Source organism: Hemitrygon akajei, chromosome 17, assembly GCF_048418815.1.
Source record: "Hemitrygon akajei chromosome 17, sHemAka1.3, whole genome shotgun sequence".
Classification (NCBI taxonomy): Eukaryota; Metazoa; Chordata; class Chondrichthyes; order Myliobatiformes; family Dasyatidae; genus Hemitrygon; species Hemitrygon akajei.
This window is the reverse complement of record NC_133140.1, coordinates 27244185-27316273: the sequence shown is the minus strand read 5'-3', so window position 1 is coordinate 27316273 and position 72089 is coordinate 27244185. Positions and strand designations below refer to the sequence as shown.

The 72089-nt window shown below is 44.8% G+C and overlaps 1 protein-coding gene across 2 annotated transcripts; it reads right to left on the bottom strand.

Annotated features, from left to right (window-relative positions):
* Positions 1 to 42874: 42874 nt before the first annotated feature.
* Positions 42875 to 66069, bottom strand: LOC140740959 (Golgi-associated kinase 1A-like). 2 transcript variants are annotated; one of them, XM_073070598.1, is made up of 4 exons: positions 64860 to 66069; positions 51870 to 51941; positions 47478 to 47551; positions 42875 to 43166 (listed from the first exon to the last, which is right to left on the bottom strand). In XM_073070598.1, the coding sequence occupies exons 1-4, from the start codon at positions 65895 to 65897 to the stop codon at positions 42962 to 42964; spliced, it is 1389 nt and encodes a 462-aa protein (XP_072926699.1). In that variant the 5' UTR covers positions 65898 to 66069; the 3' UTR covers positions 42875 to 42961. The 2 variants fall into 2 exon arrangements, with proteins under 2 accessions (XP_072926699.1, XP_072926700.1); XM_073070599.1 differs by lacking the exon at positions 42875 to 43166 and adding an exon at positions 46897 to 46993.
* Positions 66070 to 72089: the final 6020 nt, after the last annotated feature.

The following is a 72089-nucleotide window of genomic DNA, read 5'->3' as shown; positions in this document are numbered from 1 at the left end:
TACGTGCTGAAGGTCTGTATGAGTCCAGTGGCAAGGACGGTTTAGCCAAGTCAAAGTTCAATGTTCAAAGTAAATTTACCTGGCACTGTCAGAGCCATTTCCTTGCAGACATTCACAGTAGAACAAAGAAGTCAATGAAAAACAGCACACGATCAAAGACCGAAATCAATGACATAAAGTCACTTTAAATGCGTCAGTAAATTTGGGACTTCTATTGTTGGCCTATTTTGCAAGAGCTTCAAGCTTCCTCAAAATTAATTAGGCAAATGTCACTAATTCCACAAAGAACTGCTGGCATTCTTCAAAAAAAATCCTTTGATCTAGCTTTCATAGTCCATACAAATCTCCTACACCGATCTCGTTCACTCATGTTAATATGTCTTCATGACTTGATGCTTTGAGCTGCACTATTTACCGCAACTGATTTAGAGTTGTCAGCAAACTACTCACATAATTAAGAGGTACATTAAAAAAAACATAAAATTTTGTTGACAGGTTTTGACATTTTGGAAATGCCTTCCTCTTTGTTCAGAAGTGATTGAGCAATTCGCTATCTTTATCAGAGGATTATGGTTAACGAAACCATAGGGGAAATCCCTTTTTGTGAAGCTCCATCATCTGTAAAATCCTGCTTGGCCTGTGCCTTATCCCTGTGTAGTGCATGATGGACTTTTAAAATCAGACGGGAAGCAGGGAGCTCATTTGATGAGGATTATCAAACAATGACTAACATTACCTTCCTGAGAGCTCTCAAATCATTTATTAGATTGTACGCTTGCTACCTTCCTTCAGATTCAATGACCCTATATAATGTGTAAATCAGTCCAGGACTAATCTCCGCCTCTAAAAGAATAAGATAACGCAAATGCAGAAGCTATCTACCAAGTGGCCATTATCAGCATCTTTGCTATCAACACTCTTCTGCAATGAGGCTAAATTCAGAAGGAAATACAGCAAGAGGGAATTACAGTAACAGACTTTCTATCATTGAATTCTGCTTCTGTGACTTTGATCTGAAGGTATCTTTGCATTTTAACTCACCAGGATAATCTCAACAGATGAATATTTGCATACTGGAGCAGGCAACATGATAATCCAAACTGGTAACAACTGATGGAGACTTGCAGCTGTGATATACAATAAAACTGATTTTCTTTTGCCCTTAAAAGCCATGAATAATTTTGTGCTTAGGATGGGAATAGATACATCAACTTACATAAACATGAGTCTTAAGTGTTTTGTTTCTTGAAAACATGAAAGTCCTTCAGCATGTGACAAACTAGGTCAAAATCTTTAGAGTTGGCAGCTTGAACAGATTCTCATGTAGTTAGGGGAAAAAAACATTTCTTTTGTCATTGAAAAACCACAGAGCAGCTTATTTGCTTGTAAAATTGCTTTGGTTCAAAAGATTTTTTTTCCCCAGCTTGTCAGATTTTTTAATATTCCTGCAACCTGAAAAGTATGTTCAAGCACAAACTGGGTAGGGGAATGCCCAATTACCAATTCTCATGGTACATAGGGATAAAATATCTCCCTTCGGTTTCGACTGTTTCCTTTGTTAGAAATATGTCTGATGAATCACATTGACGGAATGTCCTTTATTTATGGTTTGTTCTCAATGAAATACCTTTCCAACTGGACTCGTGCTCCAGACTACTGCCAATGATGATCCTGAGCAGGGCTAAGCTGGTATACCACAGTGACCCTGAAGAAGACACTCTTTGACCTTCCTTCCATTCTGGTGAAGGGAACTCTGCCCCCACACTGCACAGTACCCCTAGAGAGTGCACCAATACAGACACCCATATCCGGGTATGCTCAGCATAGGAAACAAAACCACAGGAGCTCAATCTTCGATAGGCTGCTTACTATCAACATTTACTTCACATTCATCATGCTAACATTTTATGGCAAACGACAGAATTTTTTTTAAAGTCAGTCGTCTTCTGTATTTTATTCCTGTTTTATATCCTCTAACCCCTAATTAATCTTGAGCAAGTTTACTTTAAGTTTTTAAAGGAATGAACAAGATGAACTGACTCAATTGGTACAAATTTCAGAGTCACACAATAAACTGCCCATGTTCAAGGCAGTGTAGATGGCACGTAGTTTATTTCAGCTTCAAACAGGCTGGTGGGGTGGGCAGGCCACTGACACGTGACACCCAGCACGGTTGGGTATGAAGTGAAGTGTTCCAGTGGGACGGATAATGCATGCACACCTGTGCTGTTGGATTAATTAACCACAATGACGAATAGAGCCAGACTCATGGGCATGGGGGAGGGAGGGAGGAGAAGCTGAGAGAGGTGGAGATAGAGAGGAAGGGAAGAGGGGGAGAGAAGTAGACAGACAGAGATGGTAACGCGAACAGGGCACAACTTGGATGGTGGGGGTTTTTAATGATGAACGCCACCTTCTTGAGGCCCTACCTTCTAAAGGGCGGAGAACAATAAGAGGGCAGCCAGAGTGGGGAATGGAAAAGGGGGGAAGGGGAAAGTTACCAAATCGATGCTCATGCAATCGATGGTCCCTATCCGCATTTCCATGGCAACACTCTTCTCTCCAATCAGATTCCGCCTTCTCCAGCCCTTTATCTTTCCACCTAAACCTTCCCAGCTTCTCACTTCACCACCCCCCAACTCACCTGGCTTCACTTACCAGCTGGTAACTTGTATTCTTTCCCCTCTCTCCATCTTCATATTCTGCCCTCCTCCCCACTTCCTTTCCAGTCCTGCTGAAGGGTCTTGGAATGAAACATCGACTGTTTATTCCTCTTTGCACTTGCTGAGTCCCACCAGCATTCTGGGTGTGTTACTCTGCATTGCCGGTATCTGCAGAATTTCTTGTGTTTAAAGTTCTATATGTCTCTGTTTTGAACCCATTCAAGGATGAATTCTCCATGACCCTTCAGGGTAGGGAATTCCAAACATTCACCACACTCTAAGTGAAGACATTTCTCGTCATCTCCATCCTAATGGCCTTCCCATTATTTTATGACTGGCGTCCTGCAGGCTGGAGGATCTTCCTACAATCATCTAATGAGCCCACAAAGAGTTTGTGCTGATAGATGGCTCCGTGACAGAACTACAAGAGCCTCTGCCTCCCAGTGCCAGAGACTGGTCCCAACTACATGGAGCGTGCACGTTCTCCTTGTGACCACATGGTTCCCTCCCACATCCCAAAGGCACACGGTTTGGTTGTGTAATGACCAGAGTAGCTTGCCCTTAGTTTGTAAATGAATATGACACTACCTCCAGCTAGAAAATTGTATTCATTTCTGTGTATTACCTTTTAGGAAGGAAGAAAAGGCTTTGACAATGTTGTAGAGGAGATGTTGGAATGTGAATTTATTGTCATTTAAGAGCAACTGGAATCTCTTGGAGTGCACATATATTCATCTACACTTTACAGAGTAAATAACAGTTTTCCAGTGGTTGTAGACATGGTAACCAGAGGGAAGAGATTTAAGGAGATTAGCAAACAAAAATCAGAAATAACTGCTTGGAATTTTGCTGGTAAAGGGAAACAAATTTGGGACCTCCACTGCACAAATGGACAGCACCAGAGGTTGGGCCTGAAACTGGGTCTCAGGAGCTGTGAGTTAGCTGCACTAGCTGCACCTTCTCTGAGGATCCTCACCTCGTCACCTGTGAATTCCTGAGATCCTGAGAGAGATACGACCTGGAGTTCAGCTATCTGGTACTTAGCTCCTCGCTGGGAAGGTCAAGGGGGAGGTTTCAGACAGAGAGCAATCCAGTCAGGACCTGGGGCAATCACAATGGCAGTGAAGGTTCCCCAGTCCTCCTGCATTCCCTGCCACTGCACCCTGACCCTGATCTGTCAAGGACCGTTTGGTGGCTGCCTGTGCATCAGCCTCCCCACGTTAAACAAAGTCACACATGTGGTCTCCACTAAGGCAATCCAACCTAACCTCCTGCTAAAGTCCCTTTGTGACCAGCAAGTGGCAAAGAGGGCAGGATCATGAGGTGTGGGAGCCTCTAGTCACGAGTGCCCTCTACAGTAACTGAGGCTCATCAATAGACAAACCCTTAAGGGATCATCATACTCAACGTGCGTGATTGCACCACTACTACCAGTTGTGCCACGGTTCTGTCCTTAGGGACAGGAATATGCAGAGACAACTAAAGGGATTGTTCTTTCTAGTAGCGGCCGGGGATGCAATGGATTGAAGGGGCTTTCATTTCTTTTAGACAGTACAGATGTGATGGGTCTAGCTGTATTTTGTTATTCCAGATGTTATTCCTCTCGTGGAACAGTTTGAGAGATGACATTTGTAAATATGAATCTTCCACATTTTCCTTTGCATCAGCAGGGCTCAGGCAAATGGCACTGAGAATTATCTGAGCATCCAATATTTGTTTAAAAAGGCCTTTCCCAGAATAATTCAAATAGATCAAAGATGCTCAGAAAATAGATCAGCTTTGCTGAGTCACTCTTAATAAAAGCAACATTGAACAGAGGGAATAAAGACATACGCGCCAGAAATAACTGATGTATACAAACTGTAGAACACGTCAGTTCAAAGTGATATTTAATCTAAGGATAGTGTGACAAAAACATGTTTTACACTGACAGAAAGAACTCGGTGTAGTGCAGTATCTGTCATGACTCCATTGGGAGGTAAGTTTTACATCAAATTATAACTTGTGTTTTCATTTTTGGTTCATTTTTCCGTTTCATTTTGTGTTCAGAAAAATCAGACCACGTGGCTGGCGACAAAGTCTTCAGAAAGACACACAGATACGGGAGCAGGAGTGACCCACCTGCCCCTTAAGGCTGCCCCAAACACGAGATGCATCAGGTGTGCTGAGGGAGGGTTGGGGACCTGATGCGTTAACTGTCTGCACAAACCCCACTGAGCGTTTCTAGCACCTTCGCTTCTTATAGCAGATTTCCAACCTCTGAAATCTCAATCAACCTTTTTTCTCTGCAAAATGCAACAAAATCTTAATTAATAATAAGAATATGCAAAGTCATATCAGTGTTAAAATTTATCGCCTTGGCTATTTTTGTTACCATTTGCGTGATTTTTTTGTGCATGGAGGGAGGGCTGTTCTCCTTGAACGGGTTCCATGGATTTCTTTGTTTTGTGGTTGTCTGTGGGAAGACAAATCTCAGGGTTATATACTGCATACAGACTTTGATAAAAAATGAACTTTGAACTTTTCTGAGATCATTGCCATTCACATTGTCATTCAGGTGTGCCGCATAAATGGGATCAGCTTGTGCAAATTGAAAAGCACATGCTACATCCTTCTCTGAGGGTACTCACCTGTCATGGTGAGTGAAACCATCTGGAACTTCGCTCCTGGTAGGCTCTCTCTTGGCAGTAAGGTCGAGGGGCACGTTCCAGACATGGGGTGACCTCAACAGTGAACCTGATGGAAGGGGCTAACACCTCACAATGGCAGTGAACCTGATGGAAGGTGCTAACACCTCACAATGGCAGTGAAACTGATGGAAGGTGCTAACACCTCACAGTGGCAGTGAACCTGATGGAAGGTGCTAACACCTCACAATGGCAGTGAACCTGATGGAAGGTGCTAACACCTCACAATGGCAGTGAAACTGATGGAAGGTGCTAACACCTCACAATGGCAGTGAACCTGATGGAAGCTGCTAACACCTCACAATGGCAGTGAAACTGATGGAACTGCTAACACCTCACAATGGCAGTGAAACTGATGGAAGGTGCTAACACCTCACAATGGCAGTGAACCTGATGGAAGGTGCTAACACCTCACAATGACAGTGAACCTGATGGAAGGTGCTAACACCTCACAATGGCAGTGAACCTGATGGAAGGTGCTAACACCTCACAATGGCAGTGAACCTGATGGAAGCTGCTAACACCTCACAATGGCAGTGAACCTGATGGAAGGTGCTAACACCTCACAATGGCAGTGAAACTGATGGAAGGTGCTAACACCTCACAATGGCAGTGAACCTGATGGAAGGTGCTAACACCTCACAATGACAGTGAACCTGATGGAAGGTGCTAACACCTCACAATGGCAGTGAACCTGATGGAAGGTGCTAACACCTCACAATGGCAGTGAACCTGATGGAAGCTGCTAACACCTCACAATGGCAGTGAACCTGATGGAAGGTGCTAACACCTCACAATGGCAGTGAAACTGATGGAAGGTGCTAACACCTCACAATGGCAGTGAACCTGATGGAAGCTGCTAACACCTCACAATGGCAGTGAAACTGATGGAAGGTGCTAACACCTCACAATGGTAGTGAAACTGATGGAAGGTGCTAACACCTCACAATGGCAGTGAAACTGATGGAAGGTGCTAACACCTCACAGTGGCAGTGAAACTGATGGAAGGTGCTAACACCTCACAATGACAGTGAACCTGATGGAAGGTGCTAACACCTCACAGTGGCAGTGAAACTGATGGAAGGTGCTAACACCTCACAGTGGCAGTGAAACTGATGGAAGGTGCTAACACCTCACAGTGGCAGTGAACCTGATGGAAGGTGTTAACACCTCACAATGGCAGTGAAACTGATGGAAGCTGCTAACACCTCACAATGGCAGTGAAACTGATGGAAGGTGCTAACACCTCACAATGGCAGTGAACCTGATGGAAGGTGCTAACACCTCACAATGACAGTGAACCTGATGGAAGCTGCTAACACCTCACAATGGCAGTGAAACTGATGGAAGGTGCTAACACCTCACAATGGTAGTGAAACTGATGGAAGGTGCTAACACCTCACAATGGCAGTGAACCTGATGGAAGGTGCTAACACCTCACAATGGTAGTGAAACTGATGGAAGCTGCTAACACCTCACAATGGCAGTGAACCTGATGGAAGGTGCTAACACCTCACAATGGCAGTGAAACTGATGGAAGGTGCTAACACCTCACAATGGCAGTGAAACTGATGGAAGGTGCTAACACCTCACAATGGCAGTGAAACTGATGGAAGGTGCTAACACCTCACAATGGCAGTGAACCTGATGGAAGGTGCTAACACCTCACAATGGTAGTGAAACTGATGGAAGCTGCTAACACCTCACAATGGCAGTGAAACTGATGGAAGGTGCTAACACCTCACAATGGTAGTGAACCTGATGGAAGGTGCTAACACCTCACAATGGCAGTGAAACTGATGGAAGGTGCTAACACCTCACAATGGCAGTGAACCTGATGGAAGGTGCTAACACCTCACAATGGTAGTGAAACTGATGGAAGCTGCTAACACCTCACAATGGCAGTGAACCTGATGGAAGCTGCTAACACCTCACAAAGGCAGTGAAACTGATGGAAGTTGCTAACACCTCACAGTGGCAGTGAACCTGATGGAAGGTGCTAACACCTCACAGTGGCAGTGAACCTGATGGAAGGTGCTAACACCTCACAAAGGCAGTGAACCTGATGGAAGGTGCTAACACCTCACAGTGGCAGTGAACCTGATGGAAGGTGCTAACACCTCACAGTGGCAGTGAACCTGATGGAAGGTGCTAACACCTCACAATGGCAGTTAACCTGATGGAAGGTGCTAACACCTCACAATGGCAGTGAAACTGATGGAAGGTGCTAACACCTCACAATGGCAGTGAACCTGATGGAAGGTGCTAACACCTCACAATGGCAGTGAACCTGATGGAAGGTGCTAACACCTCACAATGGCAGTGAAACTGATGGAAGGTGCTAACACCTCACAATGGCAGTGAACCTGATGGAAGGTGCTAACACCTCACAATGGCAGTGAAACTGATGGAAGCTGCTAACACCTCACAATGGCAGTGAACCTGATGGAAGCTGCTAACACCTCACAATGGCAGTGAACCTGATGGAAGCTGCTAACACCTCACAATGGCAGTGAACCTGATGGAAGCTGCTAACACCTCACAATGGCAGTGAACCTGATGGAAGCTGCTAACACCTCACAATGGCAGTGAACCTGATGGAAGGTGCTAACACCTCACAATGGCAGTGAACCTGATGGAAGCTGCTAACACCTCACAATGGCAGTGAACCTGATGGAAGCTGCTAACACCTCACAATGGCAGTGAACCTGATGGAAGCTGCTAACACCTCACAATGGCAGTGAACCTGATGGAAGCTGCTAACACCTCACAATGGCAGTGAACCTGATGGAAGGTGCTAACACCTCACAATGGCAGTGAACCTGATGGAAGGTGCTAACACCTCACAATGGCAGTGAAACTGATGGAAGGTGCTAACACCTCACAATGGCAGTGAAACTGATGGAAGGTGCTAACACCTCACAATGACAGTGAACCTGATGGAAGCTGCTAACACCTCACAATGGCAGTGAACCTGATGGAAGGTGCTAACACCTCACAATGGCAGTGAAACTGATGGAAGGTGCTAACACCTCACAATGGCAGTGAAACTGATGGAAGGTGCTAACACCTCACAATGGCAGTGAAACTGATGGAAGGTGCTAACACCTCACAATGGCAGTGAAACTGATGGAAGCTGCTAACACCTCACAATGGCAGTGAACCTGATGGAAGGTGCTAACACCTCACAATGGCAGTGAAACTGATGGAAGGTGCTAACACCTCACAATGGCAGTGAAACTGATGGAAGGTGCTAACACCTCACAATGGCAGTGAAACTGATGGAAGGTGCTAACACCTCACAATGACAGTGAACCTGATGGAAGCTGCTAACACCTCACAATGGCAGTGAACCTGATGGAAGGTGCTAACACCTCACAATGGCAGTGAAACTGATGGAAGGTGCTAACACCTCACAATGGCAGTGAAACTGATGGAAGGTGCTAACACCTCACAATGGCAGTGAACCTGATGGAAGGTGCTAACACCTCACAATGGCAGTGAACCTGATGGAAGCTGCTAACACCTCACAATGGCAGTGAACCTGATGGAAGGTGCTAACACCTCACAATGGCAGTGAAACTGATGGAAGGTGCTAACACCTCACAATGGCAGTGAACCTGATGGAAGGTGCTAACACCTCACAATGACAGTGAACCTGATGGAAGGTGCTAACACCTCACAATGGCAGTGAACCTGATGGAAGGTGCTAACACCTCACAATGGCAGTGAACCTGATGGAAGCTGCTAACACCTCACAATGGCAGTGAACCTGATGGAAGGTGCTAACACCTCACAATGGCAGTGAAACTGATGGAAGGTGCTAACACCTCACAATGGCAGTGAACCTGATGGAAGCTGCTAACACCTCACAATGGCAGTGAACCTGATGGAAGGTGCTAACACCTCACAATGGCAGTGAACCTGATGGAAGGTGCTAACACCTCACAATGGCAGTGAACCTGATGGAAGGTGCTAACACCTCACAATGGCAGTGAAACTGATGGAAGGTGCTAACACCTCACAATGGCAGTGAACCTGATGGAAGGTGCTAACACCTCACAATGGCAGTGAACCTGATGGAAGCTGCTAACACCTCACAATGGCAGTGAAACTGATGGAAGGTGCTAACACCTCACAATGGTAGTGAAACTGATGGAAGGTGCTAACACCTCACAATGGCAGTGAAACTGATGGAAGGTGCTAACACCTCACAATGGCAGTGAACCTGATGGAAGGTGCTAACACCTCACAATGACAGTGAACCTGATGGAAGGTGCTAACACCTCACAGTGGCAGTGAAACTGATGGAAGGTGCTAACACCTCACAGTGGCAGTGAACCTGATGGAAGGTGTTAACACCTCACAATGGCAGTGAAACTGATGGAAGCTGCTAACACCTCACAATGGCAGTGAAACTGATGGAAGGTGCTAACACCTCACAATGGCAGTGAACCTGATGGAAGGTGCTAACACCTCACAATGACAGTGAACCTGATGGAAGCTGCTAACACCTCACAATGGCAGTGAAACTGATGGAAGGTGCTAACACCTCACAATGGTAGTGAAACTGATGGAAGGTGCTAACACCTCACAATGGCAGTGAACCTGATGGAAGGTGCTAACACCTCACAATGGTAGTGAAACTGATGGAAGCTGCTAACACCTCACAATGGCAGTGAACCTGATGGAAGGTGCTAACACCTCACAATGGCAGTGAAACTGATGGAAGGTGCTAACACCTCACAATGGCAGTGAAACTGATGGAAGGTGCTAACACCTCACAATGGCAGTGAAACTGATGGAAGGTGCTAACACCTCACAATGGCAGTGAACCTGATGGAAGGTGCTAACACCTCACAATGGTAGTGAAACTGATGGAAGCTGCTAACACCTCACAATGGCAGTGAAACTGATGGAAGGTGCTAACACCTCACAATGGTAGTGAACCTGATGGAAGGTGCTAACACCTCACAATGGCAGTGAAACTGATGGAAGGTGCTAACACCTCACAATGGCAGTGAACCTGATGGAAGGTGCTAACACCTCACAATGGTAGTGAAACTGATGGAAGCTGCTAACACCTCACAATGGCAGTGAACCTGATGGAAGCTGCTAACACCTCACAAAGGCAGTGAAACTGATGGAAGTTGCTAACACCTCACAGTGGCAGTGAACCTGATGGAAGGTGCTAACACCTCACAGTGGCAGTGAACCTGATGGAAGGTGCTAACACCTCACAAAGGCAGTGAACCTGATGGAAGGTGCTAACACCTCACAGTGGCAGTGAACCTGATGGAAGGTGCTAACACCTCACAGTGGCAGTGAACCTGATGGAAGGTGCTAACACCTCACAATGGCAGTTAACCTGATGGAAGGTGCTAACACCTCACAATGGCAGTGAAACTGATGGAAGGTGCTAACACCTCACAATGGCAGTGAACCTGATGGAAGGTGCTAACACCTCACAATGGCAGTGAACCTGATGGAAGGTGCTAACACCTCACAATGGCAGTGAAACTGATGGAAGGTGCTAACACCTCACAATGGCAGTGAACCTGATGGAAGGTGCTAACACCTCACAATGGCAGTGAAACTGATGGAAGCTGCTAACACCTCACAATGGCAGTGAACCTGATGGAAGCTGCTAACACCTCACAATGGCAGTGAACCTGATGGAAGCTGCTAACACCTCACAATGGCAGTGAACCTGATGGAAGCTGCTAACACCTCACAATGGCAGTGAACCTGATGGAAGCTGCTAACACCTCACAATGGCAGTGAACCTGATGGAAGGTGCTAACACCTCACAATGGCAGTGAACCTGATGGAAGCTGCTAACACCTCACAATGGCAGTGAACCTGATGGAAGCTGCTAACACCTCACAATGGCAGTGAACCTGATGGAAGCTGCTAACACCTCACAATGGCAGTGAACCTGATGGAAGCTGCTAACACCTCACAATGGCAGTGAACCTGATGGAAGGTGCTAACACCTCACAATGGCAGTGAACCTGATGGAAGGTGCTAACACCTCACAATGGCAGTGAAACTGATGGAAGGTGCTAACACCTCACAATGGCAGTGAAACTGATGGAAGGTGCTAACACCTCACAATGACAGTGAACCTGATGGAAGCTGCTAACACCTCACAATGGCAGTGAACCTGATGGAAGGTGCTAACACCTCACAATGGCAGTGAAACTGATGGAAGGTGCTAACACCTCACAATGGCAGTGAAACTGATGGAAGGTGCTAACACCTCACAATGGCAGTGAAACTGATGGAAGGTGCTAACACCTCACAATGGCAGTGAAACTGATGGAAGCTGCTAACACCTCACAATGGCAGTGAACCTGATGGAAGGTGCTAACACCTCACAATGGCAGTGAAACTGATGGAAGGTGCTAACACCTCACAATGGCAGTGAAACTGATGGAAGGTGCTAACACCTCACAATGGCAGTGAAACTGATGGAAGGTGCTAACACCTCACAATGACAGTGAACCTGATGGAAGCTGCTAACACCTCACAATGGCAGTGAACCTGATGGAAGGTGCTAACACCTCACAATGGCAGTGAAACTGATGGAAGGTGCTAACACCTCACAATGGCAGTGAAACTGATGGAAGGTGCTAACACCTCACAATGGCAGTGAAACTGATGGAAGGTGCTAACACCTCACAATGGCAGTGAACCTGATGGAAGCTGCTAACACCTCACAATGGCAGTGAAACTGATGGAAGGTGCTAACACCTCACAATGGTAGTGAACCTGATGGAAGGTGCTAACACCTCACAATGGCAGTGAAACTGATGGAAGGTGCTAACACCTCACAGTGGCAGTGAACCTGATGGAAGGTGCTAACACCTCACAATGGCAGTGAAACTGATGGAAGGTGCTAACACCTCACAATGGTAGTGAACCTGATGGAAGGTGCTAACACCTCACAATGGCAGTGAAACTGATGGAAGGTGCTAACACCTCACAATGGCAGTGAAACTGATGGAAGCTGCTAACACCTCACAATGGCAGTGAAACTGATGGAAGGTGCTAACACCTCACAATGGCAGTGAAACTGATGGAAGGTGCTAACACCTCACAATGGTAGTGAACCTGATGGAAGGTGCTAACACCTCACAATGGCAGTGAAACTGATGGAAGGTGCTAACACCTCACAATGGCAGTGAAACTGATGGAAGCTGCTAACACCTCACAATGGCAGTGAAACTGATGGAAGGTGCTAACACCTCACAATGGCAGTGAAACTGATGGAAGGTGCTAACACCTCACAATGGCAGTGAAACTGATGGAAGGTGCTAACACCTCACAATGACAGTGAACCTGATGGAAGCTGCTAACACCTCACAATGGCAGTGAACCTGATGGAAGGTGCTAACACCTCACAATGGCAGTGAAACTGATGGAAGGTGCTAACACCTCACAATGGCAGTGAACCTGATGGAAGGTGCTAACACCTCACAATGGCAGTGAACCTGATGGAAGCTGCTAACACCTCACAATGGCAGTGAACCTGATGGAAGGTGCTAACACCTCACAATGGCAGTGAAACTGATGGAAGGTGCTAACACCTCACAATGGCAGTGAACCTGATGGAAGGTGCTAACACCTCACAATGGCAGTGAAACTGATGGAAGGTGCTAACACCTCACAATGGCAGTGAACCTGATGGAAGGTGCTAACACCTCACAATGGCAGTGAAACTGATGGAAGCTGCTAACACCTCACAATGGCAGTGAAACTGATGGAAGGTGCTAACACCTCACAATGGCAGTGAAACTGATGGAAGGTGCTAACACCTCACAATGGCAGTGAACCTGATGGAAGGTGCTAACACCTCACAATGGCAGTGAACCTGATGGAAGCTGCTAACACCTCACAATGGCAGTGAAACTGATGGAAGGTGCTAACACCTCACAATTGCAGTGAACCTGATGGAAGGTGCTAACACCTCACAATGGCAGTGAAACTGATGGAAGGTGCTAACACCTCACAATGGCAGTGAACCTGATGGAAGGTGCTAACACCTCACAATGGCAGTGAAACTGATGGAAGTTGCTAACACCTCACAATGGCAGTGAAACTGATGGAAGGTGCTAACACCTCACAATGGCAGTGAACCTGATGGAAGGTGCTAACACCTCACAATGGCAGTGAAACTGATGGAAGTTGCTAACACCTCACAATGGCAGTGAAACTGATGGAAGGTGCTAACACCTCACAATGGCAGTGAACCTGATGGAAGGTGCTAACACCTCACAATGGCAGTGAACCTGATGGAAGGTGCTAACACCTCACAATTGCAGTGAACCTGATGGAGAGTGCTAACACCTCACAATGGCAGTGAACCTGATGGAAGGTGCTAACACCTCACAATGGCAGTGAAACTGATGGAAGGTGCTAACACCTCACAATGGCAGTGAACCTGATGGAAGGTGCTAACACCTCACAATTGCAGTGAACCTGATGGAAGGTGCTAACACCTCACAATTGCAGTGAACCTGATGGAGAGTGCTAACACCTCACAATGGCAGTGAACCTGATGGAAGGTGCTAACACCTCACAATGGCAGTGAAACTGATGGAAGGTGCTAACACCTCACAATGGCAGTGAACCTGATGGAAGGTGCTAACACCTCACAATGGCAGTGAACCTGATGGAAGGTGCTAACACCTCACAATGGCAGTGAACCTGATGGAAGGTGCTAACACCTCACAATGGCAGTGAAACTGATGGAAGGTGCTAACACCTCACAATGGCAGTGAACCTGATGGAAGGTGCTAACACCTCACAGTGGCAGTAAACCTGATGGAAGGTGCTAACACCTCACAATGGCAGTGAAACTGATGGAAGATGCTAACACCTCACAATGGCAGTGAAACTGATGGAAGGTGCTAACACCTCACAATGGCAGTGAAACTGATGGAAGGTGCTAACACCTCACAATGGCAGTGAAACTGATGGAAGGTGCTAACACCTCACAATGGCAGTGAAACTGATGGAAGGTGCTAACACCTCACAATGGCAGTGAACCTGATGGAAGGTGCTAACACCTCACAATGGCAGTGAACCTGATGGAAGCTGCTAACACCTCACAATGGCAGTGAACCTGATGGAAGGTGCTAACACCTCACAATGGCAGTGAACCTGATGGAAGCTGCTAACACCTCACAATGGCAGTGAACCTGATGGAAGGTGCTAACACCTCACAATGGCAGTGAAACTGATGGAAGGTGCTAACACCTCACAATGGCAGTGAAACTGATGGAAGGTGCTAACACCTCACAATGGCAGTGAAACTGATGGAAGGTGCTAACACCTCACAATGGCAGTGAACCTGATGAAAGGTGCTAACACTCACAATGGCAGTGAACCTGATGGAAGCTGCTAACACCTCACAATGGCAGTGAAACTGATGGAAGGTGCTAACACCTCACAATGGCAGTGAAACTGATGGAAGGTGCTAACACCTCACAATGGCAGTGAAACTGATGGAAGGTGCTAACACCTCACAATGGCAGTGAAACTGATGGAAGGTGCTAACACCTCACAATGGCAGTGAAACTGATGGAAGGTGCTAACACCTCACAATGGCAGTGAAACTGATGGAAGGTGCTAACACCTCACAATGGCAGTGAACCTGATGGAAGGTGCTAACACCTCACAATGGCAGTGAACCTGATGGAAGGTGCTAACACCTCACAATGGCAGTGAACCTGATGGAAGGTGCTAACACCTCACAATGGCAGTGAAACTGATGGAAGGTGCTAACACCTCACAATGGCAGTGAACCTGATGGAAGGTGCTAACACCTCACAATGGCAGTGAACCTGATGGAGAGTGCTAACACCTCACAATGGCAGTGAACCTGATGGAAGCTGCTAACACCTCACAATGGCAGTGAAACTGATGGAAGGTGCTAACACCTCACAATGGCAGTGAAACTGATGGAAGGTGCTAACACCTCACAATGGCAGTGAAACTGATGGAAGGTGCTAACACCTCACAATGGCAGTGAACCTGATGGAAGGTGCTAACACCTCACAATGGCAGTGAACCTGATGGAGAGTGCTAACACCTCACAATGGCAGTGAACCTGATGGAAGGTGCTAACACCTCACAATGGCAGTGAAACTGATGGAAGGTGCTAACACCTCACAATGGCAGTGAACCTGATGGAAGGTGCTAACACCTCACAATGGCAGTGAACCTGATGGAAGGTGCTAACACCTCACAATGGCAGTGAACCTGATGGAAGGTGCTAACACCTCACAATGGCAGTGAAACTGATGGAAGGTGCTAACACCTCACAATGGCAGTGAACCTGATGGAAGGTGCTAACACCTCACAATGGCAGTGAACCTGATGGAAGGTGCTAACACCTCACAATGGCAGTGAAACTGATGGAAGGTGCTAACACCTCACAATGGCAGTGAACCTGATGGAAGGTGCTAACACCTCACAATGGCAGTGAAACTGATGGAAGGTGCTAACACCTCACAATGGCAGTGAACCTGATGGAAGGTGCTAACACCTCACAATGGCAGTGAACCTGATGGAAGGTGCTAACACCTCACAATGGCAGTGAACCTGATGGAAGGTGCTAACACCTCACAATGGCAGTGAAACTGATGGAAGGTGCTAACACCTCACAATGGCAGTGAAACTGATGGAAGGTGCTAACACCTCACAATGGCAGTGAAACTGATGGAAGTTGCTAACACCTCACAATGGCAGTGAACCTGATGGAAGCTGCTAACACCTCACAATGGCAGTGAAACTGATGGAAGGTGCTAACACCTCACAATGGTAGTGAACCTGATGGAAGGTGCTAACACCTCACAATGGCAGTGAAACTGATGGAAGGTGCTAACACCTCACAATGGCAGTGAAACTGATGGAAGCTGCTAACACCTCACAATGGCAGTGAAACTGATGGAAGGTGCTAACACCTCACAATGGCAGTGAAACTGATGGAAGGTGCTAACACCTCACAATGACAGTGAACCTGATGGAAGCTTCTAACACCTCACAATGGCAGTGAACCTGATGGAAGGTGCTAACACCTCACAATGGCAGTGAAACTGATGGAAGGTGCTAACACCTCACAATGGCAGTGAACCTGATGGAAGGTGCTAACACCTCACAATGGCAGTGAACCTGATGGAAGCTGCTAACACCTCACAATGGCAGTGAAACTGATGGAAGCTGCTAACACCTCACAATGGCAGTGAACCTGATGGAAGCTGCTAACACCTCACAATGGCAGTGAACCTGATGGAAGGTGCTAACACCTCACAATGGCAGTGAAACTGATGGAAGGTGCTAACACCTCACAATGGCAGTGAACCTGATGGAAGGTGCTAACACCTCACAATGGCAGTGAAACTGATGGAAGTTGCTAACACCTCACAATGGCAGTGAAACTGATGGAAGGTGCTAACACCTCACAATGGCAGTGAACCTGATGGAAGGTGCTAACACCTCACAATGGCAGTGAACCTGATGGAAGGTGCTAACACCTCACAATGGCAGTGAAACTGATGGAAGGTGCTAACACCTGACAATGGCAGTGAAACTGATGGAAGGTGCTAACACCTCACAATGGCAGTGAACCTGATGAAAGGTGCTAACACTCACAATGGCAGTGAACCTGATGGAAGCTGCTAACACCTCACAATGGCAGTGAAACTGATGGAAGGTGCTAACACCTCACAATGGCAGTGAACCTGATGGAAGCTGCTAACACCTCACAATGGCAGTGAAACTGATGGAAGGTGCTAACACCTCACAATGGTAGTGAACCTGATGGAAGGTGCTAACACCTCACAATGGCAGTGAACCTGATGGAAGGTGCTAACACCTCACAATGGTAGTGAACCTGATGGAAGGTGCTAACACCTCACAATGGCAGTGAAACTGATGGAAGGTGCTAACACCTCACAATGGCAGTGAACCTGATGGAAGGTGCTAACACCTCACAATGGCAGTGAAACTGATGGAAGTTGCTAACACCTCACAATGGCAGTGAACCTGATGGAAGGTGCTAACACCTCACAATGGCAGTGAAACTGATGGAGAGTGCTAACACCTCACAATGTCAGTGAACCTGATGGAAGGTGCTAACACCTCACAATGGCAGTGAAACTGATGGAAGGTGCTAACACCTCACAATGGCAGTGAACCTGATGGAAGGTGCTAACACCTCACAATGGCAGTGAACCTGATGGAAGGTGCTAACACCTCACAATGGCAGTGAACCTGATGGAAGGTGCTAACACCTCACAATGGCAGTGAAACTGATGGAAGGTGCTAACACCTCACAATGGCAGTGAACCTGATGGAAGGTGCTAACACCTCACAATGGCAGTGAACCTGATGGAAGGTGCTAACACCTCACAATGGCAGTGAACCTGATGGAAGGTGCTAACACCTCACAATGGCAGTGAACCTGATGGAAGGTGCTAACACCTCACAATGGCAGTGAACCTGATGGAAGGTGCTAACACCTCACAATGGCAGTGAAACTGATGGAAGGTGCTAACACCTCACAATGGCAGTGAACCTGATGGAAGGTGCTAACACCTCACAATGGCAGTGAACCTGATGGAAGGTGCTAACACCTCACAATGGCAGTGAACCTGATGGAAGGTGCTAACACCTCACAATGGCAGTGAAACTCATGGAAGGTGCTAACACCTCACAATGGCAGTGAAACTGATGGAAGGTGCTAACACCTCACAATGGCAGTGAAACTCATGGAAGTTGCTAACACCTCACAATGGCAGTGAACCTGATGGAAGCTGCTAACACCTCACAATGGCAGTGAAACTGATGGAAGGTGCTAACACCTCACAATGGTAGTGAACCTGATGGAAGGTGCTAACACCTCACAATGGCAGTGAAACTGATGGAAGGTGCTAACACCTCACAATGGCAGTGAAACTGATGGAAGCTGCTAACACCTCACAATGGCAGTGAAACTGATGGAAGGTGCTAACACCTCACAATGGCAGTGAAACTGATGGAAGGTGCTAACACCTCACAATGACAGTGAACCTGATGGAAGCTGCTAACACCTCACAATGGCAGTGAACCTGATGGAAGGTGCTAACACCTCACAATGGCAGTGAACCTGATGGAAGGTGCTAACACCTCACAATGGCAGTGAACCTGATGGAAGCTGCTAACACCTCACAATGGCAGTGAAACTGATGGAAGGTGCTAACACCTCACAATGGTAGTGAACCTGATGGAAGGTGCTAACACCTCACAATGGCAGTGAAACTGATGGAAGGTGCTAACACCTCACAATGGCAGTGAAACTGATGGAAGGTGCTAACACCTCACAATGGCAGTGAAACTGATGGAAGGTGCTAACACCTCACAATGGCAGTGAAACTGATGGAAGGTGCTAACACCTCACAGTGGCAGTAAACCTGATGGAAGGTGGTAACACCTCACAATGGCAGTGAAACTGATGGAAGATGCTAACACCTCACAATGGCAGTGAAACTGATGGAAGGTGCTAACACCTCACAATGGCAGTGAAACTGATGGAAGGTGCTAACACCTCACAATGGCAGTGAACCTGATGGAAGTTGCTAACACCTCACAATGGCAGTGAAACTGATGGAAGGTGCTAACACCTCACAATGGCAGTGAAACTGATGGAAGGTGCTAACACCTCACAATGGCAGTGAACCTGATGGAAGGTGCTAACACCTCACAATGGCAGTGAACCTGATGGAAGTTGCTAACACCTCACAATGGCAGTGAACCTGATGGAAGGTGCTAACACCTCACAATGGCAGTGAACCTGATGGAAGCTGCTAACACCTCACAATGGCAGTGAACCTGATGGAAGCTGCTAACACCTCACAATGGCAGTGAAACGGATGGAAGGTGCTAACACCTCACAATGGCAGTGAAACTGATGGAAGGTGCTAACACCTCACAATGGCAGTGAAACTGATGGAAGGTGCTAACACCTCACAATGGCAGTGAAACTGATGGAAGCTGCTAACACCTCACAATGGCAGTGAAACGGATGGAAGGTGCTAACACCTCACAATGGCAGTGAAACTGATGGAAGGTGCTAACACCTCACAATGGCAGTGAACCTGATGGAAGGTGCTAACACCTCACAATGGCAGTGAACCTGATGGAAGCTGCTAACACCTCACAATGGCAGTGAACCTGATGGAAGCTGCTAACACCTCACAATGGCAGTGAACCTGATGGAAGCTGCTAACACCTCACAATGGCAGTGAACCTGATGGAAGGTGCTAACACCTCACAATGGCAGTGAAACTGATGGAAGGTGCTAACACCTCACAATGGCAGTGAACCTGATGGAAGGTGCTAACACCTCACAATGGCAGTGAAACTGATGGAAGGTGCTAACACCTCACAATGGCAGTGAACCTGCTGGAAGGTGCTAACACCTCACAATGGCAGTGAACCTGATTTAAGGTGCTAACACCTCACAATGGCAGTGAACCTGATGGAAGGTGCTAACACCTCACAATGGCAGTGAACCTGATTTAAGGTGCTAACACCTCACAATGGCAGTGAACCTGATGGAAGGTGCTAACACCTCACAATGGCAGTGAACCTGATGGAAGGTGCTAACACCTCACAATGGCAGTGAAACTGATGGAAGGTGCTAACACCTCACAATGGCAGTGAACCTGATTTAAGGTGCTAACACCTCACAATGGCAGTGAAACTGATGGAAGGTGCTAACACCTCACAATGGCAGTGAACCTGATGGAAGGTGCTAACACCTCACAATGGCAGTGAAACTGATGGAAGGTGCTAACACCTCACAATGGCAGTGAACCTGATTTAAGGTGCTAACACCTCACAATGGCAGTGAACCTGATGGAAGGTGCTAACACCTCACAATGGCAGTGAACCTGATGGAAGGTGCTAACACCTCACAATGGCAGTGAAACTGATGGAAGGTGCTAACACCTCACAATGGCAGTGAAACTGATGGAAGGTGCTAACACCTCACAATGGCAGTGAAACTGATGGAAGGTGCTAACACCTCACAATGGCAGTGAAACTGATGGAAGGTGCTAACACCTCACAATGGTAGTGAAACTGATGGTAGCTGCTAACACCTCACAATGGTAGTGAACCTGATGGAAGGTGCTAACACCTCACAATGGCAGTGAAACTGATGGAAGGTGCTAACACCTCACAATGGTAGTGAAACTGATGGAAGGTGCTAACACCTCACAATGGCAGTGAAACTGATGGAAGGTGCTAACACCTCACAATGGCAGTGAACCTGATGGAAGGTGCTAACACCTCACAATGGCAGTGAAACTGATGGAAGGTGCTAACACCTCACAATGGCAGTGAACCTGATGGAAGGTGCTAACACCTCACAATGGCAGTGAAACTGATGGAAGGTGCTAACATCTCACAATGGCAGTGAACCTGATGGAAGGTGCTAACACCTCACAATGGCAGTGAAACTGATGGAAGGTGCTAACACCTCACAATGGCAGTGAACCTGATGGAAGGTGCTAACACCTCACAATGGCAGTGAAACTGATGGAAGGTGCTAACATCTCACAATGGCAGTGAACCTGATGGAAGGTGCTAACACCTCACAATGGCAGTGAAACTGGAGACAACAGTAAAGGATCCCCAGTCAGTTTGCAATCCATGCCACTGGATCCCAACCCTGATTTTTTCAAGGAACTTGCGGTGGTGGGCCATGCATCAGACTCTTCACATTAAATAAAGACATGCACTGGTGTTCTCCATTAAGGAAATCGAGCCAAACATCTCAGATTAAGTCACCCACCAATAGGCAACCCCTTAGTTAAACATCATACTCAATTCGAGTGACTGCACTGCTCTGCTGCATCATGGGTAGATCATTGGGAATAATTGAAGAGGAACTTGACAGATTATGAGAGGCATAGATAGGGTGAATATCCAGTACCTTTTTCCCAGGGCAGGAACAGCAAACACCAGAGGGCATATGTACAAAGTTAAGGGAGGGAAGTTTAGGGGAGACATCAGAGTAATACTCCTCTGTATTACAATAACCCCTCAGGACCCTACACTCCTCCCTATCTCTGTAACCCCCTCTGACCCCTACACTCCTCCCTATCTCTGTAACCCTCTCACGCCCCTACACTCCTCCCTATCTCTGTATCCCACTCCGACCCTACACTCCTCCCTATCTCTATAACCCTCTCATGCCCCTACACTCCTCCCTATCTCTGTAACCCCCTCTGGCCTCTACATTCCTCCCTATCTCTGTAACCCCCTCTGGCCCCTACACTCCTCCCTATCTCTGTAACCCCCTCTGGCACCTACACTCCTCCCTATCTCTGTAACCCTCTCACACCCCTACACTCCTCCCTATCTCTGTAACCCTCTCACACCCCTACACTTCTCCCTATCTCTGTAACCCCCTCTGACCCCTACACTCCTTGCTATCTCTGTATCTCCATCTGGCCCTTACACGACTCTATTACTGTAACTCCCACTGGTCCCTACACTCCTCCCTATCTCTGTAACCCCCTCTGGCCCCTGCACTCCTCCCTATCTCTGTAACCCCCTCTGGCCCCTACACTCCTCCCTATCTCTATAACCCTCTCATGCCTCTGCACTCCTCCCCATCTCTGTAACCCCCTCTGGGTCTACACTCCTCCCTGCAGAAAAAAAGCATGAAGGAGGTGTGGGATGGGATGAAGATCATCACCGGATGCGGTGCAAAGCGGGGGGCGAACATAAGTGGAGATGTGGAGAAAGCGAACCAGCTGAACAACTTCTTCAACAGGTTCGACAGCTCAATCTCATCCTCACCGCAGGAATCCACACCAGGCTTACTTCCCTCACAGGAAAATAGCCACTCACAGGAGACCTTGCCCACGCCCAGGATTACGGCTGCACAGGTGGAAGGTCAACTGAGGAAGATCTGTACCAGCAAGGCGGCTGGACCGGATGGAGTTTCCCCACGATTACTGAGGGCCTGTGCGACTGAGCTGGGAGAACCACTACAGCGCATCTTCAACATGAGCCTGGAGCAGAGAAGAGTACCCAGACAGTGGAAAACATCCTGTATTGTCCCGGTACCGAAGAAACCACAACCAAAGGAGTTGAATGACTTCAGACCTGTTGCCTTGACGTCGCACGTGATGAAGACCATGGAGCGGCTGATAATACAGAATCTGAGGCCACAAACCAGGCACGCCCAGGATCCTCTTCAGTTTGCGTATAAGGAGAAGGTGGGAGTGGAGGATGCTATCACGTATTTGCTGCACAAATCACTCTCTCACCTAGAGGGGGTCAGTTGTGCTGTGAGGATTACATTCCTTGACTTCTCTAGTGCCTTTAACACCATCCAGCCCAAGATCTTAAGGCACAAACTAACGGAGATGGGAGTAGACTCTCACATGGTGGATTGGATAGTGGACTACTTGACAGATAGACCTCAGTATGTGCGGTTGGGAGACTGTAGGTCTGACACGGTGGTCAGCAGCACAGGGGCGCCGCAGGGAACCGTACTCTCTCCGGTCCTGTTCACCCTGTACACATCAGACTTCCAATATAACTCGGAGTCCTGCCATGTGCAGAAGTTCGCTGATGACACGGCCATAGTGGGGTGTGTCAGGAATGGACAGGAGGAGGAGTATAGGAAACTGATACAGGACTTTGTGATATGGTGCAACTCAAACTACCTGCGTCTCAATATCACCAAGACCAAGGAGATGGTGGTGGACTTTAGGAGATCTAGGCCTCATATGGAGCCAGTGATCATTAATGGAGAATGTGTGGAGCAGGTTAAGACCTACAAGTATCTGGGAGTACAGTTAGACGAGAAGCTAGACTGGACTGCCAACACAGATGCCTTGTGCAGGAAGGCACAGAGTCGACTGTACTTCCTTAGAAGGTTGGCGTCATTCAATGTCTGTGGTGAGATGCTGAAGATGTTCTATAGGTCAGTTGTGGAGAGCGCCCTCTTCTTTGTGGTGGCGTGTTGGGGAGGAAGCATTAAGAAGAGGGACGCCTCACGTCTTAATAAGCTGGTAAGGAAGGCGGGCTCTGTCGTGGGCAAAGTACTGGAGAGTTTAACATCGGTAGCTGAGCGAAGGGCGCTGAGTAGGCTACGGTCAATTATGGATAACTCTGAACATCCTCTACATAGCACCATCCAGAGACAGAGAAGCAGTTTCAGCGACAGGTTACTATCGATGCAATGCTCCTCAGACAGGATGAAGAGGTCAATACTCCCCAATGCCATTAGGCTTTACAATTCAACCGCCAGGACTTAAGAACTTTTTAAAAGCTATTATTAATGCTTTTGAGATAGTGATTTAGATGCATATCATATTTTTTTACTGAGTTAAGTATTGTATGTAATTAGTTTTGCTACAACAAGTGTATGGGACATTGGAAAAAAGTTGGAATTTCCCCATGGGGATGAATAAAGTATCTATCTATTTATCTATCTATCTCTATAACCCTCTCATGCCTCTGCACTCCTCCCCATCTCTGTAACCCCCTCTGACCCTACACTCCTCCCTATCTCTGTAACCCCCTCTGACCCTATACTCCTCCCCATCTCTGTAACCCTCTCACGCCCCTACACTCCTCCCTATCACTGTATCCCACTCCGACCCTACACTCCTCCCTATCTCTATAACCCTCTCATGCCCCTACACTCCTCCCTATCTCTGTATCCCACTCCGACCCTATATTCCTCCCTATCTCTGTAACCCTCTCATGCCCCTGCACTCCTCCCTATCTCTGTAACCCCCTCTGGCCCCTACACTCCTCTGTATCTCTGTAACCACCCCCCCTCCCTCCGGCCCCTACACTCCTCCCTATCTCTGTAACCCACTCCGACCCTACACTCCTCCCTATCTCTATAACCCCCTCTGGCCCTATACTCCTCTCTATGTCTGTAACCCCCTCTGGGTCTGCACTCCTCCCTATCTCTGTAACCCGCTCCAAACCCTATTAGCTGGGTCTTGAAAATAATCTTATTTCAGACTGAAAAGATTGGTAACCTTTGTTAACGTATTGGAAATAGAGGAGCCTGTGTGCACAGCAAGGCCCATGAACAACACCGAAACAATCCAGAGGAATATTTGTTATAGATGTAAGTTGAAAGTTTAACGTCTGCCAGCTTTGGTCTCCTGCAGTTCCCCACAACTAAACCAGGGTTTTAAGCTTACAGACACGGGTTGGGTGTCCACATCAGCACCAATCACCCAATCACCATGATTTTGGGAAGAGAGAGGCAGGAGCAGGCCAGGGTCCAGGATGGACAAGAGGTCAGGATCAGGAGAGAGGGAGGGTGGAGAACGGGATTAGGAGAGAAGAATGATTCTAATTTGGTTTTGGTGGAGGGAGGGAATAGGGACTCTGCAGGGAGGGAGGCTGGAGGTAAGGCTTTGAAGAAAGAGAGAATTGTTAGATTCAATGACTGGGTGAGCCTGGGGTTTAGGCTGGGGTTACAGTACAATTGTAGTTAACCTACTAAATTAACAACCAAAGTACAGGCCCATAGATCCCAGAACTACCAGTGCAGTGGGAGCAAGGATTTTTAATTCATGCACTACTGTCTGATAGCCCGAGCGACACGGGTTCAATCCTGACCTCAATGCTATCTTTGTGGAGTTTGTAAGACCCCAGTGACCATGAGGGTTTCCTGTATTTGCCCCACTTTCCTCCCACATCCCGAACATGTGAGGTCTGGCAGGTTACGTAGCCACTGTAAATTGCCCTGACTGGGTGAGTGTGTCATAGAAGCAGGTGATGGGGTTGGGGGCAGTGGGAGGGGTGGAATTAAGTGTGTTAGTGTAAGGTTAGTGTGAAAATAGTTGATTGATGGGCAGTGCCGATTTGGTAGGCCCAGGGGCCTGTTTTAATCCTGCATTGTCTATTTCTTTTTAGTTCAAGCACAAATAAGGAGTGAAAATAAATACTAGTTATGCCCACGTCTCGTGAAAAGGCAGAGGGTGTAGTAGGTAGGTGTGTGGAGCGAGTGGGAGGGGGGAAGGCTTCATCGGAGTATGGTAGGGTGCTGTGTGCCGCAGAAAGGAGAACAGGGATGAGGAAAGTTAGGGATTGGAGCTGGGGAGAGTGAAGACCGAGATCTGGAAGAAGATATAAGCTATGAAAAGTGTGAATAAGATAGTTTGTCAGGGTGGATATGTTACTTCTTCTCCTGACTTTAACGGCGGTTGACAGTCCCACTTAAAGGTGCTTTACCGCCACCAACTGGACTGGAGTGTGGTGTAGATTGGGAAACAAAATTCTGTCTAGTTCTTTATCAAATGAAAACTAAATAATTCCAAAAAGTCCTATAAATTGTAAACAATGAAAGACAATATTGTGAATTAAATAACTTAGTAAAATTTTTAAATGAAGACTATTAACCCCAAAGATAATAGTGAAGCCTGCATTTGATTTCTTTCAACCTTATATGCTTCACATTGAAATTGAATGGGTTCAACTGTATCATAATGATGACAAAATCTAAACACCCCAGAGTGGTTTTCCAACAAGATACAAGGAATAATTAATCCCGTATGCCCAATTCTAAGTTGTCAATATAATTCCTTCCTTTCTTGTTTTACCCCCTTCTCCCATCAGTCCAACAATTTTATGTATTCTGTAAAGGTATCTGTCTCCCCTTATGCCCATTATCCAACAAGTCTTGCCAATATCCTTGAATTCTTAGCTCCACCGACCCCTTAGGTTCTGATTTGATAAGACGAAGGTCTATATCCGCCGTTGAAATTTTAACAGCTTTTTTGGCAAATAATCAACCTGCTCATTCCCCTCAACACCTCTGTGTGCCGGGACCCACAAGAAAAGGACACGTAAGCCAATACTTTGAATATGAAATAAAGTTTGAAGAGCTTCCAGCGGTAAATCTGACCTACTGCTAGAATGACCTGTTTTAAGACTAGTCAAAACCGAGAAAGAATCTGAACCAATTACAGTTTTACAAGGACAGATTTCCTCCACTCACTGTAAGCCCAAAATGATGGCAGCCAGTTCTGCAGTATACACTGATTAATGGTTAGTAAGACCATTTCTTTATCGTTATCTGTAATTCAGGCACAAAAACAGCCACACGAACATTCCCAGTTAAATTATCTTTCGATCCATCAGTAAAAATGGTTAACATATCACAATAATTTTCCTTAACATATTGATGAACCAACTGACCCTTAGGTATATCAGGGTATTTAGACTTCATTGAATCACATAACCTAAAATCAACTAAAGCCACTGGGAAAAAACAAGGTGGGGTTACCAAGAAAGCTACAGTGGGACATATTGCATAAACCAGCAAACCCATGTTCCTAGTGTGATAAGAACCCAGCCTCCCAAAACTAAAATCATTCTTCTTGTGACATTCCCAACAGTCTTCCAACATAATCTGCTCCCTCAAATTAATCCAGTATGTTAACATGATCTTCAACCTCCACAACTGTTAGGGTAATTGCTCCATTGCTTACAGTAAAGCTGAAACATGGACATCTACACTCCGTAGTCACTTTATTAGGTACACCTGTACACATGATCGTTAATACAAATAGCCAATCATGTGGCAGCATCTCAATTATAAAAGCATGCAGACATGGTCAAGAGTTTCAGTTGTGGTTCAGACCAAACAACAGAATGGGAAAGACACATGATCTAAATGACTTTGGCCGTGGAATGATTGTTGGTGCCAGATCGGGTGGTCTGAGTATTTCAAAAACTGCTTATCTCCTGGGATTTTCATACACAGCAGTCTCTAGAGTTTACAGAGAATGGTGTGAAAAACCAAAAAAAATCCAGTAAGTGGCAGTTATTGCCTTTTTAATGAGAGGTCAGTGGAGGACGGTCATATTGATTCAAGCTAACTGGACGATGACAGTAACTAAAATAACCATTCATTACAACAGTGGTGTGTGGAAGAGTATCTCTGAACAGACAATACATCGAACCTTGAAGTAGATGGGCTACAGCAGCAGAAGACCATGAACATACTCTCACCGGCCACTGTATTACATACAGGAGGTTCCTAATAAAGTGGCCACTGAGTGTATACTTTTCATAGGTTTACATCTGAAGTATGTATGTTTCAAAGTTACAATCCTAGTTATATGCTCTATACTTATGAGTTGTGACTAAGTACAGCTCCAATGCCACATTTAAATTTGCTGATGACAGCATTATTGTTGTCCAGATCAAAGGTGCTGGCAAATTGGCACATACTGTAGGAGGGAGATTGAAAAAATGGTTGAGTGGTGCCAAAACAACATCTTCTCACTCAATGTCAGCGAAACCAAAGAGATGTTTATTGACTACACAAGGAAAAAGTCCATGAGCCGGACCTCACTGGGGGATCGGAAGTGGAGAGGGTCGGTAAGTTTAAATCCTTGGTAGTTACCATATCGGAGGATCTGTCCTGGGACCAGCATGGAAGTGCCACCACAAGGGAAGCACAACAGCACCTTTACTTTCTTCGAAGTTTGCGCAGATTCGGCATGTCATCTAAAACTTTGGTAATGCAGAGTGGAAAGTTTCACGACTGGTTGAACCACAGCCTGGAATGCAAACACCAATGTCCAGGAACTGAGAAGTCTACAACAAAGTGGTGGATACAGCTCAGTCCATCACAGACAAACCCTCCCTTCACTCAGCACACTTGCAGGGAGCACTGTTACAAGAAAGCAGCGTCCATCGTCTAGGCCATGCTCTCTGGTCACTACCACCGTTGTACCTCGTGGTACACCACCAGGTCCAGGAACAGACAAACATCAGGCTGATTAACGTCACTCATCCTGAACTGACTTCACAACCAACAGAATCACTTTCAAGGACTCTGCAACTTATGTTCTCTGTGTTTGTTTATTTATTTGTTTGTTTGTTTGTTTTGTTATGCCTGCAGCCCCCTCCTTTGTGAGAATCGCAAGATCACTATTGGGTTGGGTCAGGGGACCCAGGAAATGAGAGAGAGACGTGCAGAATGCCTCGTTCCCCGGCGATGTAAAACTACGGGACATGGCCATTGTCTCTTGGAGACATCTTTGTGGATTGAAATACTATACTACGTGGACGCCCTCAGGCAAAGTGGGCTGGGTGAGAAAGAGATTGCATCACCCCAACCTGATTGACATCTTCGACCCTGTGAGTCAGGATAAAAGAGGGTCTGTAGGAACAGCCCCTCAGACGCACCAGAAGGAACGCTAGCGATCCCGTAATAGCGGGAAGCCATTTGAAGGAGGCCACGTGCGTTCAGTTCCATTGCTTGGGACTGGTGGCTGGAACCACGGAAAACGGCTTTTAGCTAGCAACGGGGAAATCAACTCCCCCGACTCAAAGGATTGGCATCATAAAAGACCCGGGCAAGTTTAAAACCGTCTCTCTTAAACCCAAAACGCTGCAGCTTGAACGAACTAACAGTGACTGTTATATTTCCATCGGACAATACATTATCCCCTAGACAATGATAGAGCTATTTCTTATTGATTATCATTATACCGGCGCTTTTAGAGTTAGTATCGACGAAGTATATTATCTGTATGTTTGCATTAATATTATTTTGTGTCTTTTTATCAATAAATACTGTTAAAAATAGTACCATCAGACTTCAATGGACCTCTCTATCTTTGCTGGTAAGTGACCCAGTTACGGGGTACGTAACAATTGGGGTTCTCGTCCCAGGATTTGACACCAAATTGGGGAGCCAGTGAATCGGGCTTATAAGTCCAAACTTGAATCTGGTTATGCGGGTAGCCAGACGGGAAACCAGCAAAGATGGACGTGGGTGAATTTATAGAAAACCCGACTCTGGAGGTGCTGGAGGCGGCCACCAAATCAGACTTGATAAATTTGGCGAAGGGATTGGACCTCACAGAGGTGAGGTTGTCAATGAAAAAGCGGGAGGTGCGGAGGGCCATAACTCAGTATTATATTGGGAAGAATGTGTTTACAGCTGAGGTATTGAAAAATATCCCTGAAAAGGTACCAGCTAGTGGGACGGCTCAGTTAGAGTTGGAGAAATTAAGGTTGGAACATGAAATTAGGGTAAAACAGCTGGAAGCAGCTGAGAAGGAGAAAGAAAGAGCCGAGAGAGAGAGAGAGAGAAGGAGTTAGTGCGGGCCGAGAAGGAGAAAGAAAGGGAGCATGCGCTCCAGCTAAAAGAATTAGAGGTGAAATGGGAGCAGGACAGAGCTGAGAAGCAAAGAGAGCATGAACTTCAGTTAAAACAGCTGGAAGCAGCTGAGAAGGAAAGGGAGGCAGAGAAACAGAGGCAACATGACTTGGATATGGAGAAGTTAAGGCAAGAGCAACGAGTTCAGGGGTCAGACCGAGAGGAGTGGTTTAATGTTAGTCGGGAGTTGAGGTTAGTACCTCCGTTCGAGGAGACGGATGTTGATAGTTATTTCTTGCTTTTTGAAAAGGTGGCAGTGAATCAGAAGTGGCCCAGATAACAGTGGGTGGCGTTGTTACAAAGTGTGTTAAAAGGGAAGGCACAGCGGGCATATACAGCGTTGTCCATGGAGGAGGAAGAGGAGGAGAGTTATGACCAAGTAAAGGCGGCCCATCTCTGGAGTTATGAGCTAGTACCTGAGGCGTATAGACAGAAGTTTAGAAATTTAAAGAAAGGGTGGAATCAGACGTATGAGAAGGGTGTGCTCTTGGACCGTTGGTGCACCGCAGAAATAGTGGATGAGGATTATTGGCGTCTCAGGGAGTTAATTCTGATTGAGGAATTTAAAGGTTGTGTTTCAGAGGATATCCGGATGTATTTGAATGAGAAGCCGAATAAGTCCATCTCAGAATTTGCTAGGTTCGCAGATGAATATGCCCTAACCCACAAGACAAAGTTTTCCTCGAATAAAAGTTCCCAGAGAGACCGTGGGAACGATCGAGAAAGTCCGCCGGCTGAGGCAGAGGTCCCGCCAGGAGCTAGTGGTAAGGTTGAGGGGGAAAGGCCAGGCGGCCCGAGATTTCCGGGCTTGACCTGTTTTAATTGTGGAAAGGGGGGGCATATTGCATCTCGGTGCTTTGCTCCGAGGAAAGAGACAGGAAAAGGGAAAGCAGTGGGCCCTATCGGATGTGCCGTGGTAATCAGTAAATCGACAAGAGAGCCCCGGGTAGACAGAGTACGAGAAGGGTCTGAGACTTGTCTGTCACACGGAACCATGTCTGTGAGGGAGGGAGACCCACCAGTTCCCGTACGGATTTGGAGAGACACAGGGGCTGAGCTGTCGTTGATCAGCAGTAAGGTACTAGAGTTTGGTCGCAAGACGAGAATGGTAGCTGTGAAAGGAATAAGTAAAGGGACAGAAATGGTGCCCTTACATAAGGTCATTATGGATTGTGAGCTGGTGTCTGGACCAGTTGAAATAGGGGTGCGATCAGAATTCCCGAGAACTGACGGGGACGTCCTTCTTGGTAACGATTTAGCCGGGGATAAGGTTTGGGCAGCCATGACGCTGACAAAACAGCCTGTGAGTGTTGAGGCTCCGCCCCTAGATTCCAAGAGCTATCTCGCATGCGCGGTCACTCGCAGCATGTCGAGAAAGGCAGCTGAGAACGAGAGCAGTTTAAATCTGGCCAGTATCGATTTGGCCGAGACGTTTTTACCGACCCTGTACCACGAGGGTTTAGAGGGTGGTAAAACAAAGAGTAGTAAAGTGAAAGAGGGTAAGGGAGAGGAGGTAGATCTCCCCTTAGTGAGGAGAAAGGTTCTAGAGGCAGATGAGGAACCGTTAGAGCGGTTAAGAGGTCCAGGGTTGGACATGGATGATCTGTCTGGTTTGGCAGAACTGTTTGAAGAAGTTGAAAATTCTAAAGGTGTTCCCGACAATGAAATGAGGGCAGTCCTAGATGAAAAGGGTGCCCTTGCCTTGAAGAAGTCTGCTGGGTTGGCAGATGAGGTTGTTTCAGCCCGCGGGGTTGAGTTTACTCTGGAAGGGAGTTGCCCAGAGAGTAACTGGGAGGATCAGGGGAATTTAGAATTTGAAAAGGGTACGGGTATTGAAAGCCTGGAAGAGGCCAATGTCCCGTTTGAGTGTGTCCAAGATGGGGATGCACGTGGTACTGAACTTAGTAACGGAGCTCAGAAAAAGTCTGAGGTATTTGATTCAGTTGAACGAGACGGCTGTCCTAGTGGGTCAGATAGACTGGGTTCAGTGAAGAAAGGGTTAACCTTGGTAATAGTGGGAAGTGAGAGTTCCCAGGTGTTTGTGCTCGAAGGTGTGTTGAAAGTTAATGCGGAGCTCAAAAATGGGGAGATAAATATTATTATTGAAGGAAACGGGAAATCTGTATTTCCCAAATCGAATGAAGAAATCTTAAACCCTGCAGATCGCTTACAGATTAAGCCGGGAGATGACAGGGCCCCCCACGCTATTGTTATTCCAGAATGTGGTGTGAAGAGGCAGAATTTGAAATGCTGCTTGAACAAAGAGTTCGAATTAAAAACCAATAGCCTGAAGGGTCCTGACGAGAGGGCTAGCCACCTGTGTAAAATTGAAGAATTGGGTGGAAATGGTCTAAGTTTGGGACACTGTGTTGATAGAATAAACCCTATGAAAGAGGCGGGCGGGAGTTTACCTCGCCAAATTACCCAAGTTCCCCACGTGGGAACTCACCGGAAAAGAGGCGACGGTTAATGGGGACGCCCTTTTTAAATAGCAAAGCCGGTTGTATGGGATTTCGACAAAGCCTGTGAATAATAAAGACAACCCCCTGGAAGCCTGCCTGTTAAGTTTGAAAACGACCGAAAGATTAGTATTTGCATAAACTTTTGTAGATGCACGTAAGCTAAGATCACACCTCCTTAGTTTTGTTGCTGAGGGGAGGAAATAAAAAAAAAAGGTGGTTATTAAATTGAAGTCTGATGCTACGAGACTTTAGTAAGGTACAAGATGTTAAGCTATTAAAGGAAGTGACACTGTAATCGTTAACTGTTTGGATGCTGAATTGGATGTATAACTGTATTACTCTGTAGTGAAAAGGAAAAGCTTTTGTATTGTGGTAGATTCGCCAGTCCTGTAAGACTCTGTACTACTTTGTTTTAACCGCTGGTAAAAACACGTTGAAGAAAGGGGGAGTTATGCCTGCAGCCCCCTCCTTTGTGAGAATCGCAAGATCACTATTGGGTTGGGTCCGGGGACCCAGGAAATGAGAGAGAGACGTGCAGAATGCCTCGTTCCCCGGCGATGTAAAACTACGGGACATGGCCATTGTCTCTTGGAGACACCTTTGTGGATTGAGATACTATACTACGTGAACGCCCTCAGGCAAAGTGGGCTGGGTGAGAAAGAGATTGCATCATCCCAACCTGATTGACATCTTCGACCCTGTGAGTCAGGATAAAAGAGGGTCTGTAGGAACAGCCCCTCAGATGCACCAGAAGGAACGCTAGCGATCCCGTAATAGCGGGAAGCCATTTGAAGGAGGCCACGTGCGTTCAGTTCCATTGCTTGGGACTGGTGGCTGGAACCCCGGAAAACGGCTTTTAGCTAGCAACAGGGAAATCAACTCCCCCGACTCAAAGGACTGGCATCATAAAAGACCTGGGCAAGTTTAAAACCGTCTCTCTTGGGACTTCCGGTAAGATGGCGATTGCTTAGCTGCTCCGAACTTTTGTTCCGTTACTGTCGCTACCTTTGCACTAAATGTCTCCATTTTATAAAGCTTAGTTAGGAATTATTTCGGTATCTCTTACTTGCCTGTGAATATATCTAACCTACAATGTCTAGCAAGAGCTCTAAATCCGGGAGAAAAGAAACTACGACTTCGTCGGGCGTGACGATGAAGGCGCTTGAAAATCTCCGAGACGAAATCTTAAAGCAAATTAAAACCGCTTTCAAACAGTTAGAAGACAAACTGGATCGGATCAACGATAAAGTGGACAAACATGCTGAACACTTATCTCGCATCGATTCGACTTCTGAAGCTTTAGGAAGCCGGGTTCGATACTTGGAGACTCTCTGTTCCAGCTTAGAGGGAAAATCTAACAAACTTCTTTCCAAAATGGTGGATCTTGAAAATCGTAGCAGACGCTGTAACATCAGAATTCTGGGACTACCAGAGGCGACTGAAAAGGGATCAACCGTGAAGTTTTTCGCCGAGTTTCTCTGTGAGATATTCGGGAAGGATCTGCTTCCAAACCCGCCCGAGCTCGAACGGGCACACAGAGTTAACGTCCCCCCCGGAATTCTGGGCACCCGTCCGCGACCAGTAATCTTGTGTTTCTATCAATACCAGGTAAAACACAGTCTGATTGTGGAGGCATGTCGCAGAGGCTCTTTTTCTTTCCAGGATACAACCATTCGCTTTGTGGAAGATTTTGCACCCCAGACTTTAAAGATGCGCGCTGAGTATAAAGGCGTAATGAAAGTGCTTTTTGATCGTGGCTTCAAACCTTCCTTTCGTAATCTTGCTGACCTAAGAATCAAGTTTAATACCGGGGAATTCAAGTAGTTCAAATCAGCAAGGGAAGCCGAAGCATTTGTGGCAAGTCTTCCGGCTATCCAGTCATCTTCGGAATCTGATCGGACTTCCTAAAATGGTGGATAAGTACTCCTCGTAGTAAAATTACTTTCTCTGGACTCGGAATTCACTTGAATCACTCAGACATTATTCACTGAAACTCTAAAGGCTGTTGACAATCTCTCCCGGGATTTGGTGTGTGTGTAATCTATTTTCACCTCTGTATAACTTTACCTACAGAGTTCTACAACTAAATCTAACTTGTTTTGGAGGCTTGAAGTCTTTAGTGAAGGCCTCCCTGTTTGTCGGTTCACAGTTCAACTGCTGATTTATTTTTCCTCTGTTTTAAATACTTATTTATTTTATCTTTTTCTTTTCTTCATCCCCTTTTTTTTCCATTCTCTGAATGTTTTTTTCTCCCTTCTCGGTAAACGGTTGATAAATACTCGTCTTGAATTTACAATTTTCCCCTTCCTCTTTTTTTTCTTTTTCCTTCTTACCTTTTTTTTCCCCTTTCTCTTACTTTATCCTTCTATAATATTTCGCGGGTAGATTAGTTTTGGTTTTCTTCCGATTTTCTCTGTATTAAGTTGTATATCTCGGCAGAAGGTGTTCTAATCTGTAGTTATGTTTTCTAGTGCATAAACTAGTTACGGTTTGTTATAGCATTTATACGGAACTGCTGTCAATGACACAGATCTGGAAGTTGTATTTGGGTTAATTTCTTTGGTAGAGCTAGCTACTTGTTTTGGTAGCCGTCTAGTTTTGGGTTGTGTGGATGGGGTGGATTTTCCAGTTCCAACATTTCTTTATTGTTTAGGACATGTTTATATTTTGACCTTACGAATCTATGTTTACATCTCTGCTCCCAGACTGCTATTGTACTGCTTGATTTTTTATATGCCTGCTGCCTTTTATGCATTAGTAATTGATAATGGCTAGTGCACTTAAATTCGTCAGCTGGAATGTAAAGGGACTGAACCACCCTGTTAAAAGGAGGAAGGTATTCTCACATATTAAACAACTCAAAGCTGACATTGCTTTCCTCCAAGAAACTCATATTCGTTCATTATTCAGTTCTTAATTCGGATTTAAAGTTCCATAAGATCTGAGTACTTTCATAACCTTCCTCTTGACTAGGGTTTTTTTTTCCCTTCGGTCCCTTGCTTTCAGCTCCCTTTCTTTTCTGGTAGTAGGCATTATTATCCTCTGTTGCTAAGTGTATTCACAGTCTGGGAGTTTGACTGTCCGGACTTATACTCTCTATATTGTGTGGTGGTTGGTCTGGAATTGTTGTTTTTTTTTCTTGTGTTGTGGGGTTTGGGGAGGACACTAAGCTTACTTGTCTTTAATTTAGGTGCTTTTTGGTAAACTCTCTTCCTCTGTAGCATATTGATATTGTATGCTTAACCTTGCTCTGTATTAATGCTCCTCATTGGGATTTGGGGTTTTTAATTTTGTAAAATGTTTTGAAAAACTAATAAAAAAATTTTAAAAAAACGTCTCTCTTAAACCCAAAGAGCTGCAGCTTGAATGAACTGAGTGACTTTTATATTTCCATCGGACAATTCATTATCCCCTAGACAACGATAGAGCTATTTCTTATTGATTATTATTATACCCGCGCTTTTAGATTTAGTATTGACAAAGTATATTATCTGTATGTTTGCATTAATATTATTTTGTGTCTTTTTATCAATAAATACTGTTAAAAAATAGTACCATCAGACTTCAACGGACCTCTCTATCTTTGCTGGTAAGTGACCCAGTTACGGGGTACGTAACAGTTTGTTTGTTTGTTTATTTATATTATTTGCACATTTTGTCTTATTTTGCACATTGGTTGTCTGGCAGTCTTTGTTTATGTCTGGTATTTTAAAAAATAAATTCTACTGTGTTTCTTTAATTTCCTGTAAATGCCTCCAAGAAGATGAATCTCAGTGTGGTGTATGGTGACGTGTACATACTTTGATGATAAATTTATTTTGACAATGACTTTGGAAGTCTAGGATGGAGATCCAAGGGTCAGTTGTGAGGAAAGAGGAGGCCCAGACAAATGAGGTGGCACCATGACCAGCACTCTCGGCAGATCCGGGAGGAGAAACAACAGAGTGCAAGGGCTTTATGCCATGGACTCCTATCATTAGCCAAGGGAGCTGTGGACCCCAGGCAAGATGGGAGCAGAGAGGGGTGAGAGAATCCTGCTGTCCACACTGTAGGGAAAGAGTGAAAGTTTGGGTAAATGAGATGAAGGATTCTCATTGGAGGAAGTAAGGTGGGAGGGGAAAAGAAAGTTCCCAGCTGACCATGACTGAAACATTGAGTTGGGAGATTCGAAATGAAAAAAACTGGAATTATTTTTTGAAGAGGACAAGAAAGAGGATGATTAAAACTAAAGCCATGCCATCTTATAACCTTCTTCCCCCAGGCAGTTAATCTGGTCAAAAGCTGTAACAAGGTAGCCCCCACCCTCTGTATTTTCACTTTTCACCCTTTCACTGCACTGCCCTGAAAACACTTTAAACCAGTTTTATAATGCTGGTTACGTTGTAAATACATGCCGGTATTTATGTTTATTCTATATCTGCACTTCAACCTCTAACTTTATATTTTATATAGTTCTTTATTCTTTACAATTGTGGATTGTTGTTGTTTACTGTTGCATGTCCCATCAACACACCACAGCAAATTCCTAATACATGTAAATGTACGTGGTGAATAAAGTTGATTCTTGATCCTTGAAGGGGAGGAAGTGATGTTACAACACACACACAGAGAGCACAGGCTGTAGGATCTCCTGTACTGTTCTTTCTACAGTCTGCTATCGCTAGGTAACACTATTGCCATGACAATCAGTTGAGGATTTAAGCCAGTTCTCATTGGAGGATCAGAGCTTAGCATTGGAGAGGGCTAGCAACTTTAAGTAACTGGGTGTTACTATTTCAGAGGACCTGTCCTGGATGCAGTACGAAAGTGCATTTGTGAAGGAAGCACACACAGCAGTGTCTCTACTTCCTTATGAGTCTGCAGAGATTCAGCATGACATCTAAGACGTTGACAAACTTCTGTATATGTGTAATGGGGAATATATTGACTAGCTGCATTACAACCTGTTATGGAAACACCAATGCCTTTGAATGGAAAAGGTAGTGAATTCAGCCCAGTACATCGTGGGAAAAGCCCTCCCAACCATTGCCCTGCTGTAGGAAATCAGCATTCATCATCAGAGGCCATGCTCTCTCCTCACGACTGTCATCAGGTAGAAGGTACAGGTGCCTCAGGACTCACACCACCAGGTTCAAGAACAGTTACTACCCCTCAATCATCAGGCTCTTGAGCAAAGTGGTTAACTACACTCACTTGCCCACCATTGAAATGCTCTCATAACCAGTGATCTCACTTTTAAGGGCTCTCTATCTCATTATCTCATGTTCTTGGTATTTATTTATATTTGCATTTGCAGTTTGTGTCTTGGTTGATCATCATTGATTCTGTCATAGTAACTTCTCTATAGATTTGCTGAGTATGCCCGCAAGAAAATTAATCTCAGGGTTTTATATGGTGACTTTGATAATAAAATTTACTTTAACTTTGAAAAGTCCCACTTCAAAAAATGAACCAAAATGGAGGCCACCTACAGGACTGGAAATGTTGTACTTGCCATTTTCAAATAAGGCATGAACACAATGACTGCAGATGATTGTAGGTAAATCCCATGGCATTATTTTACCTGGGTTTATTACCTGGTGTATTGGCCTCCATTAGTCAGGGGATTAGGTTCAAGAGCCCCGAGGTAATGTTGCGGCTCTATAAAGTCCGCTTAGACCACCCTTGGAATATTGTGTTCAGTTCTGGTTGGCTCATTATTGGAAGGATGTGAAAGCTGTGGAGAGAGTGCAGAGGATATTTACTGCCTGAATTAGGAAGCATGTCTAATGAAGATAGACTGAGTGAGCGAGGGATTTTCTCTCTGGAGTGAAAGCGGATGAGAGCTGCCTTGATGGAGGTGTACAAGTTGATAAGAGGCACAGATTAAATGGACAGCCAGAGACTTTCTCCCAGGGCAGAAGTGGCTAATCCGAGGGAACGTAATTTTAAGGTAACGGGGAGAATGTATTGAGGGGATGGAGAAGTAAGTTTTTTCTACACAGAGTGTTAAGTCCATGAAACGCCCTGCAGGGATGGTGGTCGAGGCAGATGCATTAGGGGATTCAAGAGACTCTTAGATAAGCACATGGATGACAGAGGGATGGAGGGCTGTGTAGGAAGAAGGGTTAGATTGATCTTAGAGGAGGTTAAAAGGTTGGCATAACATCATGGGCTGAAGGGCCTGTACTGTGCTGTAGCGTTCTATATTCTATGTATTTTGTCTAATCAGCAACATTAAAACAAGTTAAGCAATTATTATCATATGCATGTTTGGGAGATATTTTTCTATATAAATTTAACTTTTCTATATAAACCTACCCACCCTTCCACTGTTAGGTTCCCATCCTTCCTGCCCACAGCATCCCCTCTGCCTCTGTTGAAGAGCAGCTTTTTGGACTTCTGGCATGGCAACAACAGGCACAACGTCACAAGCCGTGATATTCCAGGGACTCAGCCATCACTAGGTAAACTGGCGCAGGACGGAAAATCACATGTAATGCGATCAGATGTCCCATGATCAACGTATTCAGAATCAAACTTGGAAGCTCTCCAGGTAGGATACTAGAAGAACAAGTCTGCACCTTCTCAAATAGCACCCTTGGATCTCCTTCGTCCTCCTGAAAGGAAGACAGAGATCTCAGTTTAACAACTTATGTGAGAGATGACACGTTGGATATCAACTTAGAGCATATGGTTGAACAGGAGCGTGGATCCACTTTGTTCTGACACTAGGCCAAGAACAGACAGTTCAGACCCTAATCACCAACTGTACATGACAGATCAGATGTAAAATTGACCTGGCTGGTGGATTAAAGAGAACTGCATGAATTGGGCACCATTTGCTCAATTATATCAAAGAATTGAACAGCGTCACTGACAGCCAGAGAAAGGCTGGAAAAGAGAAACAGAACTAATGGCCTGAAATGTTAACTGTTCCCCATTCCAGAAATGCAGCCTGAGCACTGAGTGCTCCCAGCATTTGTATGTTTTAGACCAGCACTTGCAGCTTCTGCTTTTCACTTATCGACAGAGTTCATTGCTGGCTCCCTTGCATTAGATATTTCAGCCGTGACACAGACCACATTTTTGACTGGACAGGACTGTTTGCAAATGCAGGCTTTTGAGCTGTTTTGTAAAGACAGGAGCCTTAGGGTTGATATTTTCCTTGAGTAATAGAACAAATTGGCCAATAGGGAACTGATGGTAATGCTCATGTTTTGCTCAAGTTCATTGTATCCTGTAACAGACAAATTATTATTCTGCTGCCAGTCTGTATGAAGTTTCAAAGCATTATTGTTCACATTCTTGAACCCAGTAGCCAGGGTTAGTTGCAAATCAGACAGATATTTTCTCTTTTTTTCTGAAAATATTCAAGGCTATGTATGTAATTATTAAGTATCTCTGGCCTGGCTAATTCAAAGTTTAGTTGCACTGCCAGCTAGCTGTTTTATTGCATTTTCCCTTACATCTAGATAAACAGACAAGACAAGCTTCTTATGTTATTAAAATGGATTATTGCCTTTGAATATTGTAGTACAGTAAAATTTCAATAAACTAGCATGAGCATCAGGTCTGTGGGGTTCTATTTCCCATTCTCCTTTTAAACTCACCAAGATTCTGTTTCCGGTGCTATCTCTAAACTCAGCAGGTTCACTGTAAAATCTATTATACTCCTGAGTAACATGAAGAAAGAAAACACTAGCAGGTGCTACATCTGCCCCTACACCTCCTCCCTCACCACCAAACAGTCCTTCCAGGTGAGGCGACACATCACCTGCGAATCTCTCTGGGTTATTTATCATATCCGGTGCTCCCCGTGCGGCCTCCTCTGCATCGACGAGCCCCAGTGCATATTGTGGGGAGGGTGCTTCATCGAATACCTTGGCTCTGTTCGCTGCAGGATCTCCTGGTGGCTGCCCATTTCAATTCGACCTGTTCACATTCTGACCTGTCTGTCCATGGCCGCCTCTACTGCCACGAATGAGACCGAACTCAGGCTGGAGGAGCAACATCTCATATTGCATCTGGGTAAGCTCCAACATGGTGGCATGAGCACAGATTTCTCTAACTTCTGAAAATTGCTCCCCTCCCTCTCTTTTTCCAATACCCATTCTGGTTACCCTTTCACCTATTCTCTTCCACCCCTCCTCTTTCCATGGTCCACCGTCCTCTCCAATCAGATTCCTTCTATTCAGCCCTTTACCTCTTCAATTTATCCCCCCCCCCCCCACCCACCCATCCACCTGTCTCCTCACCGGATTTCATCTGCCACCTCCTTCCGCTCCCCCCCTCCCCCACCTTCTAATTCCGGCCTCCTTCCCAGTTCTGGTGAAGGGTCTTGACCAAAACATCAGCTCATCAAGTGGACTGTTGCCTGATTAGCTGAGTTCCCCCAGCATTTTGTGTGAGTTGGTCAATATTTCTGTCATGTGCAGAATCGCTTGTGTTTTAAAAGAAAGAAACAAAGTTGTGCTGCTGTTTTTATAAGAATAGCAACTTACATTGCTGAAGATCTGTTATTCCAGCGCCAAAGTTCTGGTGGTGCCAGATTATTGGTTTAGCTGAAACATCTATGGGTAACGAGAATGGGCAGATGATCTTTATTCAGTTTGACCTCAAGGCGAAACTTTATTATCCATCATTAGCTCTCCTTGAGAAGATGGCGAGGAGCTGCCTTCTTGAACCATTCTCGTCTGTGTGGTGATGGTGCTCTCACAATGCTGTTGGCGAGGGAGTTCAAGAATTTAAATGCAGCGACAGCGAAAGGTCGTCGATATATTTTAAAGTCAAGACGATTTGTGATTTGGAAGGAATTTGTAGATGATGCTGCTTCCCTGCAGCTGCTGCTCGGGTCCTTCTTGGTGGTAGAAGCTCCAGGGTTTGGAGGAGCAAAGCAGTGTTAGAATGAGTGTAGTACTCATAAAGCTATAGTCACAGGCATCGAGGGGAAAACATCCCAGTGGCTGGAGTTGTACCTTGCTGAAAGGAAATGGCTGTGATTATGTGTGGCCAGTCTCTGCAGGACTTCCTGAGGCCACAGAGTCCTTGGCTCTTTCATCAATGACCATCATTAACAGAACAGTGGGAATCGCTCAGATGAGTACCATAGCTGCAGTGCACTTGGTTTGTGGTACACTTTGTGGCTACTGTGCACCAGTGGTGGTGGTGGTAATGAATGCTTAAGGTGGTGTTCATCAATAAGCTGCCTTCTCTTGAGAGTTGCACCTATTCAAGCAAGCGGAGAGTAATCTACCACACTCCTGATTTGTGCCCTGTATCGGTCAGAATTTTTTGGGATGCTAGGAAAAAAGTCAATCACAACAAGACACTCAGAGTCTGACCTGCTGGTATATGGCTGGTCCACTTGCTTCCTGGTCAATAATAGGGGACCTGGCAGTGGCAACACCGTGAAATATCAAGGGTTGCGAGACTCTTTTTGTAGATGGTCATTATCTGACATTTGTTGACCTGCACCTGAATGTTGACTAAGTTGTATGGGAAGAGCATAAAGGATCATCTGGACCAAAATGTTGATTGTTTATTCTTCTCCATAAATGCCGCCTGACCTGCTGTGTTCCTCCAGCATTTTGTGTGTATTACTCTGGATTTCCAGCATCTACAGAACTTCTTGTGTTTAGAAACTGTGAAGTTTACAGGCATATTGCTTCATTTTGTGTGTATTACTCTGGATTTCCGGCATCTACAGAACTTCTTGTGTTTAGAAACTGTGAAGTTTACAGGCATATTGCTTCATTTTGTGTGTATTACTCTGGATTTCCAGCATCTACGGAACTTCTTGTGTTTAGAAACTGTGAAGTTTACAGGCATATTGCTTCATTTTGTGTGTATTACTCTGGATTTCCAGCATCTACAGAACTTCTTGTGTTTAGAAACTGTGAAGTTTACAGGCATATTGCTTCATTTGCCCAGGAATTGGTTATGAAATTAAACATTGTGCTTTCATCAGCAAACATTCCCATTATTCTGTTAATGATGGTCATTGATGAAAGAGCCAAGGACTCTGTGGCCTCAGGAAGTCCTGCAGTGACAACCTGGACCTGGAGTGACTGACCACACATAACCACAGCCATTTCCCTTGAGCAAGGTACAACTCCAGCCACTGGGATGTTTCGCCCTTGATGCCTGTGACTATAGCTTTATGAGGACTACATAATACCACACTCAGTCAGTTGATCTCAAGAGTAGTCACTCTTACCTCACAATCAGCACATTAATCCATATTTGAATCAATGCTGGGTTTGTGTGGAACTGGGTCTGGGTTTGAGTGGTCTGGCTGGAACCAAAACCATGCCATTGGTGAGCAGGGAGTCAGAGACCAACGGTCCCCTGGTGGCTCTTGTTGGCTGCACTTTCCATGGCTTTTCAAAAGATGGAGAAGGAGACTGATTGGCAGGCATTACCTGGGTGGAATTTCTCCTGCATTTTGTAAACAGGACGTAGGTGGGCAATTTTCCATGCTGCCAGGTGTGGTAAGTAGCTCATTGTAATACCCTTGATTATCTTTGTTTGTGCACAATGCCAGAGTTTGAGATGAGGCACCTCTCCATTGGTCACCCACTGTGTTTTACAGAAGCTGATATGTGGTACCTCTACCTATCTGATCGATTACAGGGAATATTCACTTTGCATCCTGCTTTCCTTACTGCTATTTCTCCTGAATTATTTGATCAGACACTGTTCCAGTTGTGTCCAACTACCCCAAGAGTCAATTTCAATGCTTTGTGTTTCACCTACGACCTTCTAAGTTTGTAGTCCAGGAGCAGCTAAAGAACCGAGAAAATAACTCTTAACAACATTTATTTCTGTATGGGGCATTCGGTGGGAGTTCTGCATGAACGTAAACTGGTTCCTATATACTGCTCATCTTTCTGCACTGATAAAGCAGGCTTGATGAAGACAAACACAAGTTCAAATATTATTTGCCTTTCACACGTACGCCCTCTTGTGCTTTATGTGTCCATCAGTCATCTGCTGCAAGAGAAGCTGAGCTCTCTTACGAATTCTATCGCCCAGTTTCGAAAGGGAGAGCTGCCCTTTACTCTGCCAGTATTCCTGGTCTTCATACAGGGAACGAAGAAGCGCTTCAGGCGGGCACTGCGAGGAAATGACCCTGAGAGTTCGGAGAGGTAACCTGCAGCAAAACAGGACATACTTGCATGTCTTTCAAAATATAGACGTATGAGAAAATGATTCCAATTATATATCTAATATTGAAAAATTGACTGTTAAAGACTATTGAACAGACGTTTTCTGTGATAAACGGACCCCTGGCCTCACAATCTGCTTGATAATGGTCTTACATGTTACTGTTATGCTTTCTCTATAACTTCAATATTCTATCCTTCATTCTGCGGTCGCTTTTCTCTTTCACCACCTGATGCCCTGAAGCAGTGAAGTGATCTGTATGGATGGCAATGCAAAGAAAAGTTTTCCTCGGTACCTCAGTGTAAGTGACAATAAACCAAGTTACCAGTTACCTTTGACACGTTATAGGAACCTCATCAGATCAAACACTGACACACAGGCAAGGGCAGATTTTGTAAGTCAAAGTTTTCAATGCTTGAAGGAAGGGAGTGATCCATAGACAGCAGCCCCTGAGCTTTGGAGCAGCTGATTGAAGACACAGCTGGGTGGAAAAATGTCCATTCAACCGGATTGGAAGAGTATGGGATTCATGAAGAGTTGGAGAATTTGACAAGGCTCGAGAGGCTGGGAGGATCTTGGAAAGACTGGAAATTTAGAAATGGAGTTTTAAACTAATGCTATTAGTTAAATTTATCATTAGAAACAAATGCAGCCAGCCTTGAAAAATCAAATGTAGCCTGATAACTTTCAAAGCACTTGACACATTAATAAATAAACTCCTGTAGATGGAAATCAGAACTTTACAAAGAGGACAATAAAAATATTGTAACATTCAATGCCCTTAAATGGATATTGGCCCACAATATTAATCTTTGAAGCAAAAATCTTGTAAATGTTGGGAAACCGAAACAAAAGCAAAAATGCTTGAAAATATTCAGCCAGTCAGGCAGTGTCTGTGGAGAGTGAAAAATGGATTTAGCATTCCAGGTCAGCTTCCATTCTGATGAAGGTTCACGTAGTTGAAGTATTAATGCTGTTTCCCTCTGCAGAGACATTGTCTGACCAATGGAGCAGCTCCAGCATTTTCGGTTTCAATTAAATATTCTGCAAGATACAAAAGTTCTCATTTCTATTTTGGTTCAGTTTCTAATCTATTTAGGATTTTCACATCAAAGTAACCCGCAGACGTTCAGTTCTGCTTAAATCTTGTTTTCTGCATTAGATGTTATTGCTGAACACAGTATGATTTCCAATTTAATGCAGTTTCCCCCAAGTTAACCCTAGAGCAGCAGAACTTCGGCAGACAGAAAACACAGCAAACAGGTAGCACTTTTGAAGATGCGAGAATTACTACCTGGGGTCAATAACCCTCCAGTACTGACCAGTGATAGAAACAAATGAGTTTGTTCACACCCGACTGCCCACTTTGTAGAGCTGCTGCCTCTCAGTTCCAGGAACCCAGGTTCATCTCAGATGCTGTCCATGTGGAGTTTGCATGTTCTCTCTGGTAACTGCATGGGTTTCCTCCCAGTGTGCCCACATCACAAAATAGGTTAAATGGTCCCCGTGCTCTGATCATTTGTAGAATCTGACGGGATGTTGATGAAGAAGGGATTTATTTAAGATTAGTTTAATTCTGTCAGTGCACTCAGCTAGCCAAAGGCTTGTTATATGTTCCCCGGAATGTTATGCAGACCCAGTGTTACCCCTTTCTTCTTCCGATATGCAACACCTGCAGATTTCATTTGGTTTATTGTATTCTTAAAATGTTGTTCATAAGCGTCAAACCTCCTACACTGTATCAGAACTGGAGAACAAGCTAACAACATCTATGAATGAATTGGTCAAGTCTGCAAACTTCCAAAACAATTCTATATATTTTACATCTCTCCCAGCTCTTAGAAGCAATTTATTTCAAAATATTGTTGGATGGAGAAGGCGGGCAAATGAACTTTATGAACGGTGTCGTCCGTTAGTAAATCCTAACTTTGTCTGTGAGGTGAGACAGCCCATTGTACTTCACTCCTCAGTGACCTAAGATCATAAGTGCTGAATTGTGATCAGCTGGTTTACACAATTTCACACAATCATTCCACTGTCCAGTGGAGTGGGAATGGCTTAGGGTTCTTCTCAGACAATTCCCTCCATCACTAGCCTCTGATGCACTTCTGAAACTTGTAATTCTCTGCAGGAAGTGACAAGAATTCAAATCAGTCTTTTTTATAGCAAGAAAGGCCCTTTGGACAAGCTGCTAAAATGGACTTCTTGGGCCAAAAGGCCTGGTCATTATCATGAAGTGTTTTGAGAGGCTCGTCATGAGGCATATCAAGACCCTGCTGCCCCCCTCACTGGACTCCCTGCAGTTTGTGTACCGTCCCAACCGCTCAACAGATGACACCATTGCCACCACCCTCCACCTGGCCCTAACCCACCTGGACAAAAAAGACACATACGTTCGGATGCTGTTCATAGGCTTCAGTTCAGCATTCAACACAATCATCCCTCAGAAACGGATTGGAAAGCTGAGCCTATTGGGCCTGAACACCTCCCTCTGCAACTGGATCCTAGACTTCCTGACTGGGACACCTCAGTCAGTCCAGATCAGGAGCAGCATCTCCAACACCATCACACTGAGCATGGGGGCTCCCCAGGGCTGTGTGCTCAGTCCACTGCTGTTCACTCTGCTGACCCACGACTGTGCTGCAACACACAGCTCGAACCACATCATCAAGTTCGCTGATGACACGACCGTGGTGGGTCTCATCAGCAAGAATGACGAGTCAGCTTACAGAGAGGAGGTGCAGCGGCTAACGGACTGGTGCAGAGCCAACAACCTGTTTCTTAATGTGAACAAAACAAAAAAGATGGTTGTTGACTTCAGGAGGGCACGGAGCGACCACTTCCCGCTGAACATCGACGGCTCCTCGGTAGAGATCGTAAAGAGCACCAAATTTCTTGGTGTTCACCTGACGGAGAATCTCACCTGGTCCCTCAACACCAGCTCCATAGCAAAGAAAGCCCAGCAGCGTCTCTACTTTCTGCGAAGGCTGAGGAAAGTCCATCTCCCACCCCCCATCCTCATCACTTTCTACAGGGGTTGTATTGAGAGCATCCTGAGCAGCTGCATCACTGCCTGGTTCGGAAATTGCACCATCTCGGATCGCAAGACCCTGCAGCGGATAGTGAGGTCAGCTGAGAAGATCATCGGGGTCTCTCTTCCCGCCATCACAGACATTTACACTACACGCTGCATCCGCAAAGGAAACAGCATTATGAAGGACCCCATGCACCCCTCATACAATCTCTTCTCCCTTCTGCTGTCTGGGAAAAGGCTCCGAAGCATTCCGGCTCTCACGACCAGAGTATGTAACAGTTTCTTCCCCCAAGCTATCAGACTCCTCAATACCTGAAGCCTGGACTGACACCTTGCCCTATTGTCCTGTTTATTATTTATTGTAATGTTATATAATTTATTGCACTGTTTTTGTGCACTTTATGCAGTCCAGTGTAGGTCTGTGGTCTAGGGTAGCTTTCTCGGTGTTTTTTTTTATTACGTAGTTCAGTCTAGTTTTTGTACTGTGTCATGTAACACCATGGTCCTGAAAAACGTTGTCTCATTTCTACTATGTACTGTACCAGCAGTTATGGTCAAAATGACAATAAAAGTGACTTGACTTGACTTGACTTGGTTTGAGGTTACAACTTTGATGTGTAATTTATTATATGACTGCTTGTTTCGTTACAACAGTGCCAGTAACATTATGCTGTCTTACACAAACATACACCTCACACTTTATGTCAGCCTGTCAATCTTCAAGCCATGTCACACAGGGACTTGTGCTAAGCGTCAGGAAATGTAGAGGAGGCTTCAACCTAAAGTAGAGCAGCAGAGATGATTTAGCAGTGAACAATAATAAGCAACCGCAAAATAACAAAGGGTCACAAAACAAGAGAGAACAGATACCAAACACACAGGCAACAAAATAACTGAAGGCTAGGAGCGACTGGTTGAGGCTGGCTGGTTGGATGGGTGAACCAGGACTGGGGATGGGAGCTGGGTTTAAATAGGTTGCAAATGAAGAGGTGATGAGTTGGAAATGAGTGGCAGGTGAATCCTGTTAGCTGGATGGAGACTGGGAGGAGCCTGCATGTGTAGATTTGACATTAATATTATTTTGTGACTGTATGTGCTGGATCGTAACTATATGTGCTATGTATGACTACACTTAGATGCTGCGTTTTGCATCTTGGCCACAAGGGACCAATGTTTCATTTAGCTGCATACATACGTATTGTTGAATGACAATAAACTTGAACTTTATTTTAACATTTTTCCATGTAGTAGATGAGCACTCACCAATCCAAATCATTGAAAGTGAATGTGTGTTTATCCCTCGCTCTGTTAAAGCTGGCCAAAATTATCTCAACATCCTGAAATAAACAAAATATTTATGGTAGAAATGAAGAGAATTCCCGTTGGTAGCATGCGAAGTGTATTAGTGAACATGACTGCATCCAAGACACCAAAGACACATCACAATGGAATGTGGAATAAGGACAGAAGCACTTTGTTGGAAAGGCTGTTTTTGTGCAGAAGCAGGAGCAGGTCCATGCACATGGCCACGGGAAGACAGAGGCTGAATAATCTCCTGCTGTAAAGCTACTTTTGTAACTGGGAAGAGATGCCAAAACCCATGTGTGGAATTGGGGGTATTATCTCTTTCAGAGAAGTTTGTTGTAGTGCGAGCACGATCACTGTCCTGTGCCATAGAGCGCCACTTTTCCTGGGAGCTAATGGATCATTACTCTGCTAAACTGATCAGCGGGACATATTGCTAGCAAACGAGCACATCGCCTCTTTGCTCGGGCCAGGTCAGTTTTCAGAGTGTGGTGGGAACCAAATTCTGTGCTTCTGTTTCCAGACTCATTACATCCAAACACGTGCAAAGCTTCTGTTACCCTGGGATTGCCGGTGGCTCCTAACCATACCGCTTCTTCCGTGGAGCCATAGAGCACACAGAACAGGAACAGTCCCTTCGGCCCATCTAATCCTTGCCTGCCTGGTTCTCTGCCTAGTCTCATTCACCTGCACCTGGCAATGGCCCTCCATAACTTTATCATCCTATACAATTACTTATTTATTTAGCAATGCAGCATGCAGTAGGCCCTACTGGCTCTTCGAGCCGTGCCACCCCAGCAACCCCTGACAATCCCGATCAACCCTAACCTAATCACAATTACCCTACCCAGTACATCTTTGGATTGTGGACGGAAACCAGAGGACCCAGAGAAAACCCACACATTCCAATGAGAGGACAAACGGAGGACGGCACCGGAATTGAACTCCAGACCCCGGAACAGCCCAAGCTGTGAAAACGTCACGCTAGCTGCTACACTACCCATGTTATAATTGAACCCGCAGCAATGACTCCCAGTAGCAGCTCATTCCACCCTCGTGCTACTTCGAGTGAAAGCAGTCACCTCAGATTTCATTTAAATATTTCACCTTCACCCGCCTCTAGTTCCAGTCTCACCCAACACAGGGAGACAAAGCCTGCATGGTTTCACCTTATTTACACCACTCATAACTTGTACATCTCTATAAGATCTCCCCGCATTGCTCTGCACTACAGTCCTAAGCTATTCAATATTTCCCTCAGCCCTCAAGTCTCAGCAACATCTGTATAAATCTTCTCTACACTCTTTCAAGCTTACAGATCTTTCCTGTAGGTAGCTGACCAGGATTGCCTACATTCCAAATTTGGTGCACCAATATCATATGCAACTTCAACATAACATCCCAACTCTGGTACTCAACGCCCTGATTTATGAAGCTCTCTTTATGATAGGATGCCATTTTCCAGGAATTATGGATCTGTATTCCTAGGTCTCTGTTTTACCACACACCTCAGTGCCTTACAATTCACTCTGTAAGTTTGTCCTCCCAAAGAACGACACTCAGAGTTGTCTGCATTAAATACCATCTTCCATTTCCTCAGCTCGTCCAGATCCCGCTGCAAGCTTTGCTAGCCTTCCTTGGCTGTCCACTACCTTGGTGTCATCTGCAAATTTGCTAATCCAGTTTACCGCATTATCTTCTAAATCAGTCAGATACAGTAGATGACAAACAACAGATGCAGTACTGATCCCTGGGGCACACGGCTAGTCACAGTCCTCCAACAACTGTGCTGTTTTGCACAAGGAGCTCATCACCACACCAAGGGCAGCACGAGACTCCCCGGGTCGAGCAACCCACTGCACAAAACCAGCAGCTCCGCAAGAGAACGTTTCTCCCCCACTGTTCACTGCTTCTCAATTCTGCTGCATGTTTATGAACAATTTTGATACCCACATCCAAAATTACTCAAAGCCAGCCAAACAAAAACATAGCATTAAAAAATAAAAATTATTACGGATGCACAATTAAAAATTCAAACTGACTTAATTAAATCAAATTAAAAGTTCGGCTTACCTTCCACCCATTAGATGATATTTTTTCCCCATTCATTTGATTGGTCACCTGCTGGACAATTCAGACCAAATGTACTACAGTGAACTGAAAATCCAGCAAGCTCAGGGCTTTGCTGAGGGTGGCTTAACAGATTTTCTGGGCTAATGTATGTTTTTATATTAGTACTCCAACACATTTTTAATTCACTTTTTGTTTTAGGTGTTACCTAGTATCATAAGCAGTAAACAATTTGCTGGAGGAGCTCAGCCGGTCGAGCAGCACCTGTGAGGGCAAGGGATGCTTCCGATCGAGATTCTGCATCATGCTATAACAGAATACGCCCCTGTGACCTTGTTACGGTTGAAGGGAGTGTGGGAAAATGGAACCCTGGGCAGTTCACAGGAACCTGAGTTGGGAGGATTATGAGAACCGAGTTTGAAGGGAGTGCGGGAATCCCGAATGATGAGTGGAACAGAGCATGAGAACCACGCTCCAGTAAGTGGAAGGACTCACAGGAAGAATGAGACTATTTGAAAGACATTAGGACAGATGCATGGATAGGAAAAGTTTCGAGGGGTATGGGCCAAACGCAGGCAAAAATGCTCAGGTAGGCATTTTGGTCAACGTGGCTGAATCTATAAAAGGCAAGTTATTATCTCCACTGAGAAAGACTGAGAATGAGGGAACTGGGTGTTCCAGTACATGGATGATGAAAAGTTAGCAGACAGGTCCAACAAGTACCTAAGAAGGAAAACAGCATAGGGGTGCTATTTAAAAATAGGGAGGCTAAGTTGCAGTTGTATAGAATGCTGGAGGCGCCTTAACCACACCTCTAATCTAAAAAAGAATGGAGTAGCATTGGAGACAGTCCAAAAAAAGTTCCACTTGGCTAATTATTGAGATGAAAGGGCTGTCCTGTCAAAAGAGTGAAGCTGGCTTGAGGCTGTGGTCCTCGGAGGTAAGGAGAGTAAGGGGTGGCCTTATTGAAGCACATAAAGATCTTAAGGGGCTTGGCAGGGTAGATGCTGAGATGTTTTCACTAGTTAGAGGGTCATGATCAAGGTTTCATAATTGAAAGATGTGCGACTGGTCACTAAAAATAGATTCATGGAAACTTCTTCTCTGACAGGGTAGTGAGCCTCTCTGAAAGTGCCTGCTCCTGTGTGTGAGATCTTGAGATACATTCAATGTGGAATTAGATAAAAATCTGAAAGATAAAGAATTGAGGGCTTCGGGGAAGTGGCACAGATGACTGAGGCCAACATAGATGAGCTGTGATAACACTGAGTGGCTGGAAGGTCCTGTGGCCTACACCTGCTTGAGTTATTGGCTTCTAGTTAACTTGGCGCTGGATCAGCAGATGGACTTGTCAGCCGCAGGGCTGGCATTTGCAGAAGTTTTGGACAGGGAGTGCTGAGGGCTTGTGCAAGCATTCCACGTCCAGTTCCTCTGTCTGGCCACTGCGCTGGTCTCAGCAGATGTACCCCAGTGCACAGGAAGGGAACAGAAAACGGTTCATCGGGTGTACAGCCAATAAGTATATTGTCAATATTTACACTTTTAAAAAAGTACAAGACGTTTAAATGTGCAAACCTTAAAGAAAGATTTGCTGATGTGGGCACTGTACTTTTATTTCGGTTAATTTTGGTATCAAATTACCTGTGCTTGCTTCCAAAGTATCCTACAATCTCAATGTCATCTCCAACAACCTTTCAACTGCCTGCCTGCGGCTGGGAAGCGTGACTCTTGCCCTTTGCGAGCATCACCAATGCTAACTGGATCTGCCTGCTGCTGACTGACAATGCGAGATTTCATCGTTTGAGCATGATTAATGTCTGCACCAGCCTGAACAAGGCAGAGGTTATCCACTCAATGCACTGGAGGTCTCTTCCTCCTTGGCGAATCAAATAAGGTTTTACAAAACAACTTTAACTAATTCTGTGTCTGAGATTATAGAGACACACGAGACTGCTGGAATCTGGAGCAACCAAACAATCTGCTGGAGGAAGTCAACAGTTTGTGCAGCATCTGTGAGAACAAAGGAATTTTTTTCTTGCTGCAGATGCTACTCAAACTGTTTGCTTCCTCCAGCAGATTCTTTGTGCTTCAGATTATGAAAGTACCTCTAGAAAAACAAAATTAACCCCCCATTTGATCCAGTACTTGCATTGAACAGGAAGTCCCAAATTAACCCCCTATTTGATCTAGTACCTGCATTGAACAGAAAGTCCCAAATTGATATTTCTGGAAAATTTGAGCACAACTATACTGAAAAATTAATATCAGGAATAATCTCACCTTCAAATTATGTTTCTGAAATATGTTAATGAACTTCGCCCCTCCATCAGCAACCTCGTGATGATTTATGTTCTGGAAATAATTTGAATCAAATCATTAAACTAAACATTGCTCTGCTCAGCATTTACACTCCTGCATTACTGCTGAGTGTGAGATGAGTAACTTATATTAAATATCAAAGTCAATACTTACAAAGACTTCCTTTAGACGATTTACTGAACTTGCCAACGATTGCAGTGGGGCACCCCATACAGAATCGGAAAGCAGACAGCCTGCCAGCCCAATAATGAAATATCTCAGAAGTATCATGATTCAAAATCAACAAGTCGATAAAGGACCAATAAGTATCTGCGTGTTTTCTCAGATCTGGCTCAAGGAAGACTGATGCTCAGCAATGTTTCTGCTTACATTTATACCTGCCACTTGTATATTTTTAGCTTTGCAAAAATACCCAATTCACACATGCTTTGCAATTCATTGAAGTTCTGATGGTGTTAGATAGGATGGGACAAACGCTGTAGTCCTGAGGTTTGGTTTGTGAGGTTTCAGTTCATAACTTCCTCCAGACAAAACAAGGTTGACATATCGCCAATTAGATCATGTAGATCCTAAGATCTCTGCTCTAAAGAGTTTTCAGAGATCCTTCAAAAGAATGTTGCATCACATCAATTTCTGGTGTGGGAAAATCTCTGGTTGGGTGGGCCACCAGCGTCAAAATAATTGTCCTTTCTGCCAGTAATGGTAAGTTCACAGAGTAATTATTTCTTTTATATGGTAAAATGTGAGGTTGCTTAGGATACAACAAAGGACATCATCAAAGGTTTGAAACTCCTCAAATAATCAGTCTCCTCGGTATTTGAAATCCACAAATAGCCTGATGTTTATTCAATGAGAAGAAATTTATACATACAGAATTCAGCTGTTGCATGATTTTGATTGTCATTGTTACTGCTGATATATATTATAATTTCTCCTGAATTTCAGGTATCAAAGTAAATTACTAATTTTTCTCAGGTATGTCTTCATGGATGTTGAAAGGATTGGACAGAGTAGATGTGGAAAGGCTGTTTCCCTTGGTGGGTGAGTCCAGGACAAGAGGTCACAGTCTTAGAGGGTACCCATTTAAAACAGAGATGAGGAGAATTTTTTTTAGCCAGAGGGTCGTGGATTTATGGAATTCGTTGCCACATACAGCTGTGGAGGCCCAATCATTGAGGGTGTTTAAGGAGGAGATTGACAGGTATCTAATTAGTCAGGGTATCAAGGGATATGGGAAAAAGCTGAAAATTGGAACTAGACAGGAGAATAGTTTAGCTCATGGTGGAGTGGCAGAGCAGACTCGATGGGCCGAATGGCCTACTTCTGCTCCTTTGCCTTGTGAGCTTGTGACAGACTTGGTGGGACTACAATAAATACAGAAGATGCTGGAGATACTTAGAAGGTCAGGCAGTATCTGTGGAGAGAGAAATAGAATGAGTGAATTTATAAACAGAGTGAGTTTTAAGGAGCAGAAAAGGATGTGAGGGGGACGGTGTCACAGAGAACAAAGGGGAAGATTTGTGGCAAAACATGAGAGGCAACAGAGTCTGGTTAAGGAGATTTCAGAAGTAGATCTGGTAGGGTTGGACATGGAAAAAGATAATGAATGTGTAATTACCAGCAGAAAAGAGAAGGGCAGAAAAGGAGAGCAACAAGGCTAGAACCACCGACTCTGAGACCAGAGTGCTGTACTACACCCGGTCAGAGGGTAGGGTGCTATTCCTTGACATTGCCCTGGGCTTTCTCAAAAAATGTGGGAGGTCAAGAACTGGTTGGACAGACAATTGGGAACTTGGAGACTCTCTAATGGACTGACGGGGTCATTTTGCAAAGGGATTATCTAATTTACTTCAAACCATTGTTTTATTTTATATAATTCTTTATTCTTTTGATTGTTATTGTTTGTTTTGGTTGTACACTGTGCCAACACGCAACTGCAAATTCCTAATACATGTAAAAGGCCTGTGGGTTCGACAATATGCACTTGTATGTGTGTGTATGCATGTGCTTGTACCTGTGTAAAAGAGAAAGAGTATGTACATCTGTCACATAATCCCCCCCACAAAAGTGCTGAAACCTAAATTCCCCTGCACCACCCTGCTCTCTTCTAGCTATTACCCTCAATGCTAACATATACCTCTGATAAATAACAAAGTTTAAGATAAATATTAATGACCAAAAGAAGACCAACATTCAAGGAAGGCTCTAAGAATAATCTAGGAAATTATTTAAATTAGACTCCAAGAATAAGCTGAGCCTGACATTAGCGGTGGGTAATTATTGGGAGGTATTCTAAGAGACAGGCTACTGTATATAAGTATTTGGATAGACAGGGCCTCATTGGGGATAATCAGCGTGGCTTTGTGCTTGGTAGGCCACATCTAACCAATCTCAAGGAGGCCACTTGGGAAGCTGATGAAGGAAAGGCAGTAGCCATTGTCTACATGGACTTTAGCAAGGTCTTTGACAAAGTCGACCCTCGCTCTGAAGGTTCAGCCGCTTGGCATTCAAGATGAGGTAGTAAGTTCGATTCAACATTGGCTTTGTGGGAGAAGACAGAGAGTGGTAGCAGATGGTGGGCCTCTTTCATCGGAAGCCTGTGACTCATAGTGTGTCATAGGCATCGGTGCTGGGTCCTTCGTTGTTTGTCATCTATATCAATGATGTGGATGATAAAGTGCTAACTGGATCAGCGAATTTGAAGAATGGGAGTGTAGTTGACAGCGAGGATGACTATCAGAGATTGCAATGGGATCTGGACCAGATGGAATTTAATGCAGATAAGCATGAAGTATTGCACTTTGGGAGGACCAGCCAGGGTCATACTTACACGGTGCACGACTGGGCACTGAGGAGTGCTGGAGAACAAATCAATCTGGGAATGCAGATCTATAATTCCTTGAAAGTGGGATCACAAAGAGAGGTTTTAACACACTGGTCTTCATAAATCAATGTATTGAGGACAGGAGCTGGGATGTTATGCTGAAGTTGTATAAGACATTGGTGAGGGCAAACTGGGAGTATCGTTGCTAGTCTGCTTACTTACCTACAGGAAATATATCAATAAGATTGAAAGAATATAGAGAAAACTTACAAGGATATTGTTGGGTCTTGAGGACCTGAGTTGCAGGGAAAGGTTGAAGAGGTTGGAACTTTAATCCCTGGGGTGTACGGGAATGAGGAGAGATTTGATAGAGGTATGCAAAATACAGATAGGCTAAATGCAAGCAGACTTTTTCCAGTGAGTTTGGGTGAGACTAGGAGTTGAAATAATAGTTTACAATTGAAAGATGAATAATTTAAGGGGAACCTTAGGGAGAAACTTCTTTATTGGGAGGGTGAGCAAGTGTGGAATGAACTGCCAGCAGAAGTGGTGCATGACAGCATTTAAGAGAAGTTTGCATAGGCACATGGATGAGAGGGGTATGAAGGATGAGAGGGGTATGAAGGGCAATGGCCCGGGCGTAGGTCGATGGGAGTCGGCAGGGTAACAGTTTGGTGTGGATTAGATGGACAGGAGGCTGTTTCTGAGCTGTACTGCTCTCTAACCCTGTGACTGATGGTTTTTAAATAGCTCTCATATTCTAATTATGCCAGAAAGCCAGGGTTGCTCATATCAATCTGTTTATTTATTTATTTATTTAGCCATACGACGCACGGTAGCCGTTCTGGCCCTTCGAGCCGTGTCACCCCAGCAAGCCCACAACCCCAATTAACCCTAACCTAATCACGGGACAAGTTACAATGACCAACTAACCCAACCAGCAACACACACAAAATGCTGGTGGAACACAGCAGGCCAGGCAACATCTATAAGGAGAAGCACTGTCGACATTTCGGGCCGAGACCCTTTGTCAGGACTAACTGAAAGGAAAGATACTAAGAGATTTGAAAGTAGGAGGGGGAGGGGGGAATGCGAAATGATAGGAGAAGACCGGAGGGGGTGGGATGAAGCTAAGAGCTGGAAAGGTGATTGGTGAAAGTGATACCAAGCTGGAGAAGGGAAAGAATCATGGGATGGGAGGCCTCAGGAGAAAGAAATGGAGAGAAAGAATGGGGGAGAAGCACCAGAGGGAGATGGAGAACAGGCAAACAACTAAATATATGAATAGCGGAACAAGTGCTACACCTGCCCTTACACTTCCTCCCTCACCACCATTCAGGGCCCCAGACAGTCCTTCCAGGTGAGGCGACACTTCACCTGTGAGTCGGCTGGTGTGGTATACTGTGTCCGGAGCTCCCGGTGTGGCCTTTTATATATTGGTGAGACCCGACACAGACTGGGAGACCGTTTCGCTGAACACCTACGCTCGGTCCGCCAGAGAAAGCAGGATCTCCCAGTGGCCACACATTTTAATTCCACGTCCCACTCCCATTCTGATATGTCTATCCATGGCCTCCTCTACTGTCAAAATGAATCCAAACTCAGGTTGGAGGAACAACACCTTATATACCGGCTGGGTAGCCTCCAACCTGATGGCATGAACATTGACTTCTCTAACTTCCGTTAATGCCCCTCCTCCCCTTCTTACCCCATCCCTGACATACTTAGTTGTTTGTTCTCCATCTCCCTCTGGTGCTTCCCCCCCTTTCTTTCTCCTGAGGCCTCCCATCCCATGATCCTTTCCCTTCTCCAGCTTGGTATCACTTTCACCAATCACCTGTCCAGCTCTTAGCTTCATCCCACCCCCTCCGGTCTTCTCCTATCATTTCGCATTTCCCCCTCCCCCCACTACTTTCAAATCTCTTACTATCTTTCCTTTCGGTTAGTCCTGACGAAGGGTCTCGGCCCGAAACGTCGACAGTGCTTCTCCCTATAGATGCTGCCTGGCCTGTTGTATTCCACCAGCATTTTGTGTGCGTTGTTTGAATTTCCAGCATCTGCAGATTTCCTCGTGTTTAACCTACCCAGTGTGTCTTTGGACTGTGGGAGGAAGCTGGAGCACCCGGAGGAAACCCACACATTCCGTGGGAAGGACGTACAGGGATTCCTTACAGAACGGTACCAGAACTCCGAACTCTGGTACGCCCCGAGCTGTGATACTGTCACAATAACCACTACGCTACTGTAGTGCCCACTGTCATATTTCCTGGAAAAATTTTTATACAAGTTTTATTGAAGTATTAATTCAATTTTCCTTTCTACAGATGATGCAGTGGATTTCCAGAATTTTCTGCTTATATTTAATACTTCCAGCACCTGCAATATTTTGATGTCTTTATGTGAATTACTACCCGATTCCTTTCACTACATTGCAAGCGATAGAAAGGAAACAGAGACAAATACAGTGAGATTTGAGAGCAGGTTCTGCCTGGCCCACGAATGATTTGTGGTACAAACCAGAAAGAACGTTTGAGTAGCATCAACAGATTTCCTGTAGGGAACGTGCGGCCCCTATTGTCCAAATGTATTAGAGCACAGAGGGGCGATCTTTTATTTTACAGAAACCTTTTCTTATCATGAGCAATGGCAAATGAGGTTACAAGCCAAAACTATGGCAGATTCCTGGATAATTTAAAGTCACGTCCTTCTGAACTACAGCCTCAGTTTTTTAAGCTGCAGCTACAGTATTTCTCAGATAAAGACCCTGATGAATAGAAAGCAGTTGCTTGACAACACCCTTTATTAAAAGGACAAACATTTTATTAAAAGAAAGAAAGGATGAGGATAGGCTCAAAGAAGGTTCATGAAATTGATTGCAGGATTGAAAGGCTTGTCAAATAAGTGTTTGATGGCTCTGGGTCTCTAGTCATTGGAATTCAGGAGAATGAAGGGTGACCTCATTGAAAACTACCAAATGTTGAAAGACCTCAATAGAATGGATGTAGAAGAATGTCTGCTATAGTGGGGGAGTCTAAGACCAGAGGACACAGCCTCAGAATGGAGGGTCGTCCTTTTAGAACAGAGATGAGGAGGAATTTCTTTAACCAGAGAGTGGTGAATTTGTGGAATTTAAGGCAGTGGTGGATAAATTAGTCAGGGCATGAAGAGATACAGAGAGAAGGCAGGAAGGAGATTGGGGCTGAGAGGAAAATTGGATTAGCCAAGATGAAATGGAGGAGCAGACTCGACAGAGCAAATGGCCTAATTCTGCTCCTATATCTTAAGGCCTTATGGTTTAAATACTATAGGCCAACGTAGAAACACATGTTAATCCTGCTTGCTGCAATGCGATTTATATGTCAAGCAATTATGAAAGAGGGTGAAATATAACGAAGTGTGTTAATATCATTCATACCGTTCCCTCCTTTTTCAAGAGCACTTCATTGGCCCACTGCTTGAAATGGGTGCCACATATAAACGTAAAATCATACTTCTTCCCATATATAAAGTTCGGCCAGCTGCTCAGTGTAATCACACTTAGTGTGAAGGAAGTATGGAGGAACAGTTTCCACTGGCAAGTGGGAGAGTAACTAGAGATAACACAATTAGAGCTATTGGCAAAGAAACTAGTAGGGTAATGGGAAAAATCATTTTTTGACATAAGTTTGCTATGAATTGGAAGTCAGAAAAATGTCAACACTAGATTCTATAGGAATTTCAAGAGCCAGTTGGAAAGATGCTTAAAGTATGCAAAATATGCAAAAAACATATAGGTCTGTTCTGCGGGTTGAAGTTCTAAATTAGAGAAAGGCCAATTTTGATGGTATCGGAAATGATCTGGCAAGTGAAGATTGGGACAGGCTGTTTTCTGGCAGAAGTGTACTTGGTATGTTGGGGGTGGGGGGGCTTCAAAAGAGAAATTTTGAGAGCACAAACCTCGTATGTGCCTGTCAGAATAAAAGGTAAAGATAACAGGTGTAGGGAACCTTGCTTTTCAAATGAAATTGAGGTGCTTGGCAAGTATAGGCAGGTATGAACAAATGAAGGGCTTTTGGAGTATAGTAAATGCAAAAGAATACTGAAGAAAGAAATCAGGAGAGCTAAAATACGGAATGAGGTTGCCTAGCAGACAAGGTGAAGGAGTTTCCTAACGGATTCTACAGATACATAAAGAGCAAAAGGATTGCAAGTGACAAAATTGGTCCTCTGGAAGGTTAGAACGGTAATCCAGGTGTGGAGCCAAAACAGATGAGGGAATTCTTAAATAAATATTTTGCATATGTATTGTTACGTACCTGTGGGTATCTTGTACTTGTCACGTGACAAGTGTTGAAACTATACTGGACTTGAGGTAATGGTCTTGTGATGGTGGAGTGACGTCATTTTCCCGCCAGTAGAGGTCATGTGACAGGTTTTTTTTACAGGGTATAAAAGGAGGACCCCTCCCTGTGAGGAGGGGCAGTTCGTGGCTGGATTTGCCATTTTGACTCCATGCCACTGCGTGGTCCAATATTATGACACAGTTTGGTTGAAAGGTGGAGTTTTATTTAATGCCTAAAGTTTAAAAGGTCATTGCCAGCAGTTTCTTTATAATACTGCCAGTTAAAAATCAGTGGAGAGTGAAGATCGGAGTTCGGGAGCTAAAAGATCGAGGAAAGTCGATTTCGACGGTGAAACAGGTTCGACCTTGTTTGATCCTCATTCGGAAGGAATTCGTTGGCTGTCCCTATGGTAACCCCTGTGAATAATAGCAGAAAGGGTTGGGTACAGTTTTGTCAAGGAAAGGTCAGTGCCTTTAAGCCGTTTCATTTTCATCTTCGTAAATTCTCCGGGAAAAGTATAGTTCGACTGGGAACCGCAACAACACGACATGAAAGAGAATGTAAATCATCTAAAAAGTCTCTCCTTTAATGGACTGTAAGCATTTTGAACTTTTGCAGTACTACTTTGAAGAGCTGTTTTTGCAACATCGCTTTAAGAACTGTTTTCGCTTTATTCCTTTAAGAACTTTAAGAATCAGCTGCTGTCGCACAGCAGCTGATTTCCGGTTACGATAGTTGTTTGTTTACTTTTGGGGGTTTGTTTTTCAGTGTTTAATAAATGTTTTATTTGTTATAAAAAACCCTGCCTCACTTACAGATTTACTGTTGCTGAATCCGTAACAGTACTTACTCGGGACATAAACACAAATTCTCTAGAAGTGAGGCAAAGCGGCATCGACTTCATGGACTATATTCAGATTACAGAGGAGGTGTTTACTGTCCTGAGGCAAATCTGGTGGATAAAACCCCAGGGCCTGACAAGGTGTTCCCTCAGATCCTGCTGGAGGCAAGTGCAGAAACTGCTGGGGCCCCAGCAGAAATACTTAAATCATCCTCAGAGACCGGAGAGGTAGCTGATGTTGTTCCACTGTTTAAGAAAGGCTCTAAACATCAACCAAGAAATTATAGGCCTGTACATCTGATATCAGTAGTGGGAAAGTTATTGGAAGGTGCTCTAAAGGACTGGATAGACATGGGCTGATTAAGGAAAGTCAGCATGACTTTGTGCATGTTAGGCTGTATAGAGTTTATCAAGGAAGTTATCAGGAAAGTGCACGAAGGCAAGGCAGTGAATATTGTCTATATGTACTTTACAAAGGCACTTGACAAGGTCCCGCATGGGAGGTTGGTCAAGAAGCTTCAACTGCTCAACATTCAAGACGAGGTAATAAATTGGATCAGCTATTGGCTTTGTGGGAGAAGCCAGACAGTGTAGTATTTGGAGGCCTGTGACTAGTGGAGTGCCACGGGGATCAGTGCTGGGTCCATTGTTGTTTGTCATCTATATCAATGATCTGGATGATAATGTGGTTAACTGGATCAGCAAACTTGCAGATGACACCAAGATTTGGGGTGTAACGGACACCAAGAAAGACTATCACGGCTTGCAGTGGGATCTAGATCAGCTGGAAAAATGGCATATGGAATTTAACGTAGACAAATGCAGAGTATTGCCCTTCGGTAGGACCAACCAGGGTAGATCTCACACAGTGAGTGGTAGGGCACTGAGGAGTGTGGTACAACAAAGGGATCTGGGAATACAGGTCCATAATTCCTTGAAAGTGGCATCACAGGTAGATCGGGTTGTAAAGGAAGCTTTTGACTCATTGACCTGCATAAATCAAAGTATTGAGTACAGGAGATGGGATGTTATGTTGAAGTTGTATAAGACATTGGAGATGCCTAATTTGGCAGTATTGTGTGCAGTTTTGGCCACCTACCTACAGTAACAAAGTAAGTAAGGTTGAAAGAGTACAGAGAAAAATTACAAGGATGTTGGTGGGTCTGGAGGACCTGAGTTATAGAGAAAGATTGAATAGGTTAGGACTTTATTCCTTGGAACGTAGAAGGGGTATAGATAGGGTAAATGCAAGCAGACTTTTTCCACTGAGGATGGGTGGGAATGCAACCAGAGGTCATGGGTTAAGGGTGAAAGGTGAAAAGTTTAAGGGGAACATGAGGGGAGAGTTCTTCACTCAGAAGCTCATGAGAGTGTGGAATGAGTTGCCAGCACAAGTGGTGCAGGCAAGCTTGAATTCAACCTTGAAGCAAAGGTTGAATATGCACATGGTATAGATGGCTGTGGTCCCGGTGCAGACCAATAGGAGTAGGCAGATTAAATGGTATTGACATGGACTAGATAGGCCAAAGGGCCTGTTTCAGTGCTCTACAGAGGACTAATTGCACTGCTATAGGAACATAAACACAAGAGATGGTGCAGATACTGGAAATGCAGAGTAATAAACACAAAATTGTGGAGGAGTCAGCAGGTCAGTCAGCATCCATGGAGAGGAATAAACAGGCAACATTTTGGTCTGAGACTCTTCACCAGGAAACTGGACAAGGAGCTACCACTCTTACAATGAGCTGAGGACCTCTTTCTATACACTGACATTCGATCATCTCAGAATCCTTTAATTCCAGCTTTCCATCAATTGATACTTCCCCTAAGAGACAGCAGAATGTGCAGGAGTTTTGGAATGGTGAGGGAAGTACATTCAATTACAGTTTGAACACGTGTTTGTAAAAGGGAACTTAGCAAGGTTATGGGACTAATGGTACAGTTCCTCATTCAATGATTCAGTTTGGTTCAGGAACAATGGGGCAAATCAAAATTCAAGGTAAATTCATAATCAAAGCAGGTATATATCGTCATATATTACCCAATGATTCATCTTGTGGGCGTTCACAGGAGAAAAAAGAAATGCAATAGAATGAATGAAAAACTGCACACCAAGACTGGCAAACAAACAACGTACAAACAAAGACAAACTGTGCAAATCCAAAAAATACATGGTTAATATTGAGAAAGCAGAGTCCTTGAAACTAAGTCCATAGGTTATGGAATCAGTTCAGTGTTGACATGTATGAAATTATCCACACTGGTTCAGGGGCCTGATGGCTGCAGGACAATAATTGTTCCTGAACCTGATGTATAGGAGCTAAGACTCACACACCACCCCGTTCAGGAAATGGCAGCCTTTTCTGTGGCATAGGCCTTGGTAGCAGAAAGCAATTTACCTTGCCTACATCATGCAAAGGAAGATGAGAAGAGATCTTATGGAAACACATAAAATTATGAAAGGATAGATAAGATAGAGGCAGAGAAGTTGGTTCCACTGGTAGGTGAGACTAGAGCTAAGGGACATGGCCTCAAGATTCAGGGGGGTGCATTTAGGTCGGCGATGAAGAGGAACTGCTTTTCCTAGAGGGTGGTGAATCTGTGGAATTCTCTGCCCAATGAATTAGTGGAGGTACCTCAGTAAATATATTTAAGACAAGGTTGGATAGATTTTTGCATTGTAGGAGAATGAAGGGTTATGGGGAAAAGACAGGTAGGTGGAGATGAGTCCATGTCAGATCAGCCGAAAGATCTTATGGAATGGTGGAGCAGGCTCAACGGGCCGGATGGCCGACTCCTACTCCTATTCCATGGCACTACCATTGAGCAGGAGAAAACCACAGCCCAAGGTTCAGTGTCCTCACCGCTGCCTTCGAGAGACACCCACAGCCCAAGGTTCAGTGTCCTCACCGCTGCCTTCGAGAGACACGGGAGGCTGGAAACCACAGCCCAAGGTTCAGTGTCCTCACCGCTGCCTTCGAGAGACACGGGAGGCTGGAAACCACAGCCCAAGGTTCAGTGTCCTCACCGCTGCCTTCGAGAGACACGGGAGGCTGGAAACCACAGCCCAAGGTTCAGTGTCCTCACCGCTGCCTTCGAGTCTTTGACCGATCTGGAAAAAACCCTAATACTAATATAGAACATGCAGAGAAGATTTACCCGGAGGCTTTCTGCTTTACAGAGCAAGTCTTAAGAGAGTAAGTTAAGTTAGCTAGGGTTTTTCTCTTTGGAGCAAAAGAGAATGAAGGATGACTTGATAGAAGTGTGCCAGATGATAAGAGGCATAGATTGAGTAGATAGCCAGAGACTGTTTAGCCCAAGGCAGAAATGGCTAATACAACAGGACATCATTTAAAGGTCAAGGGACGGAAGTATAGAGGGGGGGAGGCAATGTCAGAAGTACACAATGAATATTGGGTGTATGGAACAAACCTGCCAGAGGTGGTGCTTGAAGCAGATATATTAGGGGCATTTAAGATAGGCACATAGATGACAGAAAACCAGAGGGCTATGTGGGAGCGAAGGGTTTGATTGATATTAGAGCAGATTACAGGGTCGCCACAACATTGTGGGTCAAAGGGCCTGTACTGTGCTATAATGTTCTATGCTCTCTGAACTTCAGGCTATTATTTGTATTTTTCTCTCTTGACTGCATTAGTGTTGTTTAATCATGTAAGTTATGTATAATTTATGTTAATTCAAGTTAATGTTTGTCATGTTTGGGATGTATTGAGTTGCTGCTGCAGACAAAACAACTTCTATGGCGATTACACCCTGTGTATGTATGCCAGTGACAGCAAGCTTGAACCTGGGCACTTGCCTACCTGAGGTCACAAAGGGCACGACCAGGCTGCTTCTCTGGTGTAACTCAGTGGAGCTGGGTGCTGAGGCCAGTCTGGGGAAGAGGAATGGAGAGCAAGTGAAGAGCAGGAAGGGCGAGGATGAACTTGCAGTGATCTTTGGGGTGGGCAGTGTCAGAAGGGAACACAGTGTGGAATTTGGTTAGGATAATGCCCAAGCAAACATAGCATGAAGGTAATGTGCAGCCAGCCCAGGCAAGAAAGGCCTTTGAAGAGTGTAGCTTCCCTTCACACAGGGGACAGGAGTCATATGGAGACAAGAGAATGATGTAAGAATGTAAGCCTCATTTAAGGGACAATTACCTTACTAACTTTATAGTATCTTCGGTTGTTAGCTTGTAGTTTCTATTGGCTTTTAACACTTGTATTGAGAATGGCGATTGATCTTGCAAATAAGGAACTTGAACATACGCAAGGTTACCATTTGGTCAATATCCGTAATCGCTAGTTAATTCTGTATAAAAGTTTGACGTCTCTGATCCTCATTTCTCTTCAGAACAGTGCGGTAACAGGAGCCGTGTTGTTCTCCTAGTGCGTAAGTAAATAAAGTGTGAATGAGGAATGGGGGCGAGTTTTCAGAGTCCCGTTAATTGGCAACAACAGCAGCCACCTCAGCGCAAGTAACTGGCCTCAGTATAGGGAGCATTGGCCTGAAAATTCCTACCCCACTTCCAGCAATGTGAACCTCCGAGAGGCCTGCATAATATCACTTGGAGGCAAGAGGGTTGAAGAAAGAAACATAAAATCATCTGAAGGAGCCCTCAAATTAATTAAAATATTATAAACAGGAGGAAATCTGCAAATGCTGGAAATTCAAGCACCACACACAAACTGCTGGTGGAACACAGCAGGCCAGGCAGCAAATCCATAGAAAAGAGTAAATAGTCAACATTTCAGGTCAAGGCCCCTCATCAGAACTTGAGAAAAAAGATGAGAAGTCAGAATAAGAAGGTGAGAGGAGGGGAGGAAGAAGTATAAGGTAGTCGGTGGGTGATAGGTGAAACCGGGAGAGGAGAGGGGTGAAGTGAAGTGTTGGGAAGTCGATTGGTGAAGGAGATAAAGGGCTGGAGAAGGGGGAGCTGCATATCCAAATGTTAGATTTACCTGGATAAAGTAATTCAACAGCTTCATCTTCTGCAGCTCCAGACTGTTTTCCTGGACGCACACTTCTCCGTCACTTTCCTGGCATTTCCTAAAGACAGACGGGAATTGGGCGAGGCGGAAGGTATCCTTCTGCCGGCTCGTACCCTGAAGCAGAAGCATCCGTGGGTCCCACCACACAACGGGCTTTGCCGACCCGTCTGTGTACTGGTGCGGGAGCAGCTGTGTCTGCCACTGGCGAGCGACCACCGGCTGGCTGATGTTGAGCCCGAGAATTCGATCCAAGTGAAAAGCGGTGACTTCCCGCAGGTCACTCAGTCCCTTCACTAATCCACAGGCTCCCGCTCGGCACTGATCCCTGCTGCCCCCAACAGCAAGCGAGTTGTTAGTGCTCAACACCACGCAGACCGTCTGGTCGTCCCGAGTGCGACGTCCAGCCTTTAGGACAGACCCTCTGGCCATGAGCTCCATCAGCTCTCGGTCTCGCTGGCTGAACCATCGGAGCGGTTTGCTTGGAGATGCTCCATCCAGGAAATTGACTGAGTGGAACCCATCAAACCAAAGGCAGTGCTTGCTTGCTTTTGCTGCCCTCTTTCCCTTCTCATTCTGTTTTATCTGTAGTGCCGGGCTATTGGTCCTCACCAATCCCTGAGCAGTCCCTTTGTCCCTGGCTTTGTTTGAAACCTCCAAAATTTCATTGTCCTGTCCCAACCATCTGATTCCATCAGTGCCTTTAGGCTTTTGATGAAGCTGTAGTTTCTCAGTCTTGTGGTTCAGATTTGACTCCATGACCTGCACAGACTCTGCAAAGTGCCTTGGCTTGTAGTGTCTCCCAGACTGGAAAATGCTGTTGTGGGCACTCCTGGCCTTGGGCCTATTTGCTGTAGTGTGAGGCTGCTCAGGATGCTGAACGTGCAGCCTGTTCCCCATCGCCATTGAGCCCATGTCCTCTGCTTGCATCATACAAAGCAAAAGAGACACAGACGCTAGGAAGCAGGCACATAAAAACACAATCTTCCTGCGTTGTCTCATACTTCCCATTCCTATGGATATCCGAGGCACATGAAAAACTGCTCAAATCTTCAATCTTGGCCACGTTGCTCAGGTAGGTTTAACAACCCTTTAAGAATCTTTCAACTGAGTCTGTCGTTTCACTCTCTATCTCTGCTTGGTTCAACACAGCCCCTGCGCTGAATCCAGAGTAATGAATATTTGGGAGATCTTTAAAGGCAATGCCCTAATTAAATAGCTTAGATGTGCTTTTTATATAGATAATGAATGGCTGGGAGCTGGAACACAGCTGAAAACTACTCAGGGGTTCAGACGAGGTCCCAAACTATAAAAATAAAATGCACACGTTTTTAAATTTCTGTCTTTGTCTCAGATAATAGTTTGAAATAAACCATATAACATATAACCATATAACAATCACAGCACGGAAACAGACCATTCCGGCCCTCCTAGTCCGTGCTGAACTCTTAATCTCACCTAGTCCCACCTACCCGCACTCAGCCCATAACCCTCCACTCCTTTCCTGTCCATATACCTATCCAATTTTACCTTAAATGACACAACTGAACTGGCCTCTACTACTTCTACAGGAAGCTCATTCCACACAGCTATCACTCTCTGAGTAAAGAAATACCCCCTCATGTTTCCCTTAAACCTTTGCCCCCTAACTCTCAAATACTCTTAAACCTGTAGCTTCAGGCAGAATAAGCATTTCAGTTTCAAATGGGGCTTTAATCTTACCTCCAACAGCTTTACGATACTTCACATCAGTGCAATATTTACACCCATTTTATACATGTTGCTTTGTGCTATACAGTAATACTTATTCAGGGACTTTATGGAAGTGTAGGTTAATGTGAGGTGGGGGAACACATGCATAATTTATAACCACCGACATTGAGTCGGGATTCACTTTAAGAAGATGGTCTGACATGATGTCCTAATGACGTGATTTTTTTTACCGTGCTTTATGTTCTGTGTTTGGTTGACAATAAAATGAGTTGTTACGGCTTCCCTTAAACTCCAAATGCCCCTGCTGCTTTCTTACGAAAACCTACACTGGTGACCCAACGATATCCATTGTAGGTTTTTGTACATAAGACGGCAGAGGTGGTTTGACGTTTAAGGGAAACCGAAACAGCTCACTTTGTTGTCAACCAAATACACGTCAAGTGTGGTAAAAAAACTCCGCGTCATCACATCAGACCAGTTGATGCACCATCAATAACTCACTTTGAGACGTAAGAAGCGAGATATCGGCTTTTATTGACTGGAAGGATGAACAACACTACATCCTGGAGAATGAGGCCGGGCTCAGGCCTCAATCGCCTTTATACAGGGGTCTGTGGGAGGAGCCACAGGAGCAGTCCAGACAGGTATATGTAGTTCACCACACCAGTCTTGCAAAGTGAGCCCAACTCAAAGTCGGTGGCTGTGAATTACGTAGACGTTTCCACACCTCACATTACCCAGCAAAAGGATATACTGTATATATCACGTGATATAGAGTAGCACAGAACGTTGTACATGATATACACATCGTTAATGCTACATTACATCAGTGTGCTGTATACTTGAACAATAAAGTGGTGTGATGCATGGACTGTTCTGTGGTATTTAATACACTATTTTATAAAACTATACAGTACAAATACTGTTTTACTGGTATTTCTGTGCCTTTGCTGCAAAGAAGTAGTTAATATAAAAATAAGCCACAACCACAGAAAGTTCACTCCACCAGTAATTAGAGTGTGATGCCATTAGGTTGAAAGCACAATTGTCTTGTATCCATGTAACAAAGGAAGCATTTGTAATGACACATCCTCAGTGAGGACTAATGTGAGCTTATTCACAGAAATTGAAAATAAATAAATTACCGCATGAAGTGGCTTTTGTGACGATACTGCAGCTTGCCCATATAACGAAGGACGAACTTCCCTGTCATACCAAGCATATCCCTAATATGCAGCACTAAAGAGAGCCGGAATGAAGCAAAAAGAAATAATTTGCTAGACAAGCATAGATAGCTCACCTTACATGTAAGAAGTGTGAAGTGTTAAAGCTCCCAGCTTGGAACTGAATTCCGTATTCGTGGCACCACCAACTAAGAGTATGTAGTTTGGGTAGTCAGCTTTTGTGAGCTGACTTGCAGAGTTGAGTAACCCTCAATGATCTTCTCCCTCCCTTTTATCGTCCCATTACGTTGGTACTGTTGACTCTGCCTCCAAAAGTTTAGAAAGGCTCCTGCAAAATAACTAGATTCAGCGATGAGGGCAGAGGTGTGGTTTGCTTTCTTTTGATGCAGTTAAATCCTGTCCAACTTCGCACATCATTAAAAACAACTTGAAGCCATAAGGAGATCTCCAGCCACCAATCATTTAACCTAAAGGGGCAGTCCAATAATAATGCTAGAACATTACACTAGAGAACTTACTAATTAATATATGTTTAGTGACACTTCATTTTCAAATTTCTGTTCAGAGCAGTTACCAGGGTAGTTCCAAGCTGGCAGTTACCTGCCCTGTCTAGAATTTACCTCCACATAACTTACTTTGATAACAGTGGAGGTCAAATACAGATACCTTTTTAAGTTTAAGTTCAATAAATTTATTAATGACAAACAAATGCTGGCACCAAACTCAACTACAGATACAGTAAGAGCAGTACCTGAATCATTATGCAGTGGACAGCAAAGATTGACATGTCATATACACCGTCTGAAATCAGTGAATAACACAATACACAGTACTTCCTTCAGAAATGGACTTCACGTCACTTCAATATTTTCTCAGCCCCACTCTGGTCACGGACATGCAGGAAATCAGACAGCTCCTCTGTGCAAGTTTCTGTTGTTTGTGACGTGGAGTTCACTCGTTCTGTGCATGTGTCTGGGTGCCATTTGCATTTGCACATGCAGTTCAATCTGCTCACATTGCTCCCTGATGTTTGTAATGGGATCTTCATCTTCATCCTCAGGCTCTCCAGTATTGGACACCCCATCGTCCTCTATACACATCGTACCATCCTTGCTTCCTCCTGTCTGCTGTATATTTACAATATTAGATTCTCATCAGGGAGGCAAGTTGAAAATTGATTCCCATCATGTTGTAACATTGTTTACTGGAGGTGGAAGAAAGGACTTTGTATCTGGCCTGGTCTGTGCTCCTGTTGAAAGGTTGTTTAATGGTGGTATCAGTAGTACCAGAAGGTTCTGTTTTCGTACAAATGATTGCCTTTCCAGATTAGTACAACCAGGCATGCTGATCTTCTGCATGAACTACTCTGAAGAGGTAATGGGTCATAAAACAGTAAAGGTCTTTTTCCCACACTCCTACACCATGACCCAATCAGACTCCGCATGGGCCCAGAACAATACAAACCAGAATCACTTTGGTCAAATTGCATGTCAAACTGTGCTGCTTTGCGACTTGGCAGCTGTTACTCACCCACCTAATCCGACGCACACTTACACTTGCAAACTTTTGGCAGCCATTCTGAACTAATTCATTAAATCAATTTCATAGATCATATGTTCAGCCAGTCAACCTCAAGCAAGTAAAATTATTATTTTCAAAATGATCAACAGGATTTATTTATTTGCTAATAATAATGTGACTTTATCCTGTTTATACATATTTGAACATTAACCATCACTGCCTTTGTTTCCTTATTTTTAAGTAAAGCTTTCAATGCAAAATAAACATTATTTAGATAAGAACTACAATAATCTGTACAGCAACATAACTCTTAATTTTATAAACCTCACATTTTCTGGTGCCTCACAATAGTCCTGGAACTGACTGTAGCACTAACAAATTATAACGTTCCAAAACCACTCACCATTACTGAAGTAACACACGCAAAAACAAACACGAGGAAATCTGCTGATGCTGGAATTCCAAGCAACCCACACAAAACGCTGCAGGAACTCAGCAGGCCAGGCAGCATCTATGGAAAAGAGTGAACAGTTGACATTTCGGGCTGAGACACTTCAGCAGGACTCAAGACATTGCATACCATTACAGAAGGACAGCTTCAAGGCAAAGAGAAAATGGCTGAAAACAAATCAAGTGTATACAGAGAGACTCAGTCTGTCTCACTACCATCAAGAGAGCAACTTCGCAATTTTCCATCTGTGTTCCCCGTCACGTCGGCTGCCATGTAAAATTGAGAAACGTATCTTTTGCTGTGACACCAGATTGACAGAAGGGGGGATCTCACCAAATATCACAAGGCCTAAAATAGAGTGGACATGGAGAGGATATTTCCAATAGTTTAGGACCAGGGAGAACAGCCGCAGGACAGAACGCCATCCTTTAGAACAGAGATGGAGAGGAATTTCTTTAGCCAGAGGGTGGTGATTCTGGGGAATTCATTGCCACAGACGTTTGAGGAGACCAAGTCAGTGGGTACATTTTAAAATGGAGGTTGATAGGTTCTTGATTTGTAAGGGCGTCATAAGTTATGGGGAGAAGACAGGAAAAATTGGGTTGAGAGGGATATAATTCAGCCATGATGGAACGGTCTAATTCTGCTCTTATGCCTTATGATAAGTGCCTCAGAGGAAGTGCCTGAATTGGACCCAGATAAATTGAACTACTTGCATTTCCCTCCTGAACTGCCAGAAAGCTTGATATTGATAAAGAGCATTTTGAACGGATAATGGATGGTTGTGTGTTGTCTTGTTTGCAACAGTAACACTAACTAGAAGATTCAGTGTAGACCATTCGGGAGTCTGTAGGTGGAATATGCAGGTGACACAGATGTGAAGTGTTCAGCTTTATCAGTCAACCATTATTATTCTTTGATACCCACTCTAAAGCATCAGCAGATATTTTGGAAATTTGCAGTGAGGGTGGGATAAAACAGCATGGGGCAGAGAAAGGTTCTTTCAGAGTCTGACCTTTGAGTCAAGCGGAGGGGTGGTATCAGTCCCAGTGGAACAGCAGTGGTCCCACAACCTTAGTCTCGGCAGAGACAGTTGGCAACCCTTGGTTTAGTGGAAGCGTCAATGAAGGGATTGTAAGGAGCACAGAAATGTGGGCAGCCAACGCTACATAGATTGTGCACTGGGATCACTTCTGGCCCTTTCTCTCTTACAGAATGACCTTCGGTCAGCATTGGCAGTTCAGTGGGACATCAAGGTAACACTTCCTCATACTGCAGGCACTTGCTTGCCACATCGCCAGTTCTGGTGCTGATGAGGTCTGAATAACAAAGTGAGAAACTACTCTGTTTCTTAACGTTAGGACGCAGTAAGCTTTTGATAAGGATTAGGAGTTCCTACTTTGTATAGCTGTTTTTAATGGTGTTCTATCAGATGGCGACACAGGAAATGCTGTAGCACTCAACAAAGCCACTCAAGCAAAGAAAAAGTAATTGTCTTAATTGAAATTGGACCAGTGCTATACAAAATGCTGAGCAGTTTATTCACACTTCAAAAAGTAATGGATTTTTCATTTGCAGAGATGGTGAAAAAATTAAAGCCTTCAATCTCACATCTTTGCAGAAAACACACAAAATCATTAGTATGGAGAATGCATCGGTGAATACACTGAACATGGAAGATTCATTTGTGACATGGCCACGAACATGATCTCGCCACCTTATCCCTCTCCTCATTTCGCAAGGACTGCTCACTTCCCACCTACTCACTCCTGCTCTCCTGCAGGAGCCTTAGATCCGACACCAACAGGTTCAGAAAGAGTTATTACCCCTCAACCATACTTCACTCACCTCAACTCTGGCTCACTTTCAAGAACTCTACAACTTATGTTCTCAGTATTATTTATTTACATTTTATTTATTTATTATTTTTCTTATTTGCACATTTTGTCTCCTTTTGCATCGTGTATTGTTTGTCAGTCTTTGTGCGTAGTTTTTCATTGACTCTATTGTATTTCTCTGTTCCATTATGAATGCCTGCAAGAAATGGAATCTCAGTGTCGTATAGGTAATATATGAATACCTTGATAATCAATTTCCTTTAACTTTGAACCACTGCTCCCTATACCACGGCATCTTCCCATACAATATATGCAACACCCTGTGGTGTCGGGGCAGGGGATGGCAAAGGGGAACCGCGAGTACTCGTCGATAATATTGAGAAAATAGACATTGCGGTCGGTGGAGGGAAGGGGGCCCTTAAAGTCAACACTCAGTTGCTCAAAAGGGCGGGTGGCCTTGACAAGTTGCGCCGTGTCAGGACGGTAGAAGTGCGGT

Coding starts and splice junctions, on each gene's coding strand:
- LOC140740959 (XM_073070598.1), bottom strand. CDS start 65,897: ATGGGAAGTATGAGACAACGCAGGAAGATTGTGTTTTTATGTGCCTGC. Junction 47,552..51,869: donor TTCAGAAACATAATTTGAAG/GTGAGATTATTC, acceptor TGTTTATTTCAG/GATGTTGAGATAATTTTGGC. Junction 43,167..47,477: donor ACTTTCAATGATTTGGATTG/GTGAGTGCTCAT, acceptor GTTTTGCTGCAG/GTTACCTCTCCGAACTCTCA.